General features: G+C 33.9%; 4 protein-coding genes and 1 long non-coding RNA gene across 5 annotated transcripts; 4 read left to right on the top strand and 1 right to left on the bottom strand.

Moving 5' to 3' along the window:
- The first annotated feature begins 6,282 nt into the window (after positions 1-6,282).
- On the top strand, positions 6,283-7,206 carry LOC108201529 (E3 ubiquitin-protein ligase RING1-like). The gene has a single exon (XM_064085429.1). It carries the CDS (start codon positions 6,283-6,285, stop codon positions 7,204-7,206), a length of 924 nt encoding a protein of 307 aa, XP_063941499.1.
- A 9,854-nt stretch (positions 7,207-17,060) lies between these two features.
- LOC108200551 (E3 ubiquitin-protein ligase RING1) lies at positions 17,061-21,683 on the top strand. The gene is made up of 2 exons (XM_017368747.2): positions 17,061-18,110; positions 21,409-21,683. The coding sequence occupies exon 1, from the start codon at positions 17,124-17,126 to the stop codon at positions 18,108-18,110; it is 987 nt and encodes a 328-aa protein (XP_017224236.1). The 5' UTR covers positions 17,061-17,123; the 3' UTR covers positions 21,409-21,683.
- A 9,541-nt stretch (positions 21,684-31,224) lies between these two features.
- LOC135149656 (disease resistance protein RUN1-like) lies at positions 31,225-55,635 on the top strand. The gene is made up of 6 exons (XM_064085428.1): positions 31,225-31,879; positions 32,197-33,307; positions 33,442-33,536; positions 52,597-52,780; positions 54,890-55,030; positions 55,498-55,635. The coding sequence occupies exons 1-6, from the start codon at positions 31,230-31,232 to the stop codon at positions 55,633-55,635; spliced, it is 2,319 nt and encodes a 772-aa protein (XP_063941498.1). The 5' UTR covers positions 31,225-31,229.
- On the top strand, positions 35,371-36,614 carry LOC135149767 (disease resistance protein RUN1-like). Its single transcript, XM_064085627.1, has 2 exons — positions 35,371-35,549; positions 35,828-36,614. The coding sequence occupies exons 1-2, from the start codon at positions 35,508-35,510 to the stop codon at positions 36,539-36,541; spliced, it is 756 nt and encodes a 251-aa protein (XP_063941697.1). The 5' UTR covers positions 35,371-35,507; the 3' UTR covers positions 36,542-36,614.
- A 5,586-nt stretch (positions 55,636-61,221) lies between the features above and the next one.
- Positions 61,222-64,125, bottom strand: LOC135149153 (uncharacterized). Its single transcript, XR_010287318.1, has 3 exons — positions 62,687-64,125; positions 61,806-61,953; positions 61,222-61,599 (listed from the first exon to the last, which is right to left on the bottom strand). It is a non-coding gene; the product is annotated as an uncharacterized LOC135149153 (long non-coding RNA).
- Between the last annotated feature and the right edge of the window lie 7,964 nt (positions 64,126-72,089).

Genomic DNA, 72,089 nt, shown 5'->3' with positions numbered 1-72,089 from the left:
GTTACTTGTTTCCATGTGTTTAAGAGGTTTTTAAGATTTATATTGTCAAAATCATTCTACTATATTGTAGTCTTGCTGTTAGCATATTTTTTATCGGATGAATTGTTAACAAATTATTAAGGATTAAATCTACAATAATAGAATATATTGAACTTATGAACACAAAGTTTCTTTATAATTACTCTTTTCAATCAAGAAAATACACATAAAATACTGGGCATTTCGCAAATTATTTTATAAATTGTTCAAGTTAGCCTCACCTAAATGATGTACAATGTGGCCCTGGCTCCACTGGTGAGCAGTGTGCCTCGTGCATGTCTCTTCACCTAGGAAACAAGGTTGAGGCTAGGGCATCTTGCCGTCTTGTTTATGACTTAAAGAGAAAAAAGATCTTTATTTTTGATGTAGCTGTACTTTATCATTTACCGAGTTTATGCTGCTGACTAGTATTTAGATTACAAGGACTTGAGCATGTTAAGTAAGTATCCCGCTTGTTACTTAAACCAGTAGAACACTAGAACTAGTGGAATATGACGGTGCAGTGCACATAAAACGAAACACTGGAGAGGGTACAGAACTTTGGGTTCCTTTAAAAGGACCAGAATGACTTTACTGTGTGTTTTTACCTTCTTGATTCCCTTATGTTTCATCTATATAGTGCTGGTATAGCTTCTCTTAGTTACATTTTGGGGGCAGGTTCAGCGTCGCTGGTGTAATTTTCACTTAGGGTTAATGATATTTGCTTTGCATAATTTTGTAGCGGCATGACCATGGTTATTCTCTTGATGTATTAGACAGTTTATTTATAATTGATCCTGCTTAATTGTTAAAATAATTTCAGTTTGACTAACTACTGTACTTTATGTTCTTCAGCTTGTGCACATCAAACCCTGGTATTGCTTGTAAGCTGGTGGGAGACATTTCTTTTGAAGAAAAAGCTGGTGGGTAGATTGACTATAGCTATTATTGCACAAAAGTAGACCGTGTGGTATCAAATTTAGGTTTTGTGGGAGCAATTTACATTGCTTACATGTCATCTTTTATACCTTCTTTGGTAGTCAATTCTACCAGAGTTTTACAGTGAAATTTTTGGGGATTTTAAATTTTGTCGTTTTTCGACCAAGTTTCATCATCTTAATTTCTTGTGTTACTAATTCACTAGTTTCCTGCCTGGTAAGTGTAGATAATTTGGAAAAGCTTTAGTATGAGCCTTATTTCTGACATGCCAAAGTGTTGGAGGCCTCGCACTTTGAATTAAATTGATCAATAAATTACATGATATGTTTATTAAGACAAGAATGTGTTAACGTCTAGGATTAGGTTAGGTGATGCTTGCTTCATCTTGATGGCTGCTTTCTCTTTTCTGTGGTGAAAGCATGTAGTAGTTGTCTTGTTTGCAAGGTCTACAGTATTTTTTAGGACAGAGTCATGGGTGACTGAGAAGACCATGTAATACTTTAGATATGTTGCTCTATCTTAATTACTGTAATATGTTGATGTATGTACATCATGAGTTGGGTTTAATGTAGAGCAATACGAAGTTAGAGACATGTAGAGCAATATGAAATTAAAGACTCAGAGCCCTAATCACAATCTTTTAGTATACTTTCATATAATCGTTTCTAATAATTTAGTTGCATATAACGGCTTCGATTAATTAATGTTATGTAATGCAAGTATTATGCTTGTCGGTTACATTATTTTACATAATTTTTATTTTCCCTGATGTGGAAAAACATGGAAGAAGAACAAAATTTTAACATCTGAATCATAAGATTAGATTTTATACTATGATGAGAAATGAATCTCGGAGTCTCAAAAATTCTGAATCCCCTCGTTCAACCTGGTTCCTATAGATCCTAGTTGTATCGTGTAGTCACTGCAATATTATTGTCAAAAAAGTAGTCTGAACTTGGGCAATTATGGTAAAGTTGCCAAGAACCTGATTGAAGTTTCTGATGAACAATTCCAACTTTGATGATTCAATAAAATTGATTAAATTATCTACTAAATCTTTAGAATTCAATTAATTTTTAAAATTAATTCAATTGAAGAGTTATTATAAATTTTTAAATATATTTAACCAGTAAAGGCATTAAAAAGTAACGAAAGAGTCGATCACAAGTAGCGAGCATTGAAGTCAAAAGTAACGGAAAAAGAAGACATAAACACCATACAAGCAAGTGCATGATTGTCAGCTAGCTGGAAACAAAGAGTTTACTCGGTATAGTTTTCTTCTAGTTCATTTTGTATCAATGGCTTTTGAGTTATGGGAAATGTTGAAAGAATCAATCTCAACGTATGCAAATCAATATGTGGTGAGTGGTGACTTTCTTTACACTTGTAAAGTAGAGCCGGCCAAACGGGCGGGCCGTGCTGATTCGGGCCGGTTCGACCACGGGCCGGGCTCTCTTCTCCGGGCATGGGACGGAGCTGGCTGGAACACAACCCGTAACTCGGAGCGCGGGTTAGACGGGTTGGCGTGAAGACGGTCCGCGGGTTGAACAGTTCACGGGCCTGCGGTTTGCGGCCGTTTGGTTAAGTTGGTGAGTGGACTGGTGAGGGTGTAAGTGTGGTTAAGTGAGGTAATGCACTTGTGTGGTTTAGTATGTGTCGTTTAGTGACTTTAGTCACATGTTCTGGGGAGTAGTTTTCTCAGTAAATGACTTTATCACAGTGAGGGATTTTTTGTTTTATTTTTTCAATTTTAAGTTTTATTATGTTTTTTAATAACAAGTTTAATAATGAAATTTACTAAATTGTAAATTCAAGTAATTCTTAGAAAATTGATAATAAATTTTAATATGATATTAGTTATTAAATAATGTTTTGGTAATAAAAAATGTTTTGGTAAAAAGAGGACGGTACCTCCTATAAATTTTATTTATTCGAAAAAGATTTTACAAACAATGTGAGAGGACTCCTTTCTAAAAAATTCAAAGGAACAAACCGCGTAAACGAACTAAATAAATAAATAACGAATGAAATTTATGATTTATAGTTGTTCATTTGCAGAATTGCCATCTTCGGAAGAAGTATCCATCAGCATCCAAGGATCCTCCTCATGGTCTGATTCATCTTCTTTCTCTCCTTGTTACCTTTTCGCACCTTGATCCCAATCATTTTTGCAAACACAAATCTTTACCGCATCTAGCGCGAGACTTTCTTGTCTAAAACTCGTCTACCTGCACTAAAACACGATTCCGATGCAATTGTAGAGGCAGGGACTACTAATACGTCCCTTGCAACTTTAGCTAAAACTGAAAATTGTATCTCATGATTTTTTCACCATGTTAATATTTCAAAATCCTCGTCTAATTCATAGTTATAAGAAAAAAATTCTCTAAGTATAGTAGTAGAAGTAAAAGCTACCGGAGAAGACATGGTAGAAATTCTAACTTTCTATTTTTTTATCTAATATACCCGAAATTTTACTACTAAATTTCTGTTTTTTTCTACATTGTTTGGGTCCAGTCAACGTGAAGGCATAGAGGTCTAATCATAACCAGTAAGAGGTGGTGAAAAACATGAATAAAATGTCACTTTTAAAAAAAAATCTTTGTATATTGTTTCCAAATTTTCATTTGTAAATAAAATAATTTGCAACTCCCCAACCCAAAATTCAACTATTTATTTCAATTTTTGAAAAAGTTTATTCTAATTGTAGTAATTGTCTATTTGTAACCTGAATGGACCCAAAAACAATTTTGAATAATATAAAATTTGACCATCATTTAAGGTTGTAAAATCATATTTTAGAAATAAAAATATTTTTTAATTATATTGTAAAATTCTGTACTTTCTTTCAAAAAATTACAAACGTTTTTTTTTAAAAGCCCCGCTATTATTTTCATGTAAGTGTGGTCCTCTAGAAACTATATTTAAATGAATAATATATAGTTATTATTATCACTATTCAAAGGGAAAAGTTAAGCTTTTAAAAGAAATAAGCAAAAAGATTACAAATTAATCTACAAGATATGCAAGTTTCTATTTTTTGACAAACAAATGGTTTTATTAACACAAATCACTGGTCGAAACTCAGCCGGGACACACTCCCGAACTCTCAACTACAATATTATTGTGAAACAAAGAACGACCTAAACAAATAGCCATTTTAATTGTTTTCACATTGCTCAACACATAGAATATTCAAATTCTTTGATCTAAAAAGTATTACAATGACATATCGAGCAATCCAACCTACATCACCTATGAAACTGGTAGCACCTTCACATGAACATCATGTATAGCCTAACGATCACAACTATAAATCAAAGTATGAACAAATTTTTGTTGTGAAAGGTGAGCTCTTGCGATATCCATTATCGTCCCAGAACATATGCGAGTCTTATACATCACCCAAAATATCATATGAAATAATTTTCGGAGAAACTTCCGACAATACGAATACACACACAAAACTCAAAATATAACATACTAACATCCCAAGACTAACAATATTGATAACAAGGTACTCAACAAGATCTCACAGATCTTGATTTTATTGAAAACTAGAATATAAAAAAGAGGATGAGAGAGCGAAGATGGCTTAACCGGTGAAGGAATGAAAATTTAAAAGATGGAGAAGTGGTGGCTAAAACCCTAATTACGGGAGTCGACTCCCAAAATAAAAGATATATATATGTGTGTGCGCGCGCGCAAGTTTCTAATTACTCACTAGTAACATATTGGATATTTACAAATAATACTACTTTTGAAGGGTTTCTTACAATTTTGCTATCTTTAGAAATAATTGCCAAATACCATTCAACTCAATGCAATTTCGTGCAACTTCCTTATTGAGTTGAGCTTGTGTAGAGCATATAATGGATGATATAAATGACATCCATGAACAAAATAACTTTGAGACCTCTTCTCAATAGGTTACCACTCTGCCACAAGAGAAACTAGAATACGTTTGTCATAATCTTGAAACACTTCATCTTTCCAACTTTTTTGTTTAATCAATTAACAAGTTGTGTATCAGTCCAGACATCATCAAATCCATATGTCCTTTACGTGCCAGTACCTTGTAAATGTGATATCCCAGTCCATACGCAACGAACTAGTAAGATGCTAACAAATACTAGAGTACCAAGAGTGCAGATAACCTGGAGACCACAAAACAGAATGAAGTGTTGGATTGCGGCCGAGAGATCGCATCAAGATTCGGAGTTCCCATAGAGCAATTGTACCGTCACCGTTGAGATATATCTTTGTCCGGCTACTCCCATGATATGGGCTATTGGTAGAGAGAGGGAAGGAGGATATAGAGTTGTTAGAGAAGTAAAAAAGAAAAGAGAAGCTTTTAGTTGATTTTACCGGCTCATTTTTCGACCTTTGCAACCACTTACAAGGTTATTATGCAATTAGATGTAATTTTTAACAGATTTTTAAAAAATTGTATTTGTGGCTATATATATGGTTCCTAATAATTGCACATATATATTGTTGCAAATGCAACCTTAGTATTTTTGTCAAAAAAGTTTCAGACTTTTTTTGATAGACGAGTAATTGATCGAATTACTAATGGAGTTGATGTTTAGAGTTTTTTTTAGGAAAATAGTATTTTTGAAATTTTTATTCCAAAGATTGTATTTTTGCAATTTTTTTAAAAAACTTATGATATTTTTGCTAAAGACTTTTCAGGTTCGGATATTAATGAAAAAACCCTTAACATATATAATAATAATAATAATAATAATTGTTTTTTTCTAAATATATTGTAATATATTTTATATTTTCTTATCATATCTAAAATACCTAGTTACTGTGCTAAAAAACCTAATAAAAGTAGAAAAATATAGCTAAAAATATCTATTTTCACAATTTTGTAATAGTTTTATACAATATAAAATATTATATTATATTTATTGAAGTATAATCAATTGTTAGTAAAAATCGAACATTAAACATTTCTCTTATTATTATGTCTTATTATATAATGAAATTGAAAATTTTAGTAGTCAGATTAAAAGTGATGGTAACTACGTATCAAGTTATAAATTATATCAATATCCAATTATTATCATTTCGTATAGATTTTTTGATGATTTTATTTGTACTGTGATAATTGAAAGTAAGCAAATAAAGGGGTAAAACAATAAATAAGCTAAACTAGGCTGTGAATTAGTAAATAAAATATAAGTTACAAAACAACAATTTTACAAATAATACAGGGCGACACGTCCTATTTATATTTGAAACGAGTCCAACATTTAGGGTTTTAGTTTCGCCGACACACAACTTCTTCGTCTCTATCTCTCTCGCTTGACAACTATGGCCACCGCCGAAGCAACTGAGCGAATTTATTTCTATTTCTGCCACCAGTGCAACCACAACGTGGCCATCTCTCGCACGCCCAACACTGATCCTCTCTGCCCCAGTTGTCGCGATGGGTTTCTTGAGGAAATTGATGTCCCGAGGCCGAACCCTAATCGTGACCCGGTTGACCCGTTGGCCCCATCAAATGCTAGGACGGTTACCGGGGTTCATTATGGGCCGAGGGGGCCGACCCGGGTTATCATGGAGGCACCCGAGTTTGACCGGGGTTATCATGTGGGGAATTCGAGGGCTGGTGGGGTCAACTTTCAGTTTGTGTTTCAGAATCATCCTTCTGGTGGTGAGGGTTTACCTTCCAATTTAGTGGATTTTTTAATGGGACAAGGGCTTGAGGAATTGATTCAGGAGCTGGCTGAAAATGAATCGGATCGATACGGGACCCCACCTGCTTCGAGAACTGCTGTGGAGGGGCTTCCTGATGTTGTGGTTGATGATAAGGTGTTGGGGTCTGATTTGGCACAGTGTGCTGTCTGTCAAGATGATTTCGAGAAGGATATGGTTCTTAAGCAGATGCCTTGTAAGCATGTGTACCATTCTGAGTGCTTGTTGCCCTGGTTGGAATTGCATAATTCTTGCCCTGTTTGTAGGTATGAGTTGCCTACTGATGATCCTGATTACGAGAATCGGACTAGGGGTGTTGCTGCTTCCGGAGGTGAGAATAATTCAAGTGGTAATGTGAGATTTGAGTCTTCCGGGTCTGGGACTAATACTGGGGATGATGAGGAAGGTAGACACCTTAGGGGTTTCGTGGAGAGGACTTTTAGTATCATGTTCGGGCCTAGCAGTTCAAGGACTGATAACAGTGGCGACAGTGGCGGGGATTCAGGTTCTGGCGGTCCTCAGAACATGGACACAAATTAGGTAAATCTGTCATATGTAGCTTTTGTTCCTTATTCACTATATTTTCCTATATTTTATGTACATCCTCGTATTATATATTGTGACAGTGATGAATTGTGCATGTTGGTTGTTTTATGGCATGTTTTCTTTGTTTACTTTAAGCATGGTATCAAATGGTCGATGCAAATTTGATTTCTTTGTTCGATTAAAGGATGTAATTGGTTTCAAAGTATATAGAATAACACAATTTATTTATTTATATATAGCATGTAGAGAGTATTGAATTACTGTTGACTTTTTTTTATGTTATGGTATAATCCTTTTTTCGAATTGTGAATGAGTTTTCCATACATATTATTGCAGGATGTAGGTAATATTTAACATAGATTGTTATATGGAGAACACGTTTTAGTGTGAGAACACTGAGAACCTATGTTGCTTAGACTCGGGTACGGAGTGTCCGACACGACACATATCCGAGGGTCGGACCCGACATCTTCAAAAATCTAGGACACGGGGACACTGTCCGGATTTTGGACACGGGTACGGGGACTCGGCGTAAATAAATTTATTTTTATAATATAAACTATAGTTTTATAATTTATTTTTGAAATTTTTTATTTTGAATAAAAATTAAACATTGAATTTTATATTTAGAAACATAAAATCTATAAATATGTTACAAAACTATTATTTTAAATGTTAAAAAAAATCAATTCGATTTATAACTAACATTTGAAGTCAACTATTATTTGTAATAATTAATGAATAAAAAATATGTTTTGTTTAAAGGAGAAAAGTGCACATGATAGTGCACTGACTCCTTTTGACTATAACGTTTACTATGCTTTATTTAATGCACTCGACAACTAAGCTTATAAATAATATTATAATATCAGCCAGCTATATTCCAATCACTTCTTTCGAGCAGCATGCCTATCGCCTTCTTCATCTTCTTCATCTATGGCTCCTTTTTCAATTTTTTCAATTTTCTTCTCAAACCCATCAACCAATACATGAAACAAACATTCTAAGTTGAGAGAATCATACGAGGTCAAACAAAATTTGAAACATCTTCAGTAACTTTTCCGGCGTCGACGGCGACGAAGTGTCGGTTTTCGCGATAACGAATCCGCCCCATATCCCGCGTCGTGTCCCGTGTCGTGTCGGGTCGACACGGGTACGACGGCCGGCAGTGACGGGTCGGAGTAACTCAGTGAGAACACTATTATTGTTCTACAACAGAACACTTTTGTAAAAAGTGCATAACAACTGTTCTCATTGTTCTCATAATCAAACTGTTCTCACTTGAATCACTACCTATATATATATATATTAACATATGCATATGTATATATATTACGTGACCGCGACTCTTAATTTTTCCTCAAGTACCCGTGTCGGCCACTCGAACATGCGTATGAACATTTTGATACTTATCTAGGCCAAAAACATGTTAAATTAATTTCAAAATATTGCCAAGTCCGACACTCGGACACATATCCAGTTTGGATACTTTTAGCCAAGTCCGGGTAATATAGTATGCATGTATATGTACATATGGATATGTGCATATATATGGATAGGGTATATGTTTATGTATATGTGTGTGTCTATATATATACACACACTAATATTAGACGAGTACTTTTCTTTTGAAATATAGGAGAACTTGTTATAGTCAGATGGAATGATCAGAGACTAGCTTGATAGTAACTTTCCTTTCCGATTGCCAATTTCTATACCTAGAAAAATGCAATCATTTTTTTTCCTCTTCTTCTTGTGGGATTTGAAACTCCAATTCATGAATCTTTCGTCTTCCTCATAAGTGCTATATAGTATATTCCTCCTCTTCATGCCATCAATGATGAGTCCGCTTTTATGTGTAGGAGCCCTTATCTCTTCCGTTCAAATAGTGCAAAATTCTATGGACCTTATAGCCACTAACATTGATAGATGCAAACCAGAAAACAATATATGCATACAAGCATGAGAGATATCTAATGGGAGACCAAGACTAAAGTCATCTTCTTATATGATTCTTACACTACTAGTTATGGTACTCTATTTTGTATATTCATGTTTTCTCACATATCTTTAAAGGTATTAAATCTCATTTAATGACATGTACAATCAAAATGAAATTGAATAGGTAGTTATGTATTTAATAAGTTAAAAGAATACATGTATTTGCTTTTTTTGCCATTTCGAAGATGCGATGTGCCTTCAATGATGAGCTTGCTATGTGCCTAAGCGCTTATCTCTTCAGTTCAAAAGGCCTCTGCAGTTCAAAAAGCGCAAGAACTTTATGAACCTTTTAGCGACTAACATTGATAGATGCAAACCAAACAAATTACCAAGATATGCACACAAGTATGAGAGACATCTAACACGAGACCAAGACTAAACTCATCTTCTTATATGATAGATACACATATGTACGATCGACGTAAGTCGTAAATACTGATTTATTTATATATACAATTGTTGTATATACACATATGACTTGAGGATGATGAAGAAGACCTGTTGACGATTCAAATCATATTAGTGGAGATGACGATTTTGTGAGTATTTATGACGAAGAAGAAGATATACTAACTAAGGCAGTTCTTTGTTCTTTGACCATAAATTGTTCTGCTTTAGATCTATATGATGGTGAATTTTGTTGCTTTAACAATAAATTGTCTTCTTATCAATAAATTAACAATATTCTATATTTTATATCATCTATATATGTATATTTATTTGTCTTTGATGAATTTGCGCATTGCGTGTATGCTCCATGTCGCATTGCGCTTTTATGAGCATATCGCATTTTTTTGGTATTGGTTCTAAAAATTAAATTTTTTATTGGGCTTGTGATATTGAATCAGTAAACGATAAGTTATATAAAAATATTAGTATGGGACCTTCATATTTAAGGCCGAGATGCCATAGAATAAGCACACTTTATTCACACGCTGCTAAGACCCATGCATAGATACATGTACATATATCTTTATATACGGCCACGGCTGGTTTTGTGTTTCTTCTTCTTTTTTTTCTCTTTTCTTTCATCTTTCTTCCAACAAATATTGATTTCTTACCATATGACAGAGGCATATATCCTTGTTCGGACAAGAATCAAGTGTGTTCTTGTCGATTGTCACTTTGTGGCGATTTAGGTCGCGATCCCGAATGTTTCCGGTTATGTTCGTTCAGGAATCGGGTACGAACCAGATCGTTATACGTGGTTTTGTCCCCACGGTACTTGTTTCCATGTGTTTAAGAGGTTATTGAGATTTATATTATTTAAATCATTCTACTATATTGTAGTCTTGCTATTTAGTATTTTTTTATTGGATGAATTGTTAACAAATTATTAAGGGTTAAATCTACAATAATAGTATATATTGAAATTATGAATACAAAGTTTCTTTATAATTTTTACATTCCTGTAATCTTTTTAATCAAGAAAATACACATAAAATACAAGAATATATTAAGGGTTACATTTTGGGGCAGCTGGTTCAGCATGGCTGGTGTAATTTTCACTTAGGGTAATGATATTTGCTTTGCATAATTTTGCAGCGGCATGACCATAGTTATTGTCTTGATGTATTAAACAGTTTATTTATAATTGGTCCTGCTTAAATTTTAAAATAATTTCAGTTTGACTAACTACTGTACTTTATGTTCTTCAGCTTGTGCACATCAAACCCTGGTATTGCTGGTGAGCTGGTGGGAGACATTTCTTTTGAAGCAAAAACCTGGGATCTCTTCAGTGATAGTGTAGATGATGACTATAGCTATTATTGCACTAAAGTAGACGGTGGTATCAAATTTAGGTTTTTTGGGAGCAAATTACATTGCTTACATACATGTCATCTTTTATACCTCCTTTGGTAGTCATTTTTACCAGAGTTACAGTGAAATTTTTGGGGATTTCAAATTTTGACCTTTTTCGGCCAAGTTTCATTATCTTAATTGCTTGTGTTACTAATATTCATTAGTTTCCTGCCTGGTAAGTGTAGATAATTTGAAAAATTTTAGTATAAGTCTCATTCTGACATGTCAAAGTGTTGGAGGCCTAGCACTTTGAAATTGAATAATTGTCATGATATGTTTATTAAGACAGGAATGCTTTAGGACGTCTAGGATTAGGATAGCTGATGCTTGCTTAATATAACTCATCTTGATGCTGGTTTCTCTTTTCTGTGGTGGAAACATGTAGTGTCTCGTTTCAAGGTCTGAAATAATCTTTTAAGACAGGGTGTTCGAGGGGATTGAGTACCCTTTACATGGTACATATATCTAGTTGTCTTGTTTGCAAGGTCTACGGTATTTTTTAGGACAGTCACGGGTGTATGAGGAGACCCTGTAATAATACTCTACATATGTTGCTCTGTCTTACTGTAAATTAATATTTATATCGTTGGGAAAGGTGAATGGGCCTTGCACCATAATCTTCGAAATATTAAGTGCAAACGCCCAAATTGTATTTTAATGTAACACGCAGCTACAATACTTATAATGTTATTACATGCACACACTATATAGGCTTCCATGAACTTTGTCTCCAGGCAATTATCCGGAGACCACCATATTTTCAGGAGTCATTTATCAAATCCAGACATCAGCCCTTCTATATGTCCATCTATCCATGGAACATAGGGCTGTGAAAACACTAGCTGCATATATATAAGCATATATTATAAACTATCTCGCGAGAGTTTGAAATTCTTACATGTATACAGCATGAGTCGGGTTTAATTTAGTTGAATATAACGGCTTTGATTGATTAATGTTATGTACGTGATGCAAGTATTATGCTTGTTGGTTACATAATTTTTTTTCCCCCTGATGTGGAAAAACATGGTAGAAGAACAAATTTAACATCTGAATCATAAGATTAGATTTTATACAATGTGGAAATGAATCTCCGAGTCTCGGAAATTCTGAATCCCCTCGTTTTACCTGGTTCCTGTAGATTCTAGTTGTATTGTATAGTCACTCCATTATTGTCAAAAAAGTAGTCTAAACTTGGGCAATTTCCGTAAAGTTGCCAAGAACCTGATTGAAGTTTCTGATGAACTTTCCAACTTTGATGATACAATAAAATTTATTTAAATTATCTAATAAATCTATAGAATTCATTTATTTTTAAAAATTAATTCAATTAATCGAGTTATTATAAATTTTTAAATATATTTAAACTATAAAGGCAATTAAAAGTAACGAAAGAGTCAATCACAAGTAGTGAGGAAGTCAAAAGTAGTGGAAAAAGAAGACATAAACACCACAAAAGCAAATCTCAACATATGCAAATCTGTCTGTGGTGACTTTCTTTACACTTGTAAGTTTAGGACCTGCCTTGTCCTACATTGTTTTGGTGATGTTTGGGTCCTGTTCTCAGTCAACGTCAAGGCATCAGAGGTCTAATCATAACACGGAAGAGGTGGTGAAAGACATGAATAAAATTACGCCCGTTCTTTGTAGTGCAAGTAGTGAACTAACTGTCCCTTCATCTCCTCTATGGGATGTCTTTTTGAGCTTTTACGGCAAGGACACTCACAGAAATTTCATTTAGCAAATTTACCGCATGCTTTGGATCAGACAGGGATTGTAAGTTACTAAGATTCAGAGATGAACCTGCACTTGAAAAGGGCGAAGATATTTCATCAGGTCTGCGTGAAGCTTATACTTGTTCGAATTATGTTTCTAGGTCATAGGTTACTGGCATTTCGTATTTTTATGTTACTCCTTGTATGTGGAGTATCAGAATAAATATTTATAATGATTTTAGAACCCTTTATTTTGTTAACAATATGTATATATATATATATGTACATGACGTCCGTCATTGAATATTACACTACTTCTAGTTGTTATGGTACTCTATTTTGCATATTCATGTTTTCTCAAATATCTTTAAAGGTATTAAATCTCATTTAATGACATCAACAATCAAAATTAAATTAAATAACAGAGGCCTAGGACCTTGTGCAGACAAAAATCAAGGACGTTCTTGTGGAGTGTCAAGAAGGATTTTTCAATATTGGTCACACCTTCTCTTGGAATGGGTTATTATGTAAATGTGCGGTCATGAATGGAGTTTTAATTTAACTTTTTGCAATTTTTTGATTTTATGAAAATATGAGAGATGTTTTTGACAAGAAGGCCAATGAGATGTCCCTGCTGCTTATTAGTTATCCCTGTATAATAGAGACACAAGGGATGAAACCCATATTGGAAGTCTTATTACTCACCTCATAAGGCATTGAGAAGAGTCCTATACTTTAGTAAGCCAGTACTTTCACTAAATTATTTAATTGGTAATTATCAGCTAGAAATATGTGAGACGAGTCCTTTTTGCTGGCCAGTTGTTTGCTAATCATTAACAAAAGCAGATGTGAGGTGAGGTCACACTTCCTAGCAGCTAGTTGGTAGGCAAATGGGAAGAGAGGCCTTTCTGCCTCGCAGTCACTTGGTGATTAATAGCCAACACAAATGTGAGGCGAGGCTTTCTACTTGGCAGCTACCTGCAGGTAATTTTTAGCGAAGGCATATATGACATGAGGCATATCTGCTTGGCAGCTATTTAGTGATTATTAGCCAAAGTTAGATATGAGACAAACGAAGCCTTTTTGTCTGATACTGGTTTGGTTTAAATTAGCCAAGGCATATATGAGGCGAGGCCTCTCTTCTTGGTAGCTATCACGACAGATGTGAGGCGAGGCCTCTTTGCTTGGCAGTTGGTTAGTGATCATTAGCCAAGACAGATGTGATGTGAGGCCTCTCTTCTATGCAGTTATTTGGTGATCATTAGTCACGGCAGATGTGAGGCGAGACCTCTCTATGTGGTAGTTTCCCAGTAATTTTTAGCCAAGGCATATGTTAGGTGAGGTCTCTCTACATGGCAAATGCTTGATACTTTACTGAAAAATATTTGTTGACGAATAACCAATAGTTGGTGAATATGTACCTTGGGCAGGATATATAGCAAGACATCAGTAAATATTAAGAATTACAAAGAATGATGAAATTGTCATAACAAATAGTAATTATTCGAAAGTAGAGAAAGAAAAAATGATTTTAATTAATGACCTCCGAGGCCAAATAAGGAGAGCCCATACTTCATTTGCTCAATTAATTATTAACATATTAAAAGAATTAAGCGATAGTCTTCGAAGGTGAAGTTTCAGCATTTAAAGCCTTGCAAACTAGAGTTAGACCTACTGGGTGGTCTTGAGTAGAGGCCTTTTTAAGAGCTTTCTTTTCAGCCTCTCAATATTTGTCCATGGTGCTTGCTTCTTTTTATGGATATGGATGGCTCCATCCTACTTGAATTTGTTTATGTACCGAGAAGTAGATGGAGCAAAGTTTTTGCTCTAGCTAATCATGTCAGTGTCATCAGTGCCAAGAAAGAAGCCATGTACTCAAGGAAGCCCTCACTATATATATAGACCAATAGACGTCACTCAGTTCCTTGAATTTCGAATCTTACTCGTGGTCAAGCTCAACTTTCATAACGGAGAAGTCTTTGGAAGTAGCTTTGTTTTGACATAATAATAAGCTTGTTGAAAGCCACCCTTAGGTTATCCATCTGCTTCTGCTTTGCCTGTAGGTCTTCCTCAAATTTCTTCTGCAGACTAAGATTTGGAAGAGGCGGCCTGATCCTTCAATTTCTTCATAGCTTTATCGGACATGGAGAAGAAAATTGTTTCAAAATTCTTACCCCGACTTTGGCCCACCATAGTTGAGCTACAAGTCCGCCCCAGTGCAAGGGAACTAATGTGAAAAGGGTGAGAAAAAGTATAAAAAAAAATGGGAAAGTGAACATTTTATTTTGATAAAAAAATGATTAAGCATCATTTAAAAAAAATTAGGAATAAGGTACTTAGGTTATATTTTTAAGGAATGATTAATTAGGATATTATTAGAGTGACATCTTACATCATATTTCTTAAATCATAGCTTTGGATATTATATTTATTTATATATAATATGCTAGACATGTTGTAAGCACCTTCCAACTTAATGCATAAAAAAACAACATAAGGACCATTTAATATACCATAACTTTTATCGCTATGGTTTTGTTAGCATATATATACCTTCAACTTAGATGTGCTTCACGAGCAACAATTGTATCTTCAATCCTTTTGGTCCTATCCATTTGTGACTCTTCTAATCTCCATCATTAGAGAATATAATCTCTTTCACTAGTGGTATTGGTATCAATAGTAAATTAATCAGAAACATCATACAGAGGATCATTCACGTTGTTGTAGGTTGTACCCCTCCATTTTCCCAGGGTGGAAGCAATAGACTATTAGTCTGTAGTTGGCGAAGGAACTAGCCTTGTGGTAAGCTCTGTCATAAACCCGTAGGATTAATAAGTGTATTTTTGAGATGTGCCATATAAAGCCTCCCTCAATATATTGACATTAATTAGTTTTAGATGGCCGTGTAGTAGCGTGTAAGGGAGGTTCTTCCGTCACTTGGGGCCGAATGATGTTTCCTACTTCAATAATAAGTAATCGTTCATCATATCTAATTGTCTTCCATGTCTCTAATATTCTTTCCCACAAATGGCACCAAAAATGATGGAATGAAATCTAGGCGGATCTACTAATTGCAAGAACTAAATGCTTGTCTGCTTTAATTATTTCTCCGGTCTTAGGGACAAGGCATGTTCCTTGCTAAATGATTGTGTATCTCTAACTATAATTGAAAATCAAGCCAATAAATTATAGTTATGATTTAAGTTAGATAATGGTACTTCTAAAAGAAAATTCACGAGGTCAATTCAAAGTACTATTAATAGGGTAGTATACAAGGAAAGCCCTAAAATCCTATTAAAAATACATCAAAAAAAAAAATTTCAGATCGGTAGCCTATCTCCCTATGGTCCGATTAGTCGTGATTATAACTAGCCCTGTTGAGATTACCACCACATTTTTTTTTTCATTCAAACAGAGATGGTCAAAACCTTGGCAAATTTTGTGATAGTCAGAACCCTAAAATTAATTACTTCTGTTAGGTGTTATTTAACCTAATTATTAATTCCTTATTTTATTTTTCACTATATGAATAATGAATTTAGGTCTTATAGTTTCGCATTCTCGATCATGCACTAAATTTTCAAGTTATATATATATATATATATATATATATATATATATATATATATATATAAACTAGTATAAAAATATTTTTTTTCAACACATTTATAGTGTCGGTCGTACAAAGAACCGACACTTTTTCAACAACCGCTACAAACAGTAATTAGTCTTTGGAATCAATTTTTTGATTTTCTCAAAATCTGAAGTATCAACAATTTATCTCATCAACTTAATTAAAGTTTGAGAGAGACGGCGATGAGAAAGACGAGACAGAGCAAAAGAAGGAGAGAGGCAAGGGAGAGAGAGATATAGAGAGAGCGAGGAAAGATGGAGGCATAAGAGAAAAGGAGGCGAGAGAGACAGAGAGTGAGCGAGAGACAGCAAGAAGAGAGACGAGGAAAAGACAAAGAATAAAGAATGTATATCTGCAAATAAACCGTAGATTCTTAAAAAACAAAACGTAAATATGCAATTTTTGGGAAAAATTTGTATTATTACAATTAAATTATTAAAAAAAAGTAGATTTGATAAATACCCTAAATTATACCTATAATTAATTATTATAATTTATATAGATTTTTTTAATAACTTTTTTTTTTATCATGAATCATGATATTGATACCCAAGAAAGAATAAGGGTAAAACAATAAAAAAAAGCTATACTAGGTGATGAATTAGTAAATTAATAAAATAATAAGGTACAAAAACAATAATTTACAAAGAATACAGACCGACACGTCCTATATATATTTGAAACGAGTCCAACATTTGGGGTTTTAGTTTCTCAGACACACAACTTCTGTCTTCTCTATCTCTCGCTTGACAACTATGGCCTCCGCCGAAGCAACTCAGCAATTTTATTTCTGCCACCAGTGCGACCTCAACGTGGCCATCTATCTCAGGCCCAACACTGATCCTCTCTGCCCCAATTGTCGTGATGGGTTTCTTGAGGAAATCGATGACCCGATGCGGAACCCTAATCCTGACCCGGTTGACCCGTTGGCCCATTTTCTCTCAACTTTTCCCATCTTTTTTGGTGATTCTCGACACCCTTTTGGAAATCGTGAGACCCCATCGAATGCTAGGAGGGTTACCGGGGTTCGTTATGGGCCGAGGGGGCCGAGCCGGGTCAACATGGAGGGACCCGAGTTTGACCCGTTTGCGTTTTTTCAGGACTATGTGGGGAATTTGAGGGCTGGTGGGGCAAACATTCAGTTTGTGTTTGAGAATAATCCTTCTGGTGGTGAGGGTTTGCCTGCAAATTTGGGCGATTATTTTCTGGGACAAGGGCTGGAGCAGTTAATTCAGCAGCTGGCTGAGAATGACCCGAATCGATACGGGACCCCGCCTGCTTCCAGAACTGCTGTGGAGGGGCTTCCTGATGTTGTGGTTGATGACAAGTTGTTGGGCTCTGATTTGGCACAGTGTGCTGTGTGTCAAGATGATTTCGAGAAGGATATGGTTGTTAAGCAGATGCCGTGTAAGCACGTGTATCATTCTGAGTGTTTGTTGCCCTGGTTGGAATTGCATAATTCTTGCCCTGTTTGTAGGTATGAGTTGCCTACTGATGATCCTGATTACGAGAATCGTGTTAGAGGTACCGCTGCTTCCGGAGGTGAGAATGATTCAAGCGGTAATGTGAGGGTTGGGTCTTCCGGGTCGGGGACTGACACCGGGGATGATGAGGAAGGTGGAAACCTTAGGAGTTTCGTGGAGAGGACTTTCAGTATCATGTTCAGGCCTCGCAGTTCCAGGACTGATAACAGTGGTGGGGATTCAGGTTCTGGAGGTCCTCGGAACAATGACACAAATTAGGTAAATCTGTCATATGTAATATTTTTTACTTATTTACGATATTTTCCTATATTTTGTGTACATCCTGGTATTATTGTGACAGTGATGATTTGTGCATGTTGATTGTGTTATGTTTATTGCGAATATGTTTTCTTTGTTTACCTTAAGCATTGTATAATGGTTGATGCAAATTGTTCTTTTTTGTTTGATTTTAAGGATGGAAGTGGTTTCATAGTATATAGCATAACACAATTTATTTTATTATAGGATGTAGATAGTATTGATTTATTGTTGATTTCTCTTTTGTGTTATGGTATAATCCCTTTTTCCGAATTGTGAATGGTTTTCAAATAGCATATTGTTGTACGATGTAGATAGTATCTAACATATGTATATATGGTTATGTATATATGTATATATGTGTGTGTGTGTGTGTGTTTATATTTGTATATGTTTATACTAATATTAGACTAGTACTTTTCTTTTGAAATACAGGAGAACCTAATTCTATAAATAATTTGTATATGATCCGTCAAATTTTAGGCCGTTTTGCTTATCTGTCTATGTTTTTCATGTCCTAGTCAGGAGGAACGCTCTGAGACTAGTTTGATAGTAACTTTACTCTCCGATTGCCAACTTCTATACCTAGAAAAATGTAATCATTTTTCGCCTCTTATGGGTTTTAAAACTCCAATTCATGAAACTTTGGTCTGTCTCTTTAGTGCTATATAGTATATTCCTCCTCTTCTTTCTGATACCTTCGACTCTTGTTAGGGGTAACTTGGTGCCACTGCGTATGCACTTTCATGAAAGTTCAGATTATCTTGTTATCTTGTTATTTAATAAAGAACATCAGAAATAACTACTATACATTCGTATTGGATCTGTTTCTTATTGAATCCCTGTTACCTGTCATGTACTTCCTGGATATATATGTAATGTATGTATGTATGTATGTATGTATATGTGTCTATATATATATATCTATCTTTTTAACGACAAGATTTCATCTAATAAGCTGATACTTGTTCAAATTATGTTTCTAGATCACAGATTACCAACATTTCATATTTTTATGTTATGTGGAGTATCAAAATAAATATTTATAATGACTTTCAAACCCTCTCTTTTGTTAATAGTATGTATGTACATGACGTCCTTCATGGAATATTACACTACTTTTAGTTGTTATGGTACTCTAGTTTGTATATTTATGTTTCTCACTTATCTTTAAAGGCATTAAATCTCATGTAATGACATCAACAATTAAAATGAAATTGAATATGTAGTTATGTATTTAATGAGTTAAAAAGAATATGTGCATTTGCTTTTAATGACGCTTCGGAGATGCGATCGCATTCAATGATGCGCTTGCTTTTATGTGCCTGAACGCTTATCTTTCAGTTCAAAAAGCGCAAAAACCCTATGGACCTTATACCAGGCGACATTGATAGATACAAACCAGATATACCTACAAGAATGAGAGATATCTGACGGGGACAGAGATTAATCTCATCTTCTTATATGATTCTTGCATATAGATACACACATATATATGATACACGTAACTTGTAAACACTGATTTATTTATACATACAATTGTTGTATATGCACATATGACTTGAGGATGATGAAGAAGACCAGGTTGAGGATCCGAATCATATTAATGGAGATGATGATTTCGTGAATATTAATGACGAAGAAGATATACTAAATAATGCAATTCTTTGTTCTTTGACCGTACATTGTTCTACTTTGGATCTACATGATGGTAAATTTGGTTGCTTTATCAAATAATTGTCTTCTTAGCTATATCTTAACGATATTCTACATTAGATATCATCTATATATGTATATTTATTTGTCTTAGATGAATCTGCGCATTGCGTGTATGCTCCAGGTGGCCTTTGTGCTTTTGTGCGTATATCGCATTTAATAACACTGATTGGGCCTAAAAATTAGATTCTTTATTGGGCTTTTGATATTAAATCATTAAAAGATAAGTTATATACAAAACATTAGTATTGGGCCTTCATAATTAAGGCCCAGATGCGATAGGATAACACCACTTTATTCAGCAGCTGCTAAGATGGATAGATACATATACATATATCTACATACTGCCGTGGCTGTTCTTTTTCTTTGTTTTTCCCTTTGCTTTCATCTTTCTTCGAACAAATATTGATTTATTATCATATGACAGAGGCATAGTTCCTTGTTAAGACAAGAATTAATTGTGTTCTTGTGGATTGTCACTTGTGGCGATTTGGGTCGCGACCCCAAACGTTTCTGGTCATGTTCGTTCCGGAATCGGGTACGAACCAAATTGCCATACGTGGCTGTGTCCCCATGTTACTTGTTTCCATGTGCATAACAGGTTATTGAGGTTTATATTGTCAAAATCATTCTATTATATTGTAGTCTCGCTATTGGTATATTTTTTATTGGATGAAATGTTAACAAATAATTAAGGGTTACATCTACAGTAATAGAATATATTGAAATTATGAATACAAAGTTTCTTTATAATTTTTATGTTCGTTTAATCTTTTTAATCAAGAAAATACACATAAAAAATTGGGTCACTCTGCAAATTGTTTTATAAATGTTCAAGTTAGCCTTACTTTAATGATGTACAATGTGGCTCTGGCTCCACTGGTGAGCAGTGTGCCTCTTGCATGTTTCTCCACCTACGAAACAAGGTTGAGGCTAGTGCATCTTGCCGTCTTGTTTATGACTTAATGAGAAAAAAGATATATATTTTGATGTATTAAAAACACAAGTACTTTTTAGCTGAATTTTAAAATTTACGGAGTTTATTCTGCTGACTAGTTTTTAGATTACAAGGACTTGAGCATGGAAAGTAAGTATCCCGCTTATTACTTAAACCAGTAGAACACTAGAACTAGTGGAATATGACAGTGCAGTGCACATAAAATGAAAGACTGGAGAGGGTAAGGAACTTTGGGTTCTTTCTAAAAGACCAGAATGACTCTACTGTGTGTTTTTACCTTCTTGATTCTCCTGGTGTTTCAGCTGAATCTTCTACATTTTTGGTTTGCCTCCTATGTTTCATCTATATAGTGCTGGTATAGCTTCTCTTGGTTACATTTTGGGGCAGGTTCAGCGTCGCTGGTATAACAGGGAGGGCGCTTTACCTTGGTGTAAATTTCACTTAGGGTTAATGATATTTGCTTTGCATAATTTGTAGTGGCATGACCATGGTTATAGTCTTGATGTATTAAACAGTTTATATATAATTGATCCTGCTTTTAAAATAATTTCAGTTTGACTAACTACTGTACTTTATGTTCTTCAGCTTGTGCACATCAAACCCTGGTATTGCTTGTGAGCTGGTGGGAGACATTTCTTTTGAAGCAAAAACCCGGGATTTCTTCAGTAATAGTGTAGATGATTATATGGCTATTATTGCACAAAAGTAGACAGTGGTATCAAACTTAGGTTTTCTGGGAGCAAGTGACATTGCTTACATACATGTCATCTTTTATACCTCCTTTGGTGGTCAATTCTACCAGAGTTTTACAGTGAAATTTTTGGGGATTTCAAATTTTGTCCTGTTTTGGCCAAGTTTCATTATCGTAATTGCTTGTGTTACTAATTCATTAGTTTTCTGCCAGGTTAGCTGCCCCCCTTTTATGAGGAGCCTCAGCACATACCATTAGTGTAAGTGTAGATAATTTGGAAAAGCTTTAGTATAGGTCTCATTTTTGAGATTTCAAAGTGTTGGAGGCCTCGCACTTCGAAATTGAATAATTGACATGATATGTTTATTAAGACAGGAATGCGTTAGGACGTCTAGGATTAGGTTAGGTGATGCTTGCTTAATATAACTCATCTTGATGGCTGGTTTCCCTTTTCTGTGGTGGAAACATGTTCGTGTCTTATTTCAAGGTCTGTAATAATCTTTTAAGACAGGTATTCGAGGGGATTGAGTTCCCTTTACGTGGTAGAAACGAAACATCTAGTTGCCTTGTTTGCAAGGTCTACAGTATTTTTAGGACAGAGTCATGGGTGTATGAGACCATGTAATACTCTACATATGTTGCTTTATCCTACTGTAATATATTGATGTTTTGTATACATCATGAGTTGGGTTTAATGGAGATGAATTAGAGGCATGTAGAGCAATATGAAATTAGAGACCGGGAGACCTAATCTCAATCTTTTAGCATAATTGCATATAATTTTGCCTGATGCCTGAAAAATGTGGTAGAAGAAGGAAATTTTAATTATCCAACTCATAAGTTTGGATTTTATACGATGATGGGAAATGAATCTCTGAGTCATGGAAATTCTGAATCCCCTCATTCTATACTTTAATAGAGTCTTCCCTAGATTTATGTGGTTCGTGTAGATGCTAGTTGTATCAAAATGAGAAACACACTTCAACAGAAACAAACCCAAGGCCTCCGAGGTCTAATGATTCTAAAGTAGTGAACAAACTGTCCCTTCATCTCCTCTGTAGGATGTCTTTTTGAACTCGCAGAAATTTCATTTCGCATCTATACTATGCTTGGGATCAGGCAGGGACAGTAACTTTCAGAGATGATCCTGCACTTGAAAAGGGTATACATAAACCGCTATATTACTGTTAACCTAAGGTGAAGAAAATTGCTGAAGGTGGATCTGACGAGAAGAGCTATTCAGAAAAGCAGAGGCTGGCTCTGACAGTTATATTCGGTGGACTTCTTGATGTCGATATGGCAGAAAGTGTTCATCTTAAAGCCAAAGAGTGTGGCGCCGTGGCGTCTATTAAATTATCCTCTTCCAGAGATGAGCTCAACCATCAGGGGCTCAGGGAAGATGGATGCAAACTAAACGCATCTTCTGTGCTTTTTACAAGTGTAATGTCTGCCCGTGATTGTGTTGCATTGCTGCACCAAAAAGGGAGATGTGGAGGAATTGGAGAGGCTGCCAACACTCAAATTCTGAAAAGGAGAATGAGAGTTTTAGTGATATAAAAAAAAAAAATGTTAAAGCTGTAAAAGCATCTCCAATGGAGTTAGTTAAAATTTAAAAACAGTATGTTATTTTTTGAAAGGAAACAATATGTTATTAATATTTTAAATATTAAAATAGAATATATCAATTCAATATGGTAATAAATGATGTGCAATCTTTCTACAAATTTCTTGCAGACCTGTATAGATTCGACAAATATAAATATTCATAGGAGGTTGGCTAATAGAAAACATATAGGTATGGTTTGATTGGAATGTGAGTTTTTCGAGCAGTGTCTAAAATTTTTATTTTAACCAAGGGTGTTTAATGGTTGAGGATACTCTAAGAGAATAACCGAAGCAAATAATGTAAAAGTCGAACAGAAGTGGAAAGCCTAGAGTTACACCTCATCCATCAGCAGCCGAGTAATAGCAAATCAATCATCAATCATCAATATATATATATAAAGGAGGATGCGGGCGTCTCTAGAATTGTTCGATTCAGTCTTCTGATTTTTCTTAAATTTCGGAGAGAAAATATAGTTATAATTCAAAAAATCAGGTTCAAGAATTCTAAAAGTAATACAACTCTTTTCTTATCGAATTCTAAAGATGATACAATTCTTTTCTTATTTAGTATTTCTTATTGAATTCTAAAGATGAGACAATTATTTTCTTATTTAGTAATCCTAATAGAAATAGGATTATATTTATTCAAACTAACAAAATCATAGATAAAATACAATTTATATTTAAGATTTGTAAGGTAATACGTACAATTGTTATTATCGATTTAGTCTTATAATTTTCTTAAATTTCGAATAGAAAATAAAGGATTGTAAAGATAATAATCATTAAAAAAAAACTGATAGCAACAAAAATTAGAACCATAAAAGAATAATAATTTTTAACTAATATATAGGCATCAAAAAATAAAAATAATTAACAAATAAAATAATATATAAAAAATAGGAATCATATATTAATTTTATGATAATGTAAATGGGTCTTGATTAGTATTGTGTTTGACGGGCACGGGAAGCGGCCCAAACTAATTTTTATCTAAATAATAATAAATTTTCTATTAGTATTATGTTTGACGGGAAAGTCGCTAAATTGTTTTTTATAAAAGAATAATAATTTTTAATTAATAAATAGGAATCAAAAAATAAAAATAATTAACAAATAAAATAATATATAAAAAATAGGTATCATATATTGATTTTATGATAATGTAAATGGTTCTTGATTAGTATTTCGTTTGACGGGCACGGGAGGCGGCCCAAACTAATTTTTATCCAAATAATAATAAATTTTCTATTAGTATTATGTTTGACGGTAAAGTCGCTAAAATAATTTTTTATCTATGTTATAATATAATTTTTTTGTTACACAATTCAAAATAATCTTTAATTTTGTCATAATTAGAATAATTTTTATTAGTATTGTGTTTGACAGTAAAACGACTCAAACTAATATCTAAATTATAATGTTTTGTTATAAGTATTGTGTTAGACAAGAGAACGGCTCAAACTAATTTTGATCTAAATTATAATATTTAATTTATCATAAAAATAATAATTATGGATTAATATTGTCTTTGACGGGAGGGGGGTTCGAACTAATTTTATTATTAGTATTGTGTATGACAGGATGATCACTTAAACAAATTTTTATATCAATTATAATATTTTTTATTTGTGATATGTTTAATGGAAAGATGACTCAAAATAATTTTTATCCTATTGTAATTCTGATTCATATCAAAATTTATCACGCCGCCGTGAAGCGCGGCTTTTTTCACTAGTATATATATAAAGGAGGATGCGGGCGCCTCTAGAATTCCTTCGTTTAATTTTTCTAATTTTTTGAGATAAAATAGCTAAAAAATAGTTTGAAAATAAGAATTTTTATAAAAATATAATAGCTAATATCTATGAAGTTCGAAGTAGTTAAGAAATAGGAATCTCAAAAAAAAAAATAGAGATAGTTCTAAACAGTTAAGAAATACAAAGCTTAAAAGAGATATAATACCTAAAATATATATGAAATTCTGAGTAGTTAAGAATTAGGAATCTTAGAAAACATAATAGTTAAAATCTACGAATTATAAAATTATTGTCTTATTAATAGTTGCCAAACTAAAACAAAAATTAATTTTATTCAACTAATTAATAATCCCCTAATTAATTTAAACCAGTAAACTAATCTAATTAAATTACCATCAAACCTGCCTAATTAATGAACAACCAATTTTTATTTTGTTTTCGACGGATAATGAACATTCGACAGAGCATTTTACAATTATGTTCAAAGAATATCAGAATTTATTTTAACCAAAAATCAGTTTTCAATTGGAATACATAAAATTAAACTTCCCAGGCAAAAAGCCTGACTTGCGGCCAACAATATATACTCAACGATGCAGCAGTTCATAACTCAGATCAACCAAATTTGACTAAACAAATTGGAAACAAAAGATTGCACCAAGCAAAAATACACATGAACCGTAGCTAATGACCATGCATCTAAGACAACGCAAAGGACACGAGACTAACTAATCAGACACAAGCAACAAAATCAAATATAAAAAAAAATGCAGTGCGGTGATGTGACGAATTGTTCGATTCAGTCTTATAAAGATAGTATAATGTTTTTACGTATTTAGGAATCATAAAAGAGTAGGATTTTATTTATTCAAAATAACAATTATAGAACAAATATAATTAAAAAATATAATTCTTATTTACAAAAGTTATAAATTTATAATCTTATTTTATTAATTTTTTTTCAAATTATATATCTACAAAAATTAAAAACTAGCATCTTCCATAATCTCAAATTGTCTAAACAGGTTCATAGCGCTAAACTCACGTCGTTCCATAATAATCAAAAAGATGGCATCTCTATTGTGAAAATATTTTTGAGATCTTCGCAACCTCATTCAAATAGTATGTATGAACTTACAACCAATCTCGATAATGGTTCGATTTAGTCTTATAATTTTCTGGAATTTTGAATAGAAAACAAAATTATAATTCAAAAAATCAAGTTTAAGGATCTTAAAGGTAATTCAATTATTTTTTTTATTCGATTCTTAAAATAATAAAATTCTTTTCTTATAATTTTCTTAAATTTCAGATAGAAGATATAATTATAATTTAAAAAGTCAGGTTCAAGGATACCAAAAGTACAATTCTTTTTCTTATTTAGGAATCCTAAAAAGAATAGGATTAAAATTATTTAAACTAACAATCATATAGATAAAATACTATTTTATATTTAAAATTCATAAAGTAATACATACAATTTTTATTTTCGATTTAGTCATATAATTTATTAAATTTTGAATAGAAAATAAATTGTAAAGATAATAATCATTAAAAGAACTAATAGCAAAAAAATTAGAACCATAAAAGAAAATTAATTTTTAACTAATAAATAGGAATCATAAAATAAAAATAATTAACAAATAAATATGATATATAAAATAAGAATCATATATTGATTTTATGATAATGTAAATGATTCTTGATTAGTATTGTGTTTGACGGGCACGGGAGGCGGCCCAAACTACTTTTTATCTAAATAATAATATTTTTTCTATTAGTATTATGTTTGACGGGAAAGTATAAATAGGATATATAAAATAAGAACCATATATTGATTTTATGATAATGTAAATGATTCTTAATTAGTATTGTGTTTGACGGGCACAGGAGGCGGCCCAAACTAATTTTTATCTAAATAATAATAATTTTTCTATTATTATTATGTTTGACGGGAAAGTCGCTAAAATAATTTTTTATCTATGTTATACTCCCTCCGTCCCCCTCAATTGTTTACATTGGAGGGGGACACGGAGACCAAGACAATGTATGAAAAATGAGTAAAGTTAGATGAAAAGTGGGTAAAGTGGTGGGACCCATCAATATTTAATAATAGATTTGAGATAGTGGAGGAAATTAGTGGGTGTAATATTAGTTTTTGTTGTTAAATACTCCCTCCGTCCCCCTGAGTTGTATACATTGGGGGACGGGGACGCGGCACGGACTTTAATGCTCCTGTTTTACATAGTTCTATAACTTATTTTTAAGATTTTTCTTTTCTGAATAAAAGTTTGAATGTTATATTTTTATTCAGAAAAAGAAAACTTTAAAAATAAGTTATGGAACTATATTTTACAAGAGCATTGAAGTGCGTGTCGAGCAGTGAAAAAGAAACGTATAGAATTAAATGGGACAGAGGGAGTATGAGATAGTGGGTGTAATGATGGAAAAAACTTACTATTTATGGTAACGTAAAGAAATGAGAGGGACATCTCAAAATAGTAACTGTAAAGAAATGAGAGGGACTGAGGGAGTAATATATTTTTTTGTTAAACGGGATCATGGTTCAAAATAATTTTTATCCGTTTATAATCTTTAATTTTATCATAATTAGAATAATTTTTATATTTATTTAAACTAACAATCATAGATAAAATACAATTTTATTTAAGATTTGTAAGGTAATACGTACAATTTCTATTTTCGATTTATTCTTATAATTTTATTAAATTTTGAATAGAAAATAAAGGATTGTAAATATAATAATCATTAAAAAAAACTAATAGCAAAAAAATTAGAACCATAAAAGATTAAAAAATTTTAATTAATAAATAGGAATCATAAAATAAAAATAGTTAATAAAACAAAATAGGATATATAAAATAGGAATCATATATTAATTTTATGATAATATAAATGATTCATGATTAGTATTGTGTTTGACGGGACAGGTAGAGATGCACAAAAGATCTGTTCGGGCCGGATCCAGATCGGGCCAAAAAAATCCGGATTTTTTTCAAACCAGATCGGGCCGGGCTTTTCTAAAAATCAGGCCGAGCCGGGCCGGGTTTTTCCAAAAATACTAGGCCTGGTTTAGTTTTAAAAAGCCCGGATTTTTGGATTTTTCAAAAATCCGGATTTTATGCGGATTTTTTTGAAAATACTAGGCCTGTTTTCGGCCCTCGGATCTAGCCGCGCCAGACCGGGTTTTTTTCGGATCAGGTTTTTCAGATTTTTTTCCAAATCGGATCGGATCTCAGATTTTAGATTTTTTGAACATCTCTAGGCACAGGAGGTGGCCCAAACTAATTTTAATCTAAATAATAATATTTTTTCTATTAGTATTGTATTTGACGGGAAAGTGGCTAAAATAATTTTATATCTATGTTATAATATATTTTTTGTTAAAACGGGATCACATTTCAAAATAATTTTTATCCAATTATAATCATTAATTTTATCATAATTAGAATAATTTTTATTAGTATTGTATTTGACAGTAAGGAGACTCAAACTAATATTTAAATTATAATGTTTTGTTATTAGTATTGTGTTTGACAAGAGAGCGGCTCAAACTAATTTTGATCTAAATTATAATATTTAGTTTTATCATAAAAATAATAATTATGGATTAATATTGTCTTTGACGGGAGGACCATTCGAACTAATTTTATTATTAGTATTGTTTTTGACAGGATGACCACTTAAACAAATTTTTATACTAATTATAATATTTTTTTTAGTGATATGTTTAACCGGAAGATGACTCAAAATAATTTTTATGCTATTATAATATTAATTCGTATCAAAATTTATACAAAATTTATAACGCCGCCGCGAAGCGCGGCTTTATTCACTAGTATACTTATATAAAGGAGAAGCGAGGGGCGTGTAGGTGGCGCCTCTCACATCGCTCCGTTCTTTTTTTCTAATTTTCTGGATTTAGTAGGTGGCGCCTCTCACATCGCTCCGTTCTTTTTTTCTAATTTTATGGATTTTTTAGATGAAAAATATCAAAAATTAGAATTACCTTTTTTAGTTTCGGGTATATTAGAAGCAAGTTTCAGAATCTGATTTTGTTTCAAATTATTTATAGAATATAGTAGCTTTAAAGTTTTAATCTGATTTTGTTTCATATTATTTAATTATGGGAAAGAATAGCACACAAGTCTCTCTACACCTATAAATACCCCTATAGATTGTAGGGTTTTGGATTATCTAAACACAACCTACTCTCTTTCAATACCACAACCCTATCTCTCTCTGGTGATAGTTCTCTTGCTCGATTTTTAACTTGGTGGTGTCGTTCTTCTGCAACGATAAGTGAAAACTGTTTATACAATATTATAAAAATAAAGGTTATTGCAAGCAAAGGTAGTTATAGACCGTTATCTTGGAGTCGACAACAACGATAGGTGAAAGCTGTTTATACAGTATTATAAAAATAAAAGGTTGTTGCAAGCAAAGGTAGTTATAGACGGTTATTTTGGAGTTGACAAATTCAAACAAGGGGAAAGAATATAGTTTTGACATGATATTGATGGATGATATCAATAAATTAACTATTAGGGAGGTATGTTTGTTGGTTGTTCTTTTATAATATTTGTTTTGTTCATCGAACATGTTTGTTGTTGTTAATTTTTATATGATTTGCTTTGTATGCCGGAAAAATTATTCATGCATTATCTGTTTGTTTAGTTCAAGCAACTTTTAGGTGAAGGCTGTTTATACAGTACTAAAAAATAAAGGTCGTTACAAGGAAGGGTATTTATAGACCGCTATCTCACAGATTTAAGTTAGATGTTTTTGTGCACCATCAATCCAAAAATATTGGAGGAAGATGACAATGTAAGAACATGATTACCTTTTAAAAAAAACACACGAATAAAATTAAGATTCGTCATGATTTAAATTGTTAATTACGCGTATGAATTTATTTTCATTTTTTCACCATGAATTATAATCCAATTTTTCAATTTTATATATTAGTATTAGTATTACATCAAGATTTATATAATATAAAATTTATTTTATCCTACAAATATTAATTTTGAAACATTAATATATTTTTTATAGATAGCCACAAAATTATTTTATTCTACAAATATTAATATTGAATTATTAATATAATTTTTATAAGCCGCCGCAACGCGCGGCTTCTCAACTAGTTAAGTAAAAGGGTCTTTCTCATATTAACAAAACAATTTAACTTAGGTGGAGGATTTTAATTGGTGTGAATTTTTGTACATGCAGAATTATTATTATTATTATTATTAAAATTGGAACCAATAAGAATGCAATACTTACCTGAAAAGTTGTTGTTAGTGTGTGCCACTGGTCACCCACTAAAAAACCCGTAGGTAAAATGACCAAGACCCTTAGAGCAAAGCATAGAACTAGGGCTGTTCACGAACCGAGCCGAGCCGAGTTTTGACCGAACCGAGTCGAGTTTTAATTTTTTTTCTGACGAGCCGAGCCGAGCCAAGCTTTTTTATCGAACAAAAATTGTGTTCAAGCTCGGCTCGTTAACTAACGAGCCGAACACGAGCTTGTTCGTGAACAAATACAAGCCGAGCCGAGTCGAATCGAGTCGAGCCGAGCCAGAAAAAAAATAAGGACAAACCGCTAGTTGACTCTTAAAATAGCTAACCAAATAATTTTAATTTTTTTTAAACTTTGTTTATATCACTAAAATGTATATATGTTAACATCCATACGGTTGGATCGGTAAGAAATATTTTTTAAAATATTGAAACACTAAATTAGGATTAAACACTAGTTAGCGGTACTAGTTAACCTTCTACTTGACTGTTAAAATAGCAAACCATATAAAATTATTATTTTCCGAAATTTTGGTTACATCACTAAAATATATATATATATATATATATATATATATATATATATATATATATTAATTATATGTTGAATTCTGAGTTCAATAACATATATAAATTATAAAAAAAACCCCGAAAATATTACATTTTTTCGAGCTTTAACGAGCCGAGCTCGAGCCGAGCTCGAGCCGAACATACTAAAAGCTCGGCTCGATCTCGTTTACTTAACGAACAATTTTTTGTGTTCGAGCTCGAGCTCGTTAACTTAACGAGCCGAGCCGAACGAGCTCTTAACGAGCCGAGCTCGAGCTTGTTCGCGAACAGCTCGGTTCGTTAAACAGCCCTACATAGAACAGAATGCAGAGGGGAGACTTTTCAACTATTCTCCCAACCTCACTAAAAAGTAAAAACTCACAGTATTGAAAAGATAAGACATACGGACAACATATTTTAGAGACTGAAAGTTGATAAGCAATTGCATTATTTTCAGCTCCTCTGCTTCATTTTGAATCAATGTCTTTTGAGTTATGGAAAACGTTCATAGAATCAATTATAAAACATGTAGATCTCTCTCTGGTGACTTTCGTTACACATGTTGGTTTCGGTCTTGCCTTGTCCTACATTGTTTGGGTGATGTTTTGGTCTCCCAAGCCAAAGGAAACGCATCAGAGGTCTGATGATAACAAAGCAGAGGTGGTCAATGATGTTTCTTCATCACCTCTATGGGATGTCTTCTTGAGCTTTTATGGTAAGGACACTCGCAGAAATTTCATCTCGAATCTTTACTATGCTTTGGATCAAGCTGGAATTGTGACCTTCAGAGATGATCCTGCACTACCAAAGGGTGAGAAAATTTCGTCAAGACTGTGTCATGCAATCAGAACTTCGAAGATGTTTGTTGTTGTTATCTCGGAGAACTATGCTCGTTCTTCGTGGTGCCTTGATGAGCTTGTAGAGATCCTTAGCTCCAAGAGAAAAAGGAATCAGGTTGTTCCTGTGTTTTACTATGTTAATCCATCCGATCTACGACACCACAAGGGGAGTTTTGGCGTAGCTCTTGAAAAGCATAAGAAGCGTCACTCGGCTAATAGGATTGAGAAATGGAAATTGGCGCTTGCTGAAATCGCGGATCTATCAGGATACCATTTGGAAGACGCTGAAGAGTAAGTCCCACTGCGATATACTCCCTCCGTCCATTGAGTTGTATAGATACTTTATAAAAATGTAGTTTCACAAATTATTTATAATTAGAAACAAAAAATTTAGAAGATTAATCATACAGCTATATTTTGAAAAAATCCTGTATAGAAATGAGTGGGACGAATACAGTATTCTTTATCTAATAATATACCATTTGTTTTTACCTGATTGGGTTACATTCTCTGTGAAAACTTGGCATATTTACTAGTCAATGGACTATTTATGTACTATTTATGTATGCTAAGGTTTACAGTTTTGTGTTTTCTATTAAAATGAATAGGAATGAAGCGGATATCATTCGTATTGTTGAGAATGTTTTGCCACAAGCATCGCGAAAGGTACTGCACCTCGATACTTGTCTATTTGGGATAGATCTTGCCGTTGAAGAGATCTATCAACAACTAAGCATGGAGTCAAATGATGTTCGTGCCCTTGGAATATGTGGGATGGGTGGAATTGGGAAAACTACGACAGCCAAGGCATTCTATAACAAGTACGCCCACAAATTTGATGTAAGTTGTTTTATGGAAAATGTAAAACAGAATTCACAAGGAGGTAGTCCTCTACTTCATTTACTTCAGCAGCTTTTGACAGAGCTTCTCAGAGCCAAGGATTTTAAGGTCCGTGACGTTGAAAGTGCACTAAGAAAATTGAGGGAAATTCTTAGTTCTAAGAAAGCCCTTGTTGTTCTCGACGATTTGGATCAGTCAAGCTATTCTGAATTTCTAGTAAGGATTTGCAAGCTGTTCTCAGATGGTAGCAGAATGATAATCACGGCAAGAGATTTAAACCTGCCAAATCAACTGAAAGTAGAACTGTCAAAAGTAAATACATATATGGTGAGGCATCTGAATGAAATCAATTCATTGGAGCTCTTTAGCTATCATGCCTTTAAAAAGAAACAGCCTCCTGGGAAATACATAGCTCTGTCAAAAAGTTTTGTTAATTATGCGGGAGGCATTCCGTTAGCTCTAAAGATGTTGGGTTCATCTTTGTGCGGTAGGACAAATGTGTCATTCTGGAAAGCTGAATTTCAAAAACTTAAAAAAATGCCAATGAATGATATCCAAAAAATCCTACAAATGAGTTACGATGAATTAGAAGATGACACAGAGAAGGCTATTTTCCTTGATATTGTATTCTTCTTTGTGGGAAAGAACACAGATGAGGCTGTTGATGTATTCAAATCCTGTGATTTTTTTCCGGAGGCTGGGATACCAATTCTAATCGAAAGGTGTCTACTAACCATTGATTGGAATAATAAATTTCAGATGCATAATCTCATACAGGACATGGGAAGGAACGTTATTTTTGAAGAATCCAAACATGGTCCATGCCGGCGCTTGTACCTGAATCAAGATGAAGCATGTCAGGCTTTGCCAAATCTAGGGGTAAACAAACAGCTAAATATTTTATTCCTCATTATGAGAAATCGTACATGCTTTTATTTCATCACATATGCCAAATGTGGTTTCGAAGTACACATTTTTTTACTTATTATATTATCTATTACTGAACATTTCAGGAGATGGATAAGATCGAAGGTCTCATTATCGATCTTACAATGTCAACTAACAAATACTGCAATGCTGAGATATTTGAAAGGTTGCCAAACTTAAGGTTATTAAGAGTGATTTACACTTTGCACCCCTTATATTTAGGCGCTTTTTCGATTTGGTCTCAAACAATTTTTTTTGGTAGTATGCACCCCAAAGTTTGAAAAGCGCTTCGCTTTGCACCCATTTGACCAATATCTGTTAATTGACCGTTAAAGTTAACAGATTTCAGGTTTTCACTTTGCACCCCATAATTTTAATTTTTTTTCATTAGTGTTTTGAAATATTTTTTTGCAGTCTTGAGGAAAATATTTTTTTTTGAAAAAAATATATTTCAAAACAGAAAGAAAACGTGCTGCTCCTGAGGAGAGTGTAACATTCACGAGGAAACAGAATCATATTTACAAGGAGAAAAAGAACAGCCAAAATAAAGGTCACAAGTTTCTAACGAAAACCTGGCCATTTTATCCAATTTTGCTAGTGTCACGCATATACCAGCTTCTCCTCCAACATCAAATTGTTTTTCCTCGGATATGCTTATTACTCCCTCTGTTTTTTAATATATGACGTTTGACCTTTTGGCACACACTTTTAAGTGCTTTGACAGAGTAGTTAAAAGTATTATTTTTGAAATCCTTTTTTTCTGAACAAAAATATGTAATCATAATTTTAATTCACAAAAAAGATCAATTAAAAATAATAACTTTTACTATTCGGTCAACCCACCTAAAAGTACGTGCCAAAATCAAAAGTGACATATAAAAAAAAACAGAGGGAGTAGTTATTATATCACAAAAAGGCTTGAATTCTATCATCATATCTGGCACACAACACAGAAATACAAGCTAAGAAATTGAGTGGCACGTCCTATATTTCTAATTTACAGCATCAAGTATAATGTAATTAAACACTTTACATATAAGTGCATGTTACATTTCTGTATCAAATCATGACCCTAATCCCTAATACAGTTAACACATCTAAGAAAATTTATCAAAACAAGAACTTCACAAATATGGCATTAAAAACCGGAACAACCAATTAATCATGACAAAATATGAAACATGATTAGATTAAATCAATACAAGTAAAATAAAAAAATAAAGCTAGAGAGACTACATACAGATGTTCAGTATTTATACAAGTTCAGGAATTAAGCCAGCTTGATTCCGCTGCGAAGGACCCATGGTCCACTATCATAGCCATTTTTAAGTATCTCCTTCGGCAGACAAACAATTAAACCTGCCTGTAACCATACTTAGCTAGAAGCTAAGGTATCTCCAACCAGACGGATTACACAGTAATTCACCAATGAAACCAAACAAAACGCCAGTTGAAGTCTCCAATAGTGTTTAAAACTCCAATTAAAGCATACGACTACATGCTTGTGCTAAATAAAACCTCTGATGACGGATAGCAGATAATGTTTCCTATAGCAAACATGGAACAATTGACACCGAAATCAAATAACTATTAGAAACTGACACATTACTTCATTAAAAAGGATAACTACTTAATAATCCTTTCATCATCAACAATCTCATCAATAATCCTTTCATCATTCACAATCTCATCAACAATCCAAACAACTACTTAATAATTAAAATCGATATATACAAGTTATATCGATATGTATCGAATCAATGTTTAACAAATATGAGCAGAAAATAAGGATAACAATGATGATAAAAGTATGAAAAAAAATTAAAATTGTGGGGTGCAAAGTGAAAACCTGAAATCTGTTAATTTTAACGGTCAATTAACGGAGATTGGTCAAAAGGGTGAAAAGCGAAGCGCTTTTCAAACTTTGGGGTGCATACTGCCAAAAAAAATTGTTTGAGACCAAGTCGAAAAAGCGCCTAAACATAAGGGGTGCAAAGTGTCAATCACTCGGTTATTAAAATTAGTTGATGTCCACGGTATCAAAGGAAATTTCAGAACTTCATTTCACGAGTTAAGGTGCATCAGTTGGCATGGTTATCCTTGGACGCATTTACCTTCTGCTATTCACCTACAAAAACTTGTTTTCCTGGACATGCCATTTAGCAGATTTGAAACATTGTGGAAGATTGCCGAGGTATGATATCAAATATCTTAACTAATTCTCTCTTTGTTATATATATCCGATTAATACCGAGAATCACACAAGAGTGGGTATCATGCGAACCATAAACAAATAAATTTTTTAATATTGAGGGTCTTTATAGCTGCAAACCACACAAGTGTGATGATCATAAGAAGAAAAAGTTTTTGCATTGTTGTATGGTATTTTTGCAGATTCTTTGATCCCACGGTTGAGACGTATCCCTAATTTCTGATTAAAAGTTCATTTGTCCTGACCATTGAATATTACAGCTACCTTCTTTGCATCATTTGAATTTGGATGGGTGCATACATTTGAAAGAATTGCCGGAGTCAATTGGACACTTGACCAAACAAGACCATTTGAATGTGAATGATTGTGTGACTCTAAAACGATTGCCCAAACCCATCACACAATTGACTACTATGAGTTGCTTGGATATGAAAGGTTGCAGGAATCTGAAACTTTTGCCGGAGCAGTTGGGCGAATTGAAAGGCTTAAAGAGGCTTGATGCAAGTTATACAGCAATTGAGCAACTGCCAGATTCAATTGCTCACTTGAAGAAATTAGTTCATTTGGATTTGAGAGGTTGCAGAAATCTGAAACTATTGCCGCAGCAATTGGGCGATTTGAAAGGCTTAAAGATTCTTGATGCAAGTTTTACAGCAATTGAGCAACTGCCAGATTCAATTGCTCACTTAAAGAAATTAGTTTATTTGTATTTGAGCAACTGTGAGAAGCTTAGAAAGTTACCTGAGCAATTTGGGAACATGGAAAGCTTGGAGAAATTTGATGCAGCTAACAGTGCAATCGAACAACTGCCAGATTCGTTTTCAGACCTGCTTAATTTGGTCCATCTGAATCTGAGAGGAAGTTCACAGCTGAAGAGATTGCCTGAGCAGGTGGGGAAGATGCAGTGTCTAAAATGGCTCGATACATCTTATACAGCAATTGAAGAACCTTTCCCGAACTACCAGTCAATTTAAGAGCATCTCCAACCCCAAAAACCCTTAGCAAAAACGGTATATGTGGCATCTAGGTGGCATCTAGATGGCACTTATAGATATTATGTAAAAATTGTACCACTCCAACCCTCCACCCCTTAGCTATATTTGTCGAACCAAGTGAGCCCTTAGGTATAATTTTACACAAGCAAAATTATAGATAATCCCGTTGGAGCATATACATGTCCCCTTAGCAAAAAATTTACATAATCCATATAGCCAATCAATATAGCCAACCATTATACATTTTGCCTTTGGAGATGCTCTAATAAGGTTGGAGGTAGAAAACCACGCTTCACTAGAACAACTACCTGATTTGTCCTACCTCAAACAGTTGAAGATTATGTGTATACTGAGATGCTACAGCATTAAAAGGACAAGCCTACAAGACTTCCACCTCATCTTTCATACCTTACAGTTTAAAGGACAAGCCTACAAGACTTTCCAGATCTGTCAATGTTGAAAATTTGTATTTAACTGCGTGTTTTTCACAACGGCAGCACATTAAAAGTCAGTTTAAAGGACAGTCAGTTTATTTACATCTATTTACATTTTTCTTGTATGTTACAGATGAGAGGAGACTCGTGGTCTACCTTTTGAGCTATTCTACAAAACAGGGAGATTGCAGAATGGTTCAGCTATAAAAACAGGGGATGCACACTATCTTTTGATGTTCCACCAAACATGGGAGATAACTTCGTGGGTTTCGCGTTCTGGGTTGTTTATAATTACATCAACACGGGACGTTCATATCTTCTGTTTGATATTACAAATATAACTGAGGGTGTGACAAATCATTATAGTCATGGGACAGATGCGCTTCTTAATTTATGTAACGTGGGTGAACTTTTTTCTGTCATAAAATGCATGAGGGGAGATGAAATTTCAATGAGGAGCGGAGACAAAATTACGGTTTCTTTTGGAGGCCCTTTTCAAGAAGAAGTGATGATGTGCGGGGTTCACATGATATTAAAAACGTCTTCCACAAGCTCTATTCCCTTTTAATACTCCTTTCGTCCCACCTAAAGTTTACATTTGGGTTATAAAATTCTATTATATTTGATAAGTTTTGAAATGTAAATAACTGAATGAGAAAAAGTGTAAAGAAATAATTAGGACAAAGAGAGTATATTGTTTCTGTAAATGCTAGGCTTGTTTTATTTCTGAAATTGTAGCTTGGATATACATGTTATTTTCTACAAAATATAATATATCCATTTTCTACAAAGAGAGTATATTGTTCCTGAGATGTTGCTGTGATAGAAATCACTGAACCTACATATAATGGACCAAATGCTAATGAATTAACAAGAAACAACATAAACTCCATGGTCCTATGCAGCATCTGAGATGTGATGGCAGTGACAACCGAACTTTAACAGAGACACTTGAGAATAGACGTGCTTCTCAGGGAGCAGTTTCCACAACATTGTCACTTCTTGAGTTCTTGTAGTTAATATACTCATTATTTTTTAAAACCTTGTTGCTTATATTGGCTTTCACCTTGTTATGGATGTTTGTATAATTTAAGCCTTTTGCTTGTGTACAAATATTTGTGAGGATGTTATTTAATGAAATTATGGTATTGCGGATTGATTAATTAACTATGGTATTGCGGATTGATCATTTGTTAGATTGTTTCTAAATGTTTGTTATTAGTAAAAGGTATTGAAGAGGATTGGATGTGTGGACTAGTTTTGGACCTATTTTGAATGCTATAAATGGCAGGAATACAAAAAATAAAACAGGGTTTTGCAATAGATAAATTTAAACTTACGATGGAAATATATGTCGTAAGTTTAAGTTTTCTCCAGGACTTGCGACGGACGTTCATAAAAGACTTCGTCGGTAGTTACTTTACGACGGAAATTTCCGTCATAAATTGAAAATGTACGACGGATTTAAGCATCGTAAGTTTAGTTATTACTTTAATGAAATTGTGGGTCCCACCAGGTAGAACTTACGACGCTGGGCTATACTTACTTGAGCAAAAACGACGCAAATATTCCGTCATAAATTTTGAACTTACGACAAATATTAGGCTTAATTTTCATCGTAAATAGCCTTATGTTGTAGTGTATAAGAAGCATCATTTATCATCCAAATTTTTATTGGAGTAGTGCTAGGTGCACATTATTGTATACATAAAATTTGTACATAATGATGTGGCAATTGATGTGGAAGATTTTAATTGAGGTGGTTAATGTGAATATAGTGGGACCATTCCAACTAAAACCCATCACATATCATTATGTACACAATTATGTACACCAAACATTTTTCTTTTTATTATGTGTTGTGTGCTTAAGTATAAGAATGGGAGAAATGAGTCTTATTGTTGGCATTGTAATGCTCGTTTCTATGTTGGTGGTGTCTCATTGTCGTGATTGCTTGTGTTGCTTTCTTATATGAAGCTTCAACACATCACCGGAAGTTTGCTTAGCTTGTCATTGTTTTTTTCCAAAAAGGGCTCGTTTTTTGAACTAGTAATTATTCGTTTGATTGTTATATATGAGATCAGCACATCACCTAAATAGTGATTGTATAGAAGATGAAACACCTCGGTTCTCATCTTAGAAGTCACATTTCTAGCCTGTTGGACTGTCAAGCCAAAACTAATGGCAAATAGAATGGAATGGAATCGAACAAGTGAATATTAAAAAAAAAAGTGGATATACATTTTTTGTATAATGAGATTTCACATATAACTCGTGTAATTTCGGCCGAATATTTTTGACGAAATTAGTTATTTTTGATAGTATTATGTTGAACATGCTATTTTGGGCCGTTTTCGATCATTTTTTGCTATCGTTTTCAAAGTTTAAATTATCATGAAAATTCAAATCTCCCGCCTTTTTTAATTTAATTTGAGCATATTGGTCAAATTTTTCTTACTATTTGTGTTCAGTCATATTTATAAATTTGACCACTTGTTTTAGTTAGTCAAATTTATAATTGTGACTGATATTTGTAGTCAAATTATAAATTTGACTAATGTTGGGCAGTCAAATTTATAAATTTGACCGTTTTCGTCAAATATAATAAGTTAAATGCGACTGAAAGCAGACCAATTTATTAAAAATATTACCAAAAAGATGCCATGATCTTGCTGTATATATATGCTACTATCCCGCCTGTAACCAAATCAAAATAATATAATCCAATCCAATCACAATAACCCAATCAAACTATACTATAATTTGCAATCTGATGTAAACATAAATTAGATAAACATTAAACAAACTTGATTATACACCTTCGAAATAAGTGATGTTAAAAGTTTTACGCTGCTAAATTAGATAAAAATTAAACAATCTTGATTAGACACCATTCAAATAAGTGATAGTAAAAGTTTTACGCTGCAAAATTAATTACTACAACAATTAGAAATTCATTCACCAAGGTTGGGCTAACAACTTACATCATTATATACACATTTATACTTCTGCATCTTAGTCTTAAAAGTCATAGGGAGTTTCAAAAAGTTAGTCTTAAAAGATGAGCTGGTCCCTTATAAATCTTGTATCTATTGCAAGGGATATTGCTCTCCTTCTTCGTCTACGTCATCATCATCATGGTTTCTTAAGCTGTCGTGATTCATGGGAGCTTCTTTAATACTAGTACCCGCAATTGAATAAATAATACTATCTTCATAAATACAAAGAGAAATAGCATTTTAAAAATAAATTCTCACTGCAAATACAAGAAAACTAAAGTGCTTAAATCTTCACGCAATCAAAACTAAAACCGAAGAAACTACACAAATCTTCTTCACAGTCTTCGAAATTATCAAAGTTTGAGTCATCATCAGAGTTTGATGACTCATTATTAGAGTTTGTGATTAGAGCCTTTCATTTTGAGTGACTCCTCTTTACAACAACTTCCTTGGGTGCTTTCTCCTTAACCTTCAAGGTGATTGATTTAAACTTAGCACCATGTATCTTGCTCCTTTGCTCTATCTCAGGCTCATGAGTTTTGAGTATTCCATAATTTTCATCAACAGGCATAGTCATCGTCAACAAAACTATTTGTTTTACTTTTTTAAATTCAAATAATTTAATTCATGAAATAACTTTATAAAATTTCTATCATATTTCAGAATTCAAATAAATAAGGAGTAATACTAAAATACCGAAATTTGTTTATCATCAAATATTTTCTAATTTAATCATTATTATTATACTGCTATAAAAGACTTTTATATTGATTACAATTTTGTAATGTAATGATTATTCCACCAACAAAACTATATCACAAAATAAACTATTTCTTTTAATTTTTAAAAATCAAATTATTTGATTACAAACAACTCTATATAATTTTCTATCATGTTTTAGAATTGAGATAAATATAGAGTTCATATTGATATTATTAACCTAATTCGTATTAATACAAAATTTCATTCATTCATTGACATTTACAAGATTACAATAAAAACGAAATGATGGTGGTAACGCTGACATGAATAGGAACTCAACTACAATGAAGTTACAACAATTGTCCATTTTGCAGTATGTAGTAAAAGGACCAAAACACAAGATAATGTCTAAGAAAATTGATAATAAATTAGTTGTGAATTAAATTTATTTAACTCCGTTAGATTTCTTTATTAATTTATCAAACAATTGTTGAAACGACTACAATACCACTATTAGAATAAGAAAAACTCCAAATAGTGTTATATATTATGTTTACTCATTATTAAGAATTAAAAATTTTAAATTTATTAAAAATTTAAAATCCTACAAATCAACTTATACGTGTGATAATTATAATAAAATATAAATATTTAAAAGTTATTTAAACCTCGCACGCGTAATAAATTGTACCAGTAAATCTCAAATAATACACAATTAAGTCCCCATGTTTTTCACAAAATTTATTGGACACAATAAACAAAACAACAAACTTAGCTTATATAAACAAAACAACCACATATTTATTTCATTTCATTTTACTAAAGCGCCGCCGGACAAGAAATGGTAACTAGGAAGAACCCTAAATCTCAAAAATTATGTTCACCATCAGCAGAATTGATCGGGGGCAACGATAGCTTACTAGATCTTATCTTTCCCCGTCTACCTGTCAGATCACTGACCCGATTCAAATCGGTATCAAAACAATGGTGTGCCCTTATCTCCGATGCCCAGTTCGGCCGCCGCCACACTGTTGAAAACCCTAGTTCTCGTATCCCCTCTGGACTCTACTTATACAGGCCTGTCTGTTATCGGGATAATACAGTTCATTCAATCTCTGTCGATGAATTAGGGGGTAAAATTCCTTCTTGTTCAGATCCAGTTGAACTACCTGATCATGCTCCAATCAAGCTGATGCCCCCAGAAAAAAATATCATGCGGATGGTACAGTCTTGTAATGGATTGTCTTTATTTAGATTCAATGCTCTTTATGCTCATAATTTCTATTGTGTTCGTAATTTAGTTACGAATCAACTAAAGTTAGTACCTGTACCCAAATTAAATGCCGAAAATTATGGATATTTTGCTAATTGTTGTTTGGCGTTTGACCCTTTGGTATCACCCCATTTCAAAGTTATATGTGTGCAAGTGTTTATTTGTCCATCCCGACGCCGACTAGTGTCTAAAATTTTGAAATTCAGTTCAGAAACTGGTCAATGGGTAGATACCAGTGTTTCTTTGGTTGGAACTGGGCTGGAATATGCCAGGGTGAGTATTGCAATGGTGCAGTTTATTTGATCCGGGTAAACAGGCTATCTTGCTATTGTTTTGATATCGATGCTGAGAAATTGACCCAAATCGCTCTGCCTCCACAGGCTCGTGGTTCACACTTCCGGCATTTTGGAGAATCTTGTGGACACTTGTACCTTGCAGGTGTCCGAGATAATACAGCAAAAATTTTGAATGTGTACGAGCTGAACCTGGTTAATATGAAGTGGAATATCAAGCACTGGGTTCATATTGATCGTCTGATATCTTCATTCCCACAGGTTAATGTGAATGGGGGAAATCAGATGTGTCACTCCACCCAATCGATATTAGGTTTTCTTAGGGGAGAACGGGATGAAGACTCAGCTCTTATTGCAAATGTTTTGGGCACAGTTGTTTCGTATAATTTCAAGAGTAAGAAGGTTGAGGTACTGCTATCTGAGCTCCAATGGAAGGATGATAGTAGGAGTATTTCTGCTGGACCTCCATTTGTTCCTGCATATCCACTGATTGCAAGCCTACATCCTTTGTAAGTATAAGCTATTCATTATATATAGTTTAGTGCTTAAAGTTTAGTTACAATATTATTGTTTCAATGTATAATTAATTTAGCTGTTCTACTAATCTTGATTTGCATTTTATTATTGCCCGCGGTTTGTATACTCCAGTTTGTGTTGGGTGTGCATATGGGAATAGACATGTTAATATTCTTCCCTGATGTGTATGGTAATTTTTGGACGTGTAAGGCATTTCTTAACTCTATAGTATACTGGAACTAGGTTGCACGGAGACGGGTACGGGAACATATACGGGTACGGGGACGGGGACATGAAACGACAATTTCAAAATTAAAGGGTACGGGGACGGCACATAATATATTAATAAAAAATTAAAAATTTAATATAAATAGGACAGATGCAACATTCTCAAATATTAATATCACCGGAGATCAACTCATTCTCCATTTTAGGGTCACAAAGGAGGTTGATTGTCAGATCCACTTCCACTTTCATCATGTCCATATCCAGTACCACTAATTCCATGTTGTGATTCCTTTGAAAACTAATGAGTTATATTTATTTGGTTGAGAGAGAAAGTAGTTTGAGAAGAGTTATGATTGTATGTATATATGAAGAACGTGTGAATAATGTATATAACTTGAATAGAAGCCACTGAGTTGGGGTTTTCTATGTTATGTTTAATTGGGGACGGGTATATTTATCATTTTACTCGAGGAATCGTCCCCAATTTTAACCTGCTGTCCCCAACTTTCTGGGGACGTCCCCAAGCCGTCCCCAGCCGTCCCCGTCCCCGGGACGTCCCCAAACTGCGGTACTCCACCTAGTAGGCGTCCCCGTGCAACATAGTACTGGAAGGACCTAGACAAGGCAATAAGCTGTACTGCACAGTTTAATGGAGTCAATCTTCCTTTGCAAAAAACATTTCTGTTGTCTTAAAACTGTTCAATCTATCAACAGATCAGTTAATTACAAGACAAGGGCATAGCTGAAAAACACCGATGTGCTTAATATCCCCATTGGAACAACTACTACCGATGACAGAAAATTTAGTGACTGAATTATCATGCAATCTGCAGATATATGCACACCTATTTTGTGATCTCATATCTGGTCCATATATGAATTGAAATAGCTGAATTTGCTACTTGTTTACTAAGTTTACTTATTACCTAATATATCTGTTGATCAGCAGAGTCGATCTGCTAGGTTTATTTGTTAGTAAAGATTCTTCCCTTAATGGTAAGCTCGGGGTGGTTATTTCTAGCGACTCATTTTACCTTTGTACTTGTGTGGTAAAATATGTTGCCCAATGTTATCTGTTCTCTGAATCAAATCCGAGTTTCTCTTTTCGTATTTTCTGTATTATTGACTATTATTAGTTTTGCTGCTTTTTCACAGGGAATAGGGGATATAAGTTGAAATCCGGTGCTCTCAACTATGTTTCTAAAGAGTAGATGTAACACCCCACTTTTACAATAGGGCTAAACGATTAAATGATTCTAAATTCATTCGGAAATAATATAATGATTTAACAAACACAATATCAATGTGGATAATAAAGTCTGAACTCCATAATGATAAATCCAACAAAGTCTTAAATCAACATCAACATGAATATAAGTTCTAAAGTCTTATTAGCCCCTAACAAAGAAAGCAACTAGAGTGGGTGTCACTCATCACTCTCCCCGCTACCCCTGATTACCTGCGGAAAAGAAACAAACGAGAGTGAGCCAATGCCCAGTACGAATATAAAAATAATGTAGGTGCAAGGAGTATCAATAATCTCGAAACAATAATCACAATAAGTTGGTACAAATAAGTACCTCAAGTCAAATCGAGATAAACGATGAACTATAACTAAGACTCAATGATGAATAAATGACATAATACGGGTCTCTTACACAAAACTGTACTTGCTCAACTCCAATCACCGAGCAAATACAGAACAATGATTTCTTCTTCGGTTATCCACAAGAAGAAATAAAGAATGTATAAAACATTCCACAAAACAATAACGATCATGATCTTCTCACGTCTCATACCCCAAAAACGTGCTCGTATGCTTAAATCACCGATACGAGTTGGTGTCTAGTTCACCTTTACTACGAACTCCATGTGAACATTGTCCGTGATTTACCCACACGGATAAGTTTAAGAGCCCAAACAATTACAAAAGTTGCCGACTCAATGAACAAAATGTATACAATGATACAATATTAAAACGAAAGTAAACAATATGAGTCAAGGCAACAATAATTCCATTATATGGAGGCCAAGTGAAAAGAGTAGTGTGTAATAACAAAAGAGATTTTAGGGATGTCACAATAATAAATATTATAAATATTTATTCTTCAAATAAAAGGAGAGAAAGAAGTAGAATCCGTACCTGATATGAATACTAAACTATCTCTGAAGTATCCACAACCAGATTTGCCTACTCCTTATTAAAATCTAAAAAAAATCAGATTTATTAACATTAACCGGTGAAGAGAACTCAACCTATTTTATACTAATAATATAATAATAACACTAACAAGACTATATGTATCAATTCGGCACATACCGGATATCATTATCACAACCTTAAAATATATACGCTACTGAAAGTTAAATAGCTAGCTCAACGTGCGACTAGCACGCTGCTACACAACACAGTGGTTTGCTCTTAATAGTAATCAAAGACATATATTCAAGATAAATAACTAATAACTTGATAATCGAGGAAATCATGTAAATATATGCTTTAGTAATAAAGCAGACTTATATATTAAATAAATATTATTAACTAATATGCTACACATATCAATAAAATTATTTAGCAAAAATTCACTTAACAAATTTAAAAGGCATGAGATCTGATATATAAATAAATATTATACATCTCACATTTAATTCAATGATAATAATAATAACAAACTAATTACTATTATTTCCAAAATTATAAAAATACACTGAGATTTTATATAAAATAAGTAACACGTATATATAATAATCACACACTTATAAAATCAGACCAAAGCAAAATTCATTACTTTAAATAGCATTTTAAATAAATTAAATAAACAATAAATCAAGTAGTTAGACCGAACGTTTTAGTAGCACTTGAAGAAAATAGGCTACTGACTTGCTAAAATACATGGTATAATTAACTGGTAAAACTTATAGTCTATAATATGCGAATATAATCACCACATTATAATAATATATTTCAGAAATAAAATAAATATAAACTATTCAAGTTCTTTGCGAAACTAGGAAAATAAATTTAACTATAATGACAATGATAATTTAATGAATTTAAAATAATACAGTGCCACAATAATATACATAAAATAAAGCAGTCATTAAAATTAATTTAATTCGATAACAGAAGGTATATAATATGTTGCTACAAAATAAATTTGTAATTACACTAACTTTTAAAATATGCACGTATATATACAAGATTAAAAATACAAGCGAGCACATAAGTTATTATCCACACATGTACATACTGTGGTCAATTCTGGAAAAATATAGATTCTCATGAGTCGTAAAATAAATCAGAACTTTAACAAATATCATGCTTGCATATCACAGAATCATTATATTAAATAAAATAAAATCATGTTATATCAAATTAAGTCTACATGATAGTTTGCTTACCTCAGCCAAGACTCAAGAGTCTAAAAAAAAGTGTGGCCGCACGAATTACTATAAACCTGAGATTTAAAAATAATAAATAAATAAAATTAGTATAACATATAATATTTACACCACAAATATAAATTGATAAACAACATAAACCAAACCTCCCGAAGGATATATACTCTATTTAAGACGTCTTAATATGATGGCCTGAATTTCTTCAAAACAGAGCATTTAGTACTTCCTGAGCGCCTTATATGCAAAACCCACGTGACAACTACACCCTAAATAACCCAAACCTTGTTTTTCTTTACTGCTCCAAACTCATGACTCTCCCTCTGCTGTGTTTCTTTCTTCTGCGTATCAGTACACTATATAATTTTTATCGCTGGCTAATGGGTCACACACCAGCTCTCTCACTTAATATTATTTATAAAGCTGTGACGATAGGTATAGTTAGAAGAGATAACTCTATTTCAAAAATATCATCACTTATCCTCTATTTAGTTACAAGTAGTGGTTACAGCTCACCTATAATATAGGGTCAAGTGTGTTTATCCGATTAAGAAAGTAATATATCTTCCAAATATTAAACAATTAAAATGATTAAAATAAAATTAATGAATTTAATAAAATAATCAGTGGGGCTGTTATAGTAGAAGCAATAGAAAGTAATGGGGATGCTTTCAAGATAAATGTTGGCCTCTTAGGAAAACATTAGTCTCAACTTCCATTTGCTGAATATTTGAATGGCCGTTTCTGCAACATTTCCCTCAATGTGGTTTGAATATTTATATTATTTCTGCAGTATATGCAGTGTACCAATAGAGGCTTGAATGTCTTTTTAATGTTCATTTTGGGATGAGTTTAATATTAAAATTTATGTTTAAATGGTCGGACGTCATTTTCTCTAATTCCATTTTTGTGTTGTGACCTAAATATTAGGGATTAAAATTCACATTGTGGTTCTGTTATATATATATATATATATATATATATATATATATATATATATATATATATATATATATATATATATATATATATATATATATATATATATATATATATATATATTCGCCCAAGCTCGATCGAATTAAAAATTGCAACCCACTAGCTAAGACGAGGACGGAAACTTCACGGATGTCGTTACATTCAACTGGTAATGGTGGAATATACATCTATAGAATTTATGTATTTTGGCGGAAATTTTACTACCCTTTTAGAAATGAAAAGTTCAAATTCGTTTTAAGTAAATTCAACGATAGATGGTAGAAAATAATAAAGGCGACTCATGCGGGTAGAATATAATATATTTAAAAACTTTTGGTCACTTCATATAAATGTATATTGTTTCAGTCGTAATGAATATATGAGATAGTAATCCTCTAATTAGAGATAAATACTGACTATGTTCTTAAACTAGTAATTATTCGGCCCACTATTATGAGATCAGCACATCACCTGAATTGTGAACGTATAGAAGATGAAACAATTCGATTTTCGTTTTAAAAGTCACATTTATAGCCTGTTGGCCTGTCAAGCCAAACTCTAATGATAAATGGAATGGAATAGAATAGACTTAGTGAATATTAAAAAAAAAAGAGTGGATATAGTTTTGTATGATGAGATTTCACATAACTCGTGTAATTTAATTTGACGGAAAAATTCTGACAAAATTAATTATTTTCGACAATCGAACATGCTATTTTCGACAGAATTCTAACCGTCAAAATTAAGGGCGTCGAAATTAGCCATACTATATATAGGTATTTTCGGCAGTTTAATTTCGACAATTTATTGTCGAAATTAAATCTCTCGAACATTTGACTTGAAATTTTAAATTTTGGGCAAAAATTCGGACTCATTCATTCATTTGATTGCCCTTTACAAGATTACGAGAAAGAAGAAATGATGGTGATAACATTGACATGATAAACTCAACTACAATAAAGTCATTATGACAACTAAGGTTAGAACAATTGTCCATATCGTTGCAGCATATAGTAAAAGGACCGAAAACAAGATATTGTCTCAAAATATTTGTAATATATGTTGCCCAATGTATGTGATATGTTCTCTGAATCAAATCCGAGTTTCTCTTTTCGTATTTTCTGTATTATTGACTATTATACGTTTTGCTGCTTTTTCACAGGGAATAGGGGATATAAGTTGAAATCACCGGTGCTCTCAACTATGTTTCTAATGAGTAGAAGCAATGGAAAGTCATGGGAAAGTCATGGGGAATAGGGGATATAAGTTGAAATTACCGGTGCTCTCAACTATGTTTCTAAAGAGTAGAAGCAATGAAAAGTCATGGGTGAAGTGTTACTTTCAAGATAAATGCTCTCCTCTTTGGAAACATTAGTCTCAACTTCTTTTTTTGCTGAATATTTGTAAGAGCCGTTTGTGCAACAATATTCCCCTCAATGTGGTTTCAGAATTTTTATTATTTCTGCATTATATGCAGCGTACCTACAGGCTTGAATTTCTTTTTCATGTTCATTTTTGGATCAGTTAAATATTGAAATATATGTTTAAATGGTTGGATGTCATTTTCTTTAATTCCATTTTTGTGTCAGCCGATGTGAGTTCTTGAAACAGAAAAATTATATCCTTTTTCTATCAAGGTTTAATTTGAAGTGAGTAAGCTACTATATATATAGGGTCGAGGCCACAACTTAATCATCTTTAACTGCATTGCTTATACTGCTTGTGACCCAATGAATGGCCCATTTGATATATGAACTTTAGTCTTTTATCTAATCTATTTATATTGTTGCAATTGGATTTGGATGGAGTTTTGGTTGTATGGTATTGGGCAGGTTTATTTATGTATAATTTAGCAATGCCAGAATAATGGTCACGAATTGAAAAACAAAAAATTGTATATTCAAATGTTTATAATTACATCTGAGATACAAACGACTAAAATTCCGTTATAAATGCAACACTTGACACAAATTTTCTGCACATGTTGTGGTTTATAATTTGGCCAATGGGGTCTACGTGACAAACATACGATGAAATATTTCGTCATATATTGTGGTTGATAAATGGAAGAGTGGGGTCCACACTAAAAATACGACGGATATTTTTGTCATTTATTGTAGTTGATAAATTGAGCAGTGGGGTCCACGACTGAATTTACGATGTTAATTCCGGCGAAAATATGGTGGGCCCACACTGTAAATACGACGGATTATTCGTCATATATTGTGGTTGCTAAAATTGAGCAGTGGGGTTCACCTGGCTGAACTTACGACTGAAGAGATAACTTGCGACACAAAGTAAATTACTTACTTTTTTTGAACATGGAACGCCAGCAAAAATGACAGAAAATTTCCGTCGTAAATGATACTAATTACGACGGAAAAGGCGAAAAAAATCCGTTGTAAATGTCTCGAATTGTTGTAGTGTTTATATATTAAATATCGACCGCTCTTATTTTTTCACTCTTATTTTATAAATTTTTCTAACCTCCATGTCAACCCAAATAGAAATAACTGGGTGGGAGTGCGTATTATATAAAATTATATTTACCACTAGCTCTACATATATGCAGACATTTTGTACTTCATATATATTTCATGAGTAAATTAAAGTCTAGAAAAAAGGCAAACTGTCGAACGATGTACATTCACAGTATACATGATTTATTTACAAGGTTTTTGAAATTAAAGTATACATGATGATTTGTATATTTGTAAATTGTTAATTCACGAAAGAATCGAATAATGTTGGACAGAACATCCAAAACTAAGTTAAGTTTATATGTTTACTCTTTATTTTGTATCAACCCGATCAATTCCTCCCATCCCAACCACTCAAAATACACGTAAAAAGTCTAATTAGTTTATAATTTTTTTTGTGACATGATAAAGTTTTAGACACACCGAACTAAATAAATTGGGTTGGTTAATTAAAGGTAATCCACCCAGCTCGCCCCGGGAGCACCGGGCTCGGAGATGCAGACCTAATATAAAAGCGTAATTTTCAAAAGAAAACAGCAAGCAAGTGGACAAAAAAAGTAACGTGAAAATGCATGGATATGCGGGGCTATTTGCAACATAATCTTTTTTTACTAATCTAGCTTGTAAACAATAGGCATTTAATAAAGATAAAAATGGGATAATGATCCGAGGGAGAGGTAGGAAACACATTGTAATAGTAAAAAAGAGCCAAGACTAGAATCAAAAAACTCCCAAGCATACAGAGAGGCATCAGATAGAAACCTTAGTTGTTTTCCTTCATTTTTAACTAATGACTTTGGTTACTTTTGCAGCTTTGGGACTTGCCTTGTCCTACGCTATTTCGGTGATGTTTAAGCCCTCTGCTCACCCCCAGCAGCAGTGTTTGGTGGTGAAAGACAAAAATGAAGTTCTGGTGGATACCACAACTAGTCAGTTAGCTGTCAATTATTCATCCCCTCTATGGGATGTCTTTTTGAGCTTTTACGGCAAGGACACTCGCAGAAATTTCATTTCGCATCTTTATTATGCTTTGGATCAGGCGGGGATTGTAACTTTCAGAGATGATCCTGCACTTGAAAAGGGTCAAGATATTTCATCAGCTCTGCGTCATGCAATCAAACATTCAAAGATGTTTGTAGTTGTTATCTCAAAGAACTATGCTCGTTCTTCATGGTGCCTTGATGAGCTCGTAGAGATTCTTAGTTGCAAGAGAACAAAGACTCAGGTTGTTCCCGTATTTTACTATGTTCATCCATCAGATCTACGACACCACAAGGGGAATTTTGGTGTAGCTCTTGCAAAGCATAAGAAGCATCGGATTGAGAAGTGGAAGTCCGCGCTTACTGAAATGCAAATCTATCAGGATACCATTTGAAAGACACGAAAGAGTAAGTTCCTCTACGATGAGTGTTGGAAGTTTGTCATTTTGAGCACAAATTTGAGTGAGGCTCGGCTACGTGTTCGTGACGGGTTATGCTTGGATTATGTTCTCCTCCGAGAGAGCTTTCCAATGCATGTTTATTCACTCAAAACGACTAAGGAATGGATGAGTTGTGATGATCCAAAGTTGCTTCCTTGGTAGTGGAAAAGTTGGAAAGAAAGCTAGTATCCCACATAGAAAAGAATATGGGCCTTCAATGGCTTTATATAGTAGAACACTCTTGTAGTGTTTAACTTGTGTTAGTGTGTTATGCTCCACCACCTAAGTGTGCGCAGGGGGGTGCAAATTGTGGGATTTCGAGGGGAGTTTCGTGGCTTCGCAAGCCTCGGGCTTTTCCGCGTGTGCGTGTGTTTTCTATCAAAATCAACAGGAGTGAAGCGGATATGATTGAAAATATGTACTATTTATGTATGCCAAAAATTACATTCTCAGTTCTAAGAAAGCCCTCATTGTTCTTGATGATTTGGACGGGTCAAGCTATACAGAATTGCTAGCAAGGATTTGAAAGCTATTTATTGATGGAAGCAGAGTTATAATTACGGCAAGGGATGCAAACCTTCCAAATCAACTAAAAGTGGAAATGTTAAATGTAGATACATATATGGTGAAGCATTTGAATCGAATGGATTCACTACATCTCTTTAGCTATCATGCCTTTAAAAAATCAAAGCCTCCAGGAAAATACTTAGCTTTGTCTAAAAGTTTTGTTACTTATGCGGGAGGCCTTCCATTAGCTCTAAAGATGTTGGGTTCATCTTTATGTGGTAGGACAAATGTGTCCTTCTGGAAAGCTAAACTTCAAAAAGTTCAAAAAATGCCAATGAATGATATCCAAAAAATCCTACAAATGAGTTACGATGAATTAGAAGATGACACGGAGAAGGCTATTTTCCTTGATATTGTATTCTTTTTCGTGGGAAAGAACATAGATGAGGCTGTTGATGTATTCGAATCCTGTGATTTGTTTCCGGAGGCTGGGATACCAATTCTAGTCGAAAGGTGTCTACTAACCATTGATTTGAATAATAGACTTCAGATGCATAATCTCATACAGGACATGGGAAGGAACGTTATTTTTGAAGAATCCAAACATGCTCCATGCCGGCGCTTGTACCTGAATCAAGAAGAAGCATGTCAGGCTTTACCAAATCAAGGGGTAAACAAACAGCTAAATATTTTATTCCTCATTATGAGAAATCATACATGTTTTTATTTCATTACATATGCCAAATGTGGTTTCTAAGTACAAATACTGCAATGCTGAGATATTTGAAAGGTTGCCAAACTTAAGGTTATTAAAATTAGTTGATGTCCATGGTATCAAAGGAAATATTACAACTTCATTTCTTGAGTTAAGGTGCATTAGTTGGCATGGTTGTCCTTGGACACATTTTCCTTCTGCTATTCACCTACAAAAACTTGTTTTCCTGGACATGCCATTTAGCAGATTTGAAACATTGTGGAAGATTGCCGAGGTATGACATCAAATATCTTAACTAATTCTCTCTTCGTTATATATATTTGATTAATACTGAGAATCACACAAGAGTGGGTATCATGCGAACCAAATACATATAATTTTTTTAGACTTAATAACTTTTTAACCCTCAATGTTTGGGGGTATATACTAATGCGGCCGACTCAACCGGCCTTCAAGTTCCCCAAATGTTTCTTTTAGCTCTCATACTGATATGAAGCCAAAAAAACGATATATAAAGGAGGTAAAATTGACATTTACTATTTAATTAAGGTAAAGTTTGCTCGTTACTTTTATCCCCTAAAGTATACATCTTGTTCCTTTTAACCCCTAAAGAATATATATAAATACATTACATGTTCCTTTCAACCCTCAATGTTTTAATGCCCTTAGAGCAACTCCAAGGGAACATCTCCCTTACCTATAATGAGCTTATGTGGACAAAAATAGGGGTTTAAGTAAAAATTGCTCACTCCAACCCTCCTCTCCTTACTTAAAATTTTTAGGTAAGAGAAAACAAAACCCCTTCTTTAGGGGAGAGAAAAGTAAGCCCTTATTTCTTCCACCTCATTTCCCTCTCTCATTTTCTTTCATTTTTTATTTTCCCTCCTTTTTTATCTCCACCATCATGGTACAAGTAATAATAAAATATTATTTTTTTTAAATATATAGATGATTATAGGGAATACCATTAGAGTAAAACAACATTTTGGTTACTTATATATTAGATAACCATTAATTTATTATATTTTAGGGGTTCAAAATAGGTAAAACCATTGGGGTTGCTCGAGCAAGCCCAAAGCAATTCCCTATTTTCAACCCCTACACTATTATATATTAATGGTTATTTAAAATATAGGGGACTCAAAAGTTAGTTTGCTCCAATGGTATTCCTTATATTGATACCCTATATTTCAAATTCATACATGCAACTGAAATAGAGAGAGAGAGAGAGAGATTGCAATGGTAAATAACTGAAAATTAAGATGAAATTTGAGAGGGTGATGACATGGAGAATATAGGGGGTTTCTTTTTCATCCCTCAATTAAGGGCTGAACTTTCTCTCACCTAAATAAATGGGGGATAGGGGGTTGCGTTGGAGTTGTGTTTTTTGTTCTCAATCCTCAAATCTTGTTCACATAGACCAAATTATAACTCTCACGTGTAAAATGTCATGATTGTCCATCAATTGTATACCATTTTATTCATTCATACCGGTATGAGGGTTGAAAGGAACATTTGTGAAACTTGGAGGGTTGAATCGACCGAGTTAAAACATTGAAGCCGCATCGGTACAAACCCCCAAACTTTGGGGATTAAAAGGTTATTAAGCCATTTTTTTATATTTAAGGTCTTTTATAGCTGCAAACCACACGAGTGTGATGATCATAAGAAGAAAAAGTTTTTGCATTGTTGAAAGATTTGTCCCTTTCATGTTCTGCCAAGAAGTCACAGATATACCTCCTAATACAAAAGATGTACCTTTTGGAGTGGGATTTGGTGTTATTGGGTTGGAGTTGATAGTGAATATAGTGTAATTTTTACAGTAAATTGTGCAGGATCTTCACTATATTGTTGTTGTGGTTGGAGATGTCTTGGTTTTTCTCAATGTTATCTACTTGAATTTCGTTTTTATTTGATCCAAACCATATAATACTATAATTTTTAGTCAATTAAAGAATTATTGAAAAGGTAAGAAATTAAGTCTAATATTGTCCTTAGCAATAGGAAAGATCTGGAATCTAGTATCGATGATTTTTAATTTAAATATAGCATTATATATGTTTTAATCAATGAAAGATCAGAATAAAGTAATAAACTAAATCTAATAAGAAGGTTGTTGACACTCTGGAGATAACAGGAAGAGAGCCAAATATAATGTTTCAAATCAAAATATTTGACTGATGAAATTGGCATGGTTATAGCCAAGTAAGACTAGATGTTCTTATATTAGGAATATAAAGATGATAAAATGTAGATGTATCCTCTAGTCATCTAACAATAATGGATGACACACGTGACACGACACCCCTTTTTTGCTTGACGTCTGATCTTTTGTTTCTTCCATTTAACTAGTCTGACGGTTTACAAAATATGTGCGTTACAGGCACTTGGGGACTTGGTGGAGAGTATTGCAGGGGCAATATTAATTGATAGCAGGCTTAATTTGGATGAAGTGTGGAGAGTCTTCAAGCCAATATTATCGCCGATTGTCACACCTGATAAACTGGAACTACCCCGCCTCTGTGTGAATTAATTTTGTTGTGCGACTCCCTCGGGTTTTTTATTAAAGAAAGTTGTCTTACCAGAGGAGAAACAGTTTTTGCTGAGCTTAGTGTACAGCTTGAAGATACATATTTTAATCTGTTTCAATTTTCTTTGTTTCATGGTTTATTCCTGAAATTTTCTTTTGCACTTGCTGCTATCACTAAACACTGTAGAAGAAAATTCAATGAGATTCCTTCTTAGTGTTTGGTCTTTATTGCCCCAGGACTTGAATTTGCAAATCCTTGTCTTATGGTTGATCTGTGCATATTTCTAGTTATTATACTTGTACTTTAAAGGAAGCCTACTTGTGAATTGTCTGTATGTACCACTCAATCATCAACTTTCATAGTTCTGACATGATTAATTATGATTCATAACATCGACCACATGTAAAAGTTGTGAATTAAGCTTTATGACATTTCATCACTGATGTATTTATCGGCACAGGGTAAAGGATTTTTACTACGAAAACAGAATGAGGATCCTGCTGTTGGCTCATCTTCTATGCATTCTGTTAAGAGTAATGAGCTAGAAGCAGATGGTCCCACAGAGCACAGTCAGCATGCCAGCATTGCACCTAACTAACTGAATGCCACTTGCTCATAACAGAAATCTGTTTTCTATATAATGAGACTCACACACTCATTCATTTTCATTCATTCAGTTTAGCTGTTATGTAGTCTTCTCTCTCTCTAGAATGATAGGTGATTACAGTAGCTCTGTCTCCATTACTTCTTCTCCAGATTTGTAGTATACAGTAATCCAAGCTTGTGTAGTGTAGCAGATGTTTGACACATTGTTTCATTTCAATGAGAATTTAGTAAAGTTGTTGGTTATATTGTGATTTGTAACATGGTATCAGAGCGATCGGATTTGATCCTGATTGTAATTTGTTTCGCGATTGTGTTTTGATTCATCACGATTTGATTGATTTCTCAGTATAATTGCTGATATTTCTCGATATTTCGAGTTCTTGGTGCATTTCTGTGCATTTTTCTGGCGAAATTTGTGGCTCTTTTCCAGTTGATTTCTGTGATTTGTGGAGCTTTCTTAATTTGACAATGGCGACTACCAATATAGTTGATCAATCTCAGGTTCCTACGTCTCCTTATTATCTTCATCCTTCAGATAATCCTCGAATGAAGTTAGTTTCTCTTCAATTTGATGGTACTGGTTTTGGTGATTGGAAGCGATCTATGATGATGAGTTTAAGTGCTAAGAACAAAACTGGGTTCATTGATGGAACTATTGTTAAGCCTCCAGATACTGATGTTTTGAGCAAGCCATGGGAGCGTTGCAACAGCATGTTAAGTTCGTGGTTAGTTGGTAGTCTTGATCCAAGCATTTCCAGAAGCGTACTCTATTTTCCGACTGCTCGAGAGATATGGCTTAATCTCGAAGAAAGGTATGGTCAAGCTTCTGGCACATCTCTATATTCTTTGCAAGAATCATTACATGAAATTAGACAAGGCACAGACTCTATTTCTGCATATTTTACCAAGATAAAGATGATTTGGGATCAATTAGATGCTATAGATACAATTCCTACTTGTGAATGCAATAATTGCACGTGTGCAATTACTCAGAAATTGATTAAGTCAAGAGAGAATCGTAGATTGACTGAATTCTTGATGAAACTTGCTAGTGGTTATGAGATTCTTAGGGGTAGTATGCTGATTATGAACCCTTTACCATCTATTTCTCATGCTTATCGATTGCTGTTACAAGAAGAAAACCATAAGAAGCTTACTCATAGTTCACAATCTCATGATGAGTCTATGGCATTTGCTGCCAACAGAAGAGGTTTTGATAATAAGTTCAAATCAAGAAACAACTATGGGACCAACACTGATGGAAAGGGCAGAAACAATTATTTTTGTGATCATTGCAAAATGACAGGACATACAATTCAGAGGTGTTATAAACTCCATGGGTACCCTGCTAATTTTAAGACTGATGGCACTAAAAGAATGGCTGCAAATCTTTCTCAGACCGATACTCTTGACCAAGAGTCTTCAATTCTAGCTGCTGATAATTCTGCTTTTACACCAGCCCAGATGCAACAATTGATGCAGTTACTTGGCAAGGAAACTGATTCATCTTCTACAGAATCACAATTGAAATCTGCATTTGTGGCAGGAAAAATGTGTCTCTTATCCTCTAGTGGCACTAGCTGGATTATTGACAGTGGGGCTACAGACCACATGTGCAATGATTTAACAGTTTTTTCAGACTATAAGCAGATTCAAGGGTCAGATAATTACATTGTGATTCCTAATGGTAAAAAGGCACTTATCACCCATACTGGCACAATACATCTTACCAAAAAGATTGTACTACATGATGTTCTCTATGTTCCTGATTTCAAGTATCATTTGATTTCAATTCCCAAATTGTGCCAAGATTTGAATGGTAAAGTTGTGTTTACTGATAGCAAGTGTTACTTGCAGACCACCTCAATGAAAAATTTACTTCTTGGAAGATTTAAAAGTGGTCTTTATTATTTTGAAGAGGAAAACAATTCACAGGTCATGCTTGCTACAACTAAGCCATCTTCCACAGATTCTTCTACAATCAAACTATGGCATCTTAGAATGGGTCATTTACCTGTTAACAAGCTTCATCATATCAATCCTATCTTCACTTCATCTTGCACATTGGATCATTTCTGTCATATCTGTCCATCTGCCAAGCAATCTAGGCAATCCTTTCCTGTCAGTTCTATCAAATCTACTAAATCACTACAATTGCTACATTTGGATGTTTGGGGTCCTTACAAAGAAGCTACATATAATGGTTGTAAGTACTTCTGTACAATTGTAGATGATTTTTCTAGAATGACTTGGGTATTTCTTCTTACACATAAATCTGATGTTGTGCAAAGCTTTATGGATTTTATAATCCATGTTGAGAAGCAATACATATTGTCTGTCCAAACTGTCAGAACTGATAATGCTCCTGAGTTATGTGCTGGTACTTTGAAGGATTTCTACCAACATAAAGGCATTATTAATCAAAGAAGTTGTGTTAACACACCACAGCAGAATGGTGTGGTTGAAAGGAAACACAGACATTTGCTTGAAACAGCTAGAGCATTATTTTTTCAATCCAAGCTACCTGTCAGTTTTGGGGAGAATGCATATTATGTGCCACTCACTTGATCAACAGAATGCCTTCACAGGTTTTGCAGTTTCTTACTCCTTATGAGAAATTCTTTGAAGTACCTCTTGATTTAAGTCACATAAGAGTATTTGGTTGCCTTTGTTTTGTCTCTACACCTTCTCACAACAGGGATAAGCTTGCTTCCAGAACAACTCCACATGTTTTTTTAGGCTATCCACCAAATGTTAAAGGGTACAAAGTCATGAATATTCAAACTTTTCATGTTCACATTTCAAGGGATGTTGTTTTTCAAGAACAACATTTTCCCTTTCATCTGAAATCCCCAGCAAACACTGTTCTTCCTTTCTTTTTACCTATTGTCACAGGTCATACTGATATTTCTCACACTGGTTTGCCTGAGTTGTTTCAAATTTCCACAGAGCAAGATAATCATGAAAATTCTGAGAGAATGTTTGATTCTAATTTTGACACTGGAACTACTTCTGAATATTCTGAGAATGATGTGTCTCTTAATCTCAGAAGAAGTGCTAGACAATCTAAAGTTCCTACACATCTTCAAGACTATGTATGTGCAACTGCTATAGATTTTCCAGAACAGACTCATTGGTGTAATCTGGTGTCTTATCATCATTTACCACATGCTTGTCATGCTTTCACTGCTAAATGTGAATCTCTGGTGGAGCCTAAAACATATGCAGAAGCTTCTCAGGATCCCAGATGGATTGAAGCTATGACAAAGGAATTACAGGCATTACAAGCTAATAAAACTTGGGAACTGGTACCTCTCCCTCCGGGAAAGAAACCGATTGGCTCTAAATGGGTTTTTAAGATCAAACTCAAAGCTGATGGCACAGTTGAAAGATTTAAAGCAAGACTTGTAGCAAAGGGCTACAACCAACAGTGGGGGATAGATTATGAGGAGACTTTTTCTCCATTAATCAAGATGACTACTATTAGGTGTTTATTGGCTATTGCAGCTAATAAGAACTGGCATTTACACCAATTAGACATCAACAATGCATTTCTTCATGGTGACTTACATGAAGAAGTCTATATGTTGCCACCTGATGGATTTACTGCATCTGCCAATCTTGTTTGCAAACTTATAAAATCACTGTATGGGCTTAAACAAGCTTCCAGACAGTGGTTTTCTAAGTTAGTGGGGGAGTTGAAGGATAGAGGTTTCACACAGTCAAAGAATGATTATTCCTTGTTCATCAAAAAGGGAAAACATCACACCACAATTGCAGCAGTGTATGTGGATGATGTCATATTAACCAGAAGTAATGAAGCAGAAATTCTTCAAATTAAGAGGCATTTGGATATAGTTTTCAGTATCAAAGATTTGGGAAGAATGAGTTACTTTCTTGGGATTGAGATTGGATATCCAGCATCTGGAATATCTATGTCACAGAAGAAGTTTACTAAAGAACTGCTACAAGAAGCACAGGATTCTGGTCTGATAATAGATAAAGGAGTTGCTACACCTCTGCCTATAAACCTCAAGCTGAGTACAGAAGAAGGAGAGCTGTATGATGATCCAGGTTTTTATAGGTGTATGGTTGGAAAATTAAATTTTCTAACTCATACAAGACCAGACCTCTCTTACACTGTTCAACACTTAAGTCGGTTTATGCAGACACCAAGAATGCCACATTTCCAAGCATTATGTCATACTCTTAAGTATGTGGCTGGAACCATTGGACAAGGAATCATTCTAAAAGGAAGTGATGATCTGGTATTACAAGCTTTTTCAGACTCTGATTGGGGAGCTTGCAAGGATACTAGGAGATCTATTTCTGGTTATGTGATGTTGTTAGGAAAGTCACCTGTGAGCTGGAAATCAAAGAAACAAGCAACTGTTTCAAAAAGCTCAGCTGAAGCTGAGTACAGATCAATGCCCAATGCAGCATCCGAAGTAACATGGAGTGTGAGGTTGCTTGAAGAGCTTGGTATACAGAAATTAAAGCCAATAACTCTACACTGTGACAATCAGAGCTCCATTCATATAGCCAAGAATCCAGTCCAACATGAGAGGACTAAACACATAGAAATAGATGTGCATTTCACAAGAGACAAGGTCCTTGAAGGGTTGCTGGAGTTAGCCTATGTACCTACAAGCTCACAGATTGCAGATGTATTTACAAAGATACTACCATCTGCTCAGTTTGACAATTTGCTGTCCAAGCTAGGCATGTCACATTGCCAGCTTAGCTTGAGGGAGGCTGTTAAGAGTAATGAGCTAGAAGCAGATGGTCTCACAGAGCACAGTCAGCATGCCAGCATTGCACCTAACTAACTGAATGCCATTTGCTCATAACAGAAATCTGTTTTCTATATAATATATGAGACTCACACACTCATTCATTTTCATTCATTCAGTTTGGCTGTTATGTAGTCTTCTCTCTCTCTAGAATGATAGGTGATTACAGTAGCTCTGTCTCCATTACTTCTTCTCCAGATTTGTAGTATACAATAATCCAAGCTTGTGTAGTGTAACAGATGTTTGATACATTGTTTCATTTCAATGAGAATTTAGTGAAGTTGTTGGTTATATTGTGATTTGTAACACATTCGGTAGAAGCATGCCCTGAAGCTTTGTCCATTATTCCATCATTCAAGAAGCAAAAGACGTGTGATTTTCAAACCACAACTAACACTTCTAGTGCAAATGGTGGATCTGATCTTGATATACTCGGTATGGGTCATCTAAAACTTATTTACATTATAATGTAATGTGCTGTAGCTATTCAAGATATCATGTTACACCTGGTCAATTTAAAATTGTCCTTTTGAGTCAATGAAGCAACAATAATAACAGTACTTGCACATTATGGAGCTTTACAGGATGCACAGTAGTTGCATGTAGAATAGAATTGGATAAATTCGTGGATTGTAGTCTATAACAGCTTGTTATCCTGTGCTATTTATTAGATATGGACTGCTTTACTTTTTTGCATTACCTGACTTGGCTAGTTAGCTTGATTGAGTAGTCATAAAAGAACAACTGTACCTCTACTCATGTGGTTTAAGCCCTTGATATAAGCATTAGTAATATGACGATATCTTTGTGAACATAGGTATTTAGTTGCCTGTACAAATTCTAGGCAGATGTAACTGCTTGCCTATTAATTCTTGAAATACAATAGGGACAAACCGCTGGTTAACATGATTATGTTATATATCTGTAATTAGTATCCGATTATGCAGTCCAGCGGGGCAGTCAAATCACTTGTTTAAGGAAGAAACATATCAGAATAAGAAACTCACTTGGCACATCTCTCTTTGTTATATTAAGGAATGGATGGAGTTTGTTGCAAACTCACAGCAAAGATGTAAAAATAATGATCAAACCAATCAACCGGAATAAAGGTGGGCCGTGAATCTCTCTGTATGATGTGTGCAGGAGAGCACAGTGGCCGTTGCCTAAATTTGAGACAGCGAGGAAAAGTCAAGGTTAGTAATTGTTAGTAACACCAAAATATTTTTCTACTTTTACAGTTTATACTTTTGTGCCTTAAAATTATATGGCTGTCTTGACTATGTGGCCACTTCCATCGCAGATCTCCCATTGAATTCACAGACGGTTTAGAAAAAAGGCAAGGATTTAGTAGTTTTGTGTCGGAAATTACCTTGACCATTCCAGACCGCTGTACTGTTGTAGTCAATGGACAAGCACGGCCAGACAAGAAATGTTCTTTAGACTCTAGTTGTCTTCTGATGCTGTGTGAACTGGAGCAACGGGGATTTCTCACCATTGAGAAATCATGATGTTCTCTGCTGCATATACATAGCTAGTCTGATTATTACTACCATAAACTACAAAGCTAAGCTAGCTAGAAGCTAATTGTAAGCAACAATTAATATTGGTTTTAGCTTGTCAACAACATTCCCATGTTAATGCATATACTCTCTCCGTCCCATTTAATTCTATACACTTTCCTTTTTTGGATGTCCCACTCAATTCTGTACATTTCAAAACTTTCCCAAAATAGTAAGATTTTATAATATAAAAACCCCACCCACCCACTACTTTCAACTATCTTTTCAAATCTATCTATTATATATTGATGGGTCCCACTACTTTACCCACTTTTCTTTCTCTTTCTCCTTACTTTACATTACTTTATATATTTTTCTTAGTCTGCGTGTCCAATCCATACGTATACATTTCAGAGGGACGGAGGGAGTATGAAATATGTTGGGTTGAACGTTAAAACGTTTGCTTTTAGTTTTCAGGTAATTGTTCGGTTTTAATTTATGTTTTCTGTTTTCCAGGCACAAGATTGTTCTGTTTTATATTTTTCGTATTTAAAAACTGTTTTATAGTTTTAAATTTGTTAGGTCCGTATATAGGGATAATTAAGCTAGAAGGGGGGGGGGGGTTGAATAGCTTAATCACCAGTTTAAAAACTTTATGGCGTTTTAAAAAGTTTATCCCCTTTTTAAAAGCTTGTATCTAGAGTAATGGCAGTTGTAAATGCGGAAGCAAAAGGCAAAGAAAGAAAAATACCACACGAGGGATTTTATCCTGGTTCGCGGTGGCTAACTCAACCGATGGAGTCCACTCACCCCTAGTCCAGTCCCCGAGCTCCTCCCCGGACTCGAGATTTTCTCTACTAAAAAGATACTCCTTTAAAGTAGGCGGAGAAGCCTTTACAAATATATATCTTGGAGCGTAACTTCCCGTTACCTCCTCACTATAAATGTAAAAACACCTACAAAGCTTGTCTCGGAACGTAACTCCCCGTTACTTCCTCAAAGTCGATGTAGAACCTTGTGTAGTCTTTGTACTTCTACACCTTTTGCCGGTCTTGGGTCTTAGGTATTAGATCTCGGGTCTTTCCTCTTCTTCACGGTGCAATGACTATTAACTCCCCGTCAATACGTCAAGGACTTGGGTCTTAGAACGAAGATCACCTCACTTCACTTCACCTCACTGCAAAAGTTAGAAAACAATATCTACGAAAATATATGTCCTTGTTTTAATAAGATTTTAGTCCGCTAAGTAAGTCCAATAATCACGGTCAGGTATAAGGTTCGTCAATTATAACAAATCTAACGGTGATTAGTCCAACAAGTGTCCAACAACAGTCCAACAATTTATATTGCGCGGAAAATATAAATAGTTGATTTTAAGTCGGATTGATTTTAATAACCTGAGCAAACCGCGTACGGGCAAGCTACGAGAGTTATATTAATTAGTGTGTAGTGATTTATAGATATAAGACGCAGTCGATAATCACACTCACACACACGGGATCGGGAACCGCTAAACTCGTAAGGTTAGTATTTCCACGAAGCACAGCACATATGGAAACGTTCACCAAACGAGAAAGGGTATGTTGGGCGTAGGGATATAATCAGTTAAGCACAGATAACACGCACAACAATAACTAACTTATTACCTTTGGCCTTATATCCGGCTTTCCGTGCCAAGGCAAAGATCCCTCCAAAGTTTGGTGAGGAAATCTCAAAGGATACGAGTTAGGTTCCGGGACAAAACACACGCACAAATATACAACGAGTGGCTAACTCGTGTGTTTTGTAAACAAGGAGAGCTTTAAAGATGAAGAGAATATTTTTGTTCAAAAGCCCTTTGTTAAAAATGGTCGGTTAAGACACGAATAAAACGAAGCTAAAATAACCACTTACAAAAAGTTCGCCGGAAAAATTCGTCGGAGGTTCGACCGGATTTTGGCTTTGCACACGAACTTTGGAGAGCCCTTCGGGAGGACAAAAAGAGTGGTATGAAAATGAGCTAGGCGAGATTTGGCTAGGTTGGTTGGAACGAAGCCTCGGGGTTTAAAACCTTGTGTATATAACGAAGTATATGAAGAATCGAAGGTTTTAAAGATGAAGTAAATATGGTGGGTGCTTGAATAAACTTTGGGAGAGTATTTTCACTTCAAAATCTCAGCATATATTTGGCTCTTAGCTTGAAGAAAATGGGTGGGGGGAAGCTTGGTATTTATAGGCAAATGGTGGGGGATGATGTCATGCATGACATAAGCAAAGGATGAAGTCATCCATGACACAATCAACTTGGCCACCAAGTACTTCCATTATCCCATGTGATCAATTAAGGAAGCAACCTAGCACCTTCCTTTTGAATTCTCAGCACTTTGAAAAGCTTCTAGAAGTTGCACGTAAATCGAGATAACGGTAATAAATCCGTTACACTTAAATAATATGATTTTTCGAACGTGCAAAATAAATTCCAGAAAAATTATGATAAATCTTAGAATATTGGAAAATGGCACTCTGGAAATTTTGGTGATTTTTGGTCAACCCTAGCTTGGTCAAACGTTCAGCCGAAGTTCGGACAGACAGCTAGAAAACGCAGAAAAACGAAAGTTCTCGAAAAATTCCGAAACTTTTACCATGCATTAAGAATAATATATAACTGGCTAATCTCAAGTTTCAAGTCAATTTGGCAAGTGGAAGTATTTTATTTGGATTTAAAACGATTAAATCAGACATTCGGGTTTCGAATAAAATACGACAATTCTTTTGAAATATCCGAAGAGGAATTTAGGCCAAACTTAAAACTTGAATAAATACTTAAAATAGATTCCCATAAAGATAAAATACTTTGGTGGGTTGAGAACTATTTTAAAGTATTTAAACCGATTTTCTAAGATTTAAACTGGTTTACGAAAAACCGAAACAATTCGTCTTTTAAATACTCGAGAAGACCTTTTGACGAATATCTTGATACCAAAATACTTAGAAATAAAATGTTCATGATAAATCATGATTTTGATACATTGAAAAGCTTTTCTAAGTATTGTGAATATTTTTCTCCGAAAAATAAAGAATTTGAGAGATAGGGAGAAAATATTCCAAAGGTATATTTAAAAAAGATATTAATATTTTTCAAGACCAATATTAATATGGAGAAGATGAATCCTTGATTTAGAAAAATTAAATCATTGAAGATCAAAGGATTTATGATTTTAAAATATTTAAAATAATTTATTCCGAGAGAAGATAAAACATTTAAATATGGAATAAATTACTTTAAATTGAAATTTTTGTTTTAATGTCACATGAGTGGTCTAAAGAATATCACATAAAGATAATCCTTTTTCGAGCTTCATGTATTTTAATGTTGCAATAGGAAGATGAAGGACATCATATTTTACGATTCCTCAACACGCATATTGCGAAACAGAAATATTCCTTTAAAAATAAATGTATTTTTAGTACGAAGGAATAAACAAGTATTTTAAAATGACTTGCCAAAAATAACTCTTAACTTTTGATTAATCAATTAAATCAATGACCTATTGGGAGGATTACTAAGTGAATTTAAATTTAATATTTATCACAAATACCAAAACAAATATAAATAAATTTATATCGAAGATATCCTTTCAATCTTCCCCTTTTTGGTACTTGTCAAATAAACATAAAATTTAAATTTTAAAAGTGTGTGCTTCCCCTACGTGTATGCATGAATAAAAACATTTTTATCTATACAAATAGGAGCAAGTAATCCTTCAAAGTTTTTAGGACAATTCCTGCAAAAACATTGATTAGTACCACATTAAAATAGATCGTTATTTTTGGAAGTATCAAAATTTTAAATTTTGAACGTTCAACAAATCTTCTTTTCCTAGAAAAAATTGACGTTTTCTCTTCCCCTTTTATTTGAAAAAGGTACCAAAAACATATCTTAAAAACATCCGTCCCTTTGAAATAAGTCCCAAATATAAGTTTAAACATATATTTGAATTTCCATACGTATAGGATAAAAGATTCTATGCATATGCTTGAAGTCATATGAGCTGACTGTATATTTGTTGGAATAATTCGAGGAGATTGCTGATTCGAAAAACAAAATATGAATAACGTATTCGAATTTCTTTTCCTTTTTCTTTTATTCGAATTAAAGTTTCGAATCTCGAATTTTCAGAATATTCCAATGATCCTTTTTCTTGAACATATTCGAATTTGTATAAGGGATTCGACTTTCCTTTTCCGTTTTATTTATTTCGAATTTTCCTTTTTTTTTGGAAATCAATCCATATTCGAATAATATTTCATATTAAGATTGAGAGAATTTTCTTTTCGAATTTCTATATTTATTTTCTCTACCAATCGAAATAAATCCATCCGTTATTTCCACATGCGAAATAATACAAGTGTGTGCATGTGTGAAATTTAAATAACAAGACAGAATATATAAAGCAGGATTTTTAATATATAGTACCAAAATTAATTCTTCTAGATCAGTGTGGTTCACTGATTTAAGAAGAATAAATAACCTGCATGGGTTATATAGATACAGTGCTCCACGAGCTGATAACATCCTGATACAAAAGTAGAAACAGAAACAAACAGAACTTTTCTTCCGAACAGTAACCACTAAAAGCAAGTCAACCAACAGTAACGAACATCCAGTCACCCAACAGCCACGTGCACATAACAACTTTAGGGAACATCAGTAACCACTCCAAGCTCAGAGGAGAAATCATTTATCTCAGGCAGGGACCCAGTATCATCTACAACAGCAGGGGCAATTAACTCTTTTTCCTTAATCATTTTATTAATCTCAGAGTTAACTTCCTCATAAGTAATTTCTTGTGCTACTCTTTTTCCCTTAGCCTTATCTAGCTCAGTAGTTACCTCCAAATATTTAGTCTTTAAATCCTTAATCTTATCATTTGAATCTTTTAGCATTATTTTAAGGATTTCATTTTCCCTCATGTAATCATGTGTGATTTCTTCCTTAGCTCTACCTACAGGAATACTCCTATACGGTTTAATTTCCTCAAGTGGGACCTTAGGAACTACTATCTTTTCAACATTACAGTAGTCAATCCTATTAGCATGGCCCCTAGGCATAGGAATACTATACAGCTCAAAAACCGCAATTAACAGCAACCCGTAAGGCATAAAATCCAATTGATAAGCCAGAAACATATGCAAGATAAGCACATAGATAATGTTGAACTCAACTTTGTTAATAACTAACTGATACATCACTTTTAAATCAGCAAAGTCGAAATATTGATCATTATCCGGTTTCGGCAGAATATTAGCCCTAATAATCATAGCAAGTTGTTGATATTCGGGCAGAAAATGCTTAAAAGGTATCCCACAATCAGCAACACTTAATCCAGTTGGCACAAGCTCCCCACAGAAAAAGCTAATAAATTTTTCAAATTCAGTTTGATTGAATTTAAATAATTCATAGATATTTGAGCATGTTTGGGGGAATAGTTCGGGACTAAGTTGTAAAGCTCTACACATAACATGAAAGTTCACGTGTATTTCCTGATTATTAACCACTGAACTTATATCAAATATCCCATTATCATCCTTTTTAGGTACCATATTAGCATAAAATTCACCCATTAAATGTGGATGGTAACTCTGTCCCCGATAAAAAACAATATTACCCCACTTACTATTCATCAGGATGGAGAAAGCAGGACACTGCTTAGGCACGTAAGCCATCATCCCGGGCTGGACAGCCTTCATCATTTTTCCTAATTTCCCAACGTTAGACAAATTCACCAAACGCGGCACCGTCTAACTCAAGTTATTTTTCCTCCTCTGATAGGTTAAGGTTGGGGCAGGAGGGTTAGGATAGTTGTGTTTGTGAGGTTTTTGGTTGGGGTAGTAGGGAAATGCAGGGGCTGGTGGAGTCCCGACATTATATCCCGTGGGATAAAAGTTGGGGAAAGGGTGATTGTGTAGTGGATTTGGGTTAGTGATAGGGTGGTAGGGTTTGGCATTTGGGTTAAGGTGGTGGTTGGTTTTGTGTCTTTTAGGGTGTGAGGATTGGCTTTGGTGGTAGTTTCTGTTATGGTTAAGGGAATGAGGTTGAGGTTCAAGTAAATCAGGGTGGTAAACGGGATCACGGTTAGGGTTAGGGTTGGAGAGTTGTTTAAACTCCATGGTTAAGCAGTAGGGAAAGTTGGGTGTTTAGGTGTAAAGGTGTAAAGTGAAAGTGATGGGGGCAGTTGCCTTAAATAGGCAATTACTAAGGCCTGTTTGGGTAAGGGAATAAGGAATAAGTGGAAAGTGACACTGCCGAGTGTCTGTATATGTGTTTGAGTTAAAAAAAATTGTTCCTATGTGGGTGGGGTCTGTCCAAAAAGTAGAGCATTAACTCTTCTTAAATGCTCCAACTGGCAAAGGACGGCTGAGGTAAGCATAGGAGATGCAAAGGACATCTCTGGGTTGTCACAGAGGAGAAACTTCTCAAGTCAAAGACGCCAGTTTCAGATTTTAACCATTTTTGGTATTAAAAAAACTTTTGATTAAGTTTTGGAAAAGCAATTTGACTGACTGATGTGATAAGCATCAAGACTTTTGAAAATCACATTTTGCACATAAAAATCGAAACATGTAAGCAGCACAAATGGTTCAATTTTAAAGATTTCAAAAATTTGTCCATTCCTTTTAATAAAATCCGTTTGCTCAAATCTCTTGGGATAAATTCTAAATCTATGTGGCCATGTTACACTCCAGTGTCCAGATACTGGGAATCTCAGGGACCCCCAGCCAAGTCTTAGAGTGCTAGGCAAAAGTGTGTGTTTCGTGAATTCGATTCAAGCATGAAACTAGTATACACAAAATTTTAACACATGCATTTGTCACAAGATCTTCATAAAATCAGTTTGAATCCATTTAATACAAGTCAGATAGTTTATACATCAAAGGACACAATTTTTCAATTAATACAGACTAGCATGGCAGACAGATAAGTAGTATCAACTCAAATCCAAGAAACAAATCCAGCAAAACCGAAGTTATTCATTTTTAATATACAAGCACAATTATAACAAGTCGGTTTTAAGGAAATACTGATTTCTTAGCACATTGAGCTTGAAAGATTAAAGGAATTTCTTATTCGAGATTTTGTGAAAACATTTTATCCAATTTATCAAGATTGAGTCGAATCGAATTTTATGAAGGAGTCGTTAAAACATTTGAATTTTCATGAAATCGATTTTTCAAAACAGACAGCAACATAGAGCATAATTTTGAAAAGTTCATGTTATCACAACTTAAAATCATGCCAGACATGTGAAATTTCCAATCAAAATCCATCCTTCCCAAACTCATCACCTGCAAAATTTCTCGACAAATAATGTTAGATGGTGGATACTGACATATAACCAATTTTAAGAATAGACTCATATGGCAGAATATGACTAGCCACAGCGAATTTTGTTATGCAAAAATTTCAATTCAATAAATTTTGATGCAAATAGCAGATTGAGCAGAAAATCCATTTTAACATGCAGATTTGATATTACCAGGATTCAATTATCAAATATAAACTAATTACCACAAACAATACCAAATTTTCAGTTTCCAATATATAGCACATTTTCTCACTACGCAGAGAGATAAAGTCACATATCAAGTCAAACCGGACACAACAATTTTAAACATCATGTATTCACAGAGCACATATTTCAAATTTTTTTTTAAACAGTCTAACAGACTCCATACATATACATGATTTTAAAAATATCATAAACGCCAGTTTTGAACAAAACTCCAGTTAAGAAAACCACATGCAATTTTAGGCAGAGTTTCACATAGTTTAAGTTCTAAATCGATTAACAGATATAGCACATATACCCAAAAACATTTTTCAGTACGAAGGGACACTTAGTACATCAAGATCTAAATCGAGTCATTTTTATAAGTCTAAACGTACATATCTCAGCAACTCGTAGACATACAGATATCGAATCCCAACCGAATCCAAAGACCATACTGTAATCAGATTGAGGCAAGTTTATATGAATCACATTTAGTGGCAATTTATCCAACACCAAGTTGTTGACAGCTACGATATACAAGACGAAACTCATTTTAAACAAAATCCAGCAACTTGACTAAACTGACATATTAGCACATACGCTTTTCAAACAGGCAGACTTGTACACATCAAAAATAGCAAGTCACATGAATTCAAATCCCAAGCATGCAATACACTTACTAGGAATTAACAAGTTCGACATAGGTCGAAGAACCCCTCACCTGAGTCCAAGGCTTCGAACCACTTGGATCCTTACCGTCAAATCGCGAACAGTTTAGATGGAGGTTCTGAAGTCTTGATTTATTCAGCACAGCTTTGTTCAAGCCTCAATCGAAGCCATTCAATTATCGACAACGCACAACGCATCTCCACCACTCGAGATCGAGTTGGGGTTAAGAAACCCTAACTCTCAGTTGCGATGGAATCGCTCTCGAGATGATAAATCGAAGCACGACACAAAAGCAAACTCATGGAATCATCTCAAAGTCTCGAGATCGAGTCAGGGTTTACAAACCCTAACTCTCGAAGGCACTGGAATTGCTCTCGAGAGATGAGAGAAGCTCTAAAGAGTCATTTGTGAGGCTAAGTACATCAAGAACCCCACTTTTGATTTAGGGTTTGAAAAACCCAAATCAAAATCTGTAGGACAAAAGAGAGTTAGTCCAGACAGTCTTCGATTAGTCCATCCCTGCACAAAAAGAACTCAGATTCGTGTTAGTATTCGTTCAAAATCAAAAACCCTAGAAATAGGGTTTCGTCAAACCATCTGAAATCAAGACAATCGGTGTGGATTTATCCACAAATGTTCGATTCAGACCTTGACTCGCCGTCAATTAGAACGACAACGAGGTTATGAGGTCGTAAATCGGGTCTTTCTTAGCCAGGCCTGTTGAGAGTTCTACAAATCTAAACATAGAACTCAGGATGATTAAGAATACGAGTGTATATTTTGTAATGAGAAAGAAGATCGCCAAGAGTTGATCGAAGACTCGCGAAATCTCTAGAGAGAGAGCTCGAGAAATCGAGAGCAGCCGAGCCAACAAAAGAAATGAGGCGAGAATGTGGGACTAGTGCTGTGACACTGTATATATATATATGAATTTAAGCTAACGGCTGAGATCTCTTAGGGTTTAGATCAGCGGTCGAGATTAGAAGAGAGCAACTGGGCCGGGTTATTGCTGTAATGGACTGGGTCAAGCTTGAAAAAAAACTTGATACACAATTTTAAAAACTGGGCTTGATTTAATTAAAATAAATTTTGAAGAGGTCAATTTTCAGCCCGAAAAGAAATTATTCCACCCGATATTGAACATTATATATTTGAAGATTTTCGGGATAAAATAATATAACTCAAAATATCAATAAATAATAAATTATCCTCTTATAGCAATAAATTATCCAATTTTGAAAAATAATATATTTTGAAGAAAATACTGGATAAAATATTATAAAGAGCGATAATCTATAGATATTATTCCTAAATATCTATAAACAGAAATTGCAGGAATAATTAATATTTTGCTTTTCAGTACAAATTTATCCAATTTTCGAAAGATGATATATTTAAAATATTATTGGATAAGTTTGCTAGCAAAAGGATATTAATTCTCCTTCCCATATATTTTCATACAATAAAAAATATTTATCCACTTGAAATAATTAATTGAATATCTGGATAAATATATTCATTGAATATGGTATGATTAAAAAGTAAATATTTTGGCAAAAGATAATTCTTTTATAAATAGAACAAATGCCATATAATTAGTATCTTAAAAACATTTTTGATAAATCAAAAATATTCGCTCGCCTAAGTATGATCATCAATACATAAAATTCTCTAGTGATAGCTCATGAACATCCGATCAATAAATTTCTTTATTGACAAATCTGAATTTTCAGAGTGCACACAAGAAAATTAATTGACAATATTTCTTACACGTAAGATGACTAACAACATGATAAATATTCTACCAAGAATATTTAATGTAAATAATAGGCCAAAATACTACTTATTATGTTCCAGCATTCCTAAATCCAATCGGAGTTTAGCGAATCTTTCGGAACCTAAAGGCTTTGTGAAAATGTCTGCGATATTATACTCAGTTTCAATATGAGTCAT

The sequence above is a fragment of the Daucus carota genome, chromosome 9 (genome assembly GCF_001625215.2).
Source record: "Daucus carota subsp. sativus chromosome 9, DH1 v3.0, whole genome shotgun sequence".
Taxonomy (NCBI): Eukaryota; Viridiplantae; Streptophyta; class Magnoliopsida; order Apiales; family Apiaceae; genus Daucus; species Daucus carota.
This window is presented reverse-complemented; position numbering and strand designations above follow the sequence as displayed.

Bases quoted from the DNA above. Each gene is read 5' to 3' on its own strand.
- LOC135149656 (XM_064085428.1), top strand. From the start codon at position 31,230: ATGTCTTTTGAGTTATGGAAAACGTTCATAGAATCAATTATAAAACAT. The intron at 33,537-52,596 runs GTTATTAAGAGT...GCCAAACTTAAG, and splicing joins GAAAGGTTGCCAAACTTAAG to GTTATTAAAATTAGTTGATG. The intron at 55,031-55,497 runs GTGAATTAATTT...TTATCGGCACAG, and splicing joins TGGAACTACCCCGCCTCTGT to GGTAAAGGATTTTTACTACG.
- LOC108201529 (XM_064085429.1), top strand. From the start codon at position 6,283: ATGGCCACCGCCGAAGCAACTGAGCGAATTTATTTCTATTTCTGCCAC.
- LOC108200551 (XM_017368747.2), top strand. From the start codon at position 17,124: ATGGCCTCCGCCGAAGCAACTCAGCAATTTTATTTCTGCCACCAGTGC.
- LOC135149767 (XM_064085627.1), top strand. From the start codon at position 35,508: ATGCCATTTAGCAGATTTGAAACATTGTGGAAGATTGCCGAG. The intron at 35,550-35,827 runs GTATGATATCAA...TGAATATTACAG, and splicing joins CATTGTGGAAGATTGCCGAG to CTACCTTCTTTGCATCATTT.